Genomic DNA, 60,948 nt, shown 5'->3' on the forward strand with positions numbered 1-60,948 from the left:
AAGTGGTAGAGCCGGGATTATAACTTAGGTCCTGTGACTACCAGGCCCATGTTCTTATACTAGGTCACACAGCTTATTATATGTTTAGTGCTCTATTCTACCTGTTGTTCCCAGATCATCTTTCTGCAGCATAGTTTGGCACACATCTCTCCTCAAAGATCCTGCAATGGTTACCTATGTTTTTTCGTACAAACAACCCCGCCAAAAAAAATCATTTCACTGAGCATCAACATTCTCATCAATTTACCTCATGCAACACCCCTACCTGCATCCTCTCACTCAACCTTTCCTCTGCCTTCCCAGAACCAGCAGACTACAACTTTTCCCACATGCAAAGTTCCAGTTAATTTCCTAGCACCCTGTCATATGAACTTCTCAGACAAATCTAGCATTTATAAATTTACATATAAGTATATATGTACACATAAGCATACTCTCGATTCCTATGTGTATATGATTCTTATTCAATTGTACATCAGAAGTTTCCTTTACTTTCCTAAATTCATTCATTCAATCATATTTATTGAGCGCTTACTGTGTGCAGAACACTGTACTAAGCTCTTGGAAAGTACAATTCAGCAACAAGTAGAGACAATTCCTGCCCAGAAGAGGCTCACAGTTTATGAATATACAGACATCAATGTAAAGAAATGAAATTACAGATATATATATCTCCACTGTGAGAATTTTAGCTCCTTGTAGGCAGGAAAACTGTCATTTCCTTATTCTGTACTTCCCAAGTGTCATTTACAGTGCACTGTGCCAAGTGGGAAATGAATAAGTAGCCCTACAGTACTATTAATAAAAATATTAATAATAATTATGGTATTTGTTAAGCACTTACTATGTGCCAGGCACAGTACTAAGTGCTGAGATGGATACAAGCAAATTGGGTTGGACACAGTCGCTGTCCCACACTGGGCTCACAGTCTCGATTCCCCTTTTACCAATGAATTAACTTTGGCACAGAGAAGTGAAGTGGCTTGCCCAAGATCACACTGCAGACAAGTGGCGGAGTGGGATTAAAACCCATGACCTTCTGAGTCTCAAGCCCATGCTCTATCCACTGTGCCATGATGTTTCTTGATACACTACAATTTTATATATTATTCTACCTCATTCATTATTTTTGCAATATTTTTTGCGTGCCTAACCCATTAGATTGTAAGATACTAGGATGAGTGACCATGGTTCTGCTGTAGTTTCTCAAATGCTTAGTATAATGCTTTACATTCACTGGGTGGTCAAAAAATATCACTAATGATTAGTTTTAGAGACACCAGATGATAGTTTTTTTTTAATTGGAGTTTCTAGTTGAGGACTTTTAAAGCCTAATTACATATATATTTAATACACATCCCATTCGTATATAGATATAGAAATGTTATATATGTAAGCATGTGATACATATATAGTAAACACATCATATCTATAGTAATGTATAATATGTGAATGTGTAATGTGAAATGTTTGTCTTATAAGGAATAAGTTATACAAATATCAATAAACAAATCTCTATGGCATATTCATTGTAGACAAAAACATTTCACAGATTCCCTTTGAATATGTTGCCCAAAAGTGGAGAGAGAAAATATATGAAACATTGTTTTATCAATTTCTCAAACCATCCTACATGGCAGCAAGGCAATTTCCTTATGGAATCATTAATCAACTTTTTCTTTATTAAATCCATGCTTTATCTAATAGATTGAACATATTTGGAAGAAGAAAAAAGTTATATACAAATATTCCTGCTCTTTCAGAAAGGCTGTGACCTGCATGGTATTTAAAAGTCCATGGAGTATATAGGCATGAGCACAGCAGTTGTCCCTTCACAGTGTGTTATTGCAAAAGGAACTGGGGGTCAAATTGCATGGATGATGAATGGAAGGTGCTCGAAATGAGTTGGTTCTTTTTTGAACATTATACATTGACCTTGGCAGTTTGGACAATTCCATCCATCATTTCTAAGAATCCATTCCAACCCACCAGCCTTTTCTCTAATGTAACCAAAGAAACAGGATTTGTGAATCTACGAATCAAAGATTGATCTTCGGTGCCAATGTCCTGATTAACAGTTTGTTGCAGGCTGCCACTTTTTCATTCTATGAATTATGTGAGGACCATAATTCACTGGGGCACACCTGTAGACAAGCTTGTTCAAATGCTTTAATCTTCGCTTACAAGGTCTCAAAATGATCAATATTTGACTTCTGAGTTTGATAAGCCAAATGAAACAAACCATTAAAAGGCATATTGCTAGGGACTAAAGTGATATTTCACTGCCTCTGTGTTTCCTTAAGAAAAAAATCTAGCTGGGGATGGACAGGGGGCCAGAAGGTGTGGATAAATTCTATTACATTTGAATCTAGGAGTAGTTTTCTTTTCAACTTCTCAGATAAGCTTATCCTTACGTAGATCAATGGTATTTATAGAGCATTTACTGTGTCCAGGGCACCGTACTAAGCTTTTGGGAAAGTACAGTATAGCAGAGTTGTTAGACATGTTCCCTGCCCACAGCGAGTTTATAGTCCCGAGTGGGTGACAGGAGGAGGATTTAGATTTTGCCCAGGAAGAGAAAGCAGAAAACCCCTAAATTTTGAAAAATACATGCAATTAGTCTAAGAATGTTTCTAAAAGAGGTTTTAGGGTTTTAAATTTAGTTTGGGGGCTGATGGGAATCAAGCAGAAATGGTCATGGGGTAATGTGAACTCTCATCTTCGTCCAATTAGAGAAGCAGCATGGTGTAGTGGATAGAGGAAGGGCCTGGTCAAGGTTCTAATCCCAACTCCGCCACTTGTGTGTTGTGTGACCTTGGAGAGTCACTCACTTCTCTGTGCCTCAGTAACCTCCTCTGAAAAATGGGGAGTGAGACTGTGAACCCCACGTGGGACAGGGACTGTGTCTAACTTAATTTCCTTGTATCCAGCCCAGGGCTTAGTACAGTGCCTGGCACAGAGTAAGCATTTAACAAATATTATTATTTTTATTTCCATACTAGTCTAGGCACCGAAGAGTTAAATATACTGACGATTTCTCAGGGCCAGTAACATGTTTGGGCTGAAGTATTCCGGTTTTCCGACTGGATTCAGACTTGTACACCAACCTCTCTGAATGGGAAATGGTCATTATCATTTGGAATTGTTAAAAAACATTTCTATTAAAAGAGACTTTTCCCATTAATTTTCAGGATGCCCTACAGTTCTGACACTAAGCCCAAATGATAGCAATACTTAATGTACTTTGCTTTTCCTGTCACTAGGGGTTTGCAAATAGGATACCTTGTAAAACATTTTTCATTATTTTTAGTGAAAAACAATGCAATTTATGTTCCAGGTAGGTCTAAATAGCAGAAGAAAGCAAACCACTTTTGTATTATTACCAAGAAAACTCACTGGATATACATGCCAGAATGAGGCAAAAGTAGGATATTTTGGAGAAATTGGGTCCAGGGAGTCACTATGAAGCAGAAATAATTCAGCACCAATTGACCAAGGTCTAAGTAAATGATAAAATTTAAACATTTGAAATGGAAAGGCACATTTTTATGCTGTCTGTTAAGCACTTACTAAGTGTCAAGCCCTGTTCTAAATGCTGAGGTAGGTACAAGTTAATCAGGTTGGATATAATCCCTGTCCCACTTGGAGTTCACAGTCAAGTAGGAGGGAGAACAGGCAATGAATCCCCATTTTGAAATTGAGGAATTGGAGGCACAGAGAAGTTAAGTGACTTGACAAAGATCACAGAGCAGGCAAGTGGCAGAGCCAGGATTAGAACCCAAGTCCTCTGTCTCCCAAGCCCATGCTTTGCTTTAGCCAATAGGCCATGGTGCTTACTTAATGCAGAAATCAGTTTTAATACTTTCCGTTCTGCATTACCTATGAATTTGTCTCTATGCCCTTTAAGCACTTGATATTCACCTCACTTTCAACACCACACCACATATGTATATTTTCATGATTCATTTTCATCTTTGTCTCCCCTTATAGACTGCAAGCTCTTTGTGCGCACTAACTAACTTTGTTGTACTGTATTCTCCAAAATGTTTTGTAAAGTGTTCTGCAGTCAGCATTTATTGAGTGCAGTAAATGCCCATAAATATTATTGAGTGATTGATTAATTCAAACTCTTACTAGTGAAACTATCATACATCCGAGTGGCATCCTGACCATTCAGAAAATTAAACGTCAAAATCCTGGAGAATGAAGAAATCCTCAAAGAGCTGCATTACAACACCCAGCTTCCTTATCCAGAAAGTCCAACTGCTTCTGCCAGTGCTCTTAGTGGGCATCACTAAAAAATGTTGTCCAGGAGTCAGGCATTATGACTCTGGAACTGTTCGTCTGACACTCCAATCAATCCATTGGTGATATTTATTGAGCATTTACTGTGTACATATCACTGTATTAAGTGCTTGGGAGAGTACAGACTTTTATCAAATTGTCCAGAAGTAGAGCAGGTAATGAACCAACAATACCTTAAAACCCCTCATGATTCCAATTTAATGGTTTCTCCTGAAGTGTTTGTCACCACTCCCAAAAAGGTTAAAGATCCTGAGTAACCACTTAATCAATCTATTATATTTATTGGGTACATAAAATATATCAGAGTTGATAGACATGTTTCTGGCACACAAGGAGGTTAGTCTAAAAGGGGAGACAGACATTAATATAAAAAATAACTAAGTAAATAAATTTTGGATGTGTACATAAGTATTGTGGGGCTGAGTGGGGGTTGAATAAAGGGTGCAATTACAAGGGAAAGGGTAATGCAGAAGGGAGTGGAAGAAGAGGAATTGAGGGGCTTAGTCAAGGAAGGTTAAAGAAGAGGTATGCTTTGAATAAGGCTTTGAAGGTGGAGAGAGTGATTGTCAGACATAAAAGAGGAAAGAGTTATAGGCCTGATGTTGGATGTAGGCAAGGGGTCGATGGTGAGATAGACTAAGTCAAGGTAAAGTGAGTTGGCTAGTGTTAGAGGAGTGAAGTGTGAAGGTTAGGTTGTAGTAGGAAATTAGGGAGTTTAAGAAGGAGGGGGTAAGGTGATTGAGTGCTTTAAAGTCAGTGACAAGGCATTTCTGTTTGATGGACAACCACCGATGATTCTGGAGGAATGGGGGAACATGGATTGAATAGCTTTGTAGACAAATGATTTGGGCAGCAGAGTGAAATACGGCTTGGAGTGGGGAGAAACAGGAGGCAAGGAGGTCTGCAAGGCGGGTGATGCAGGAATCAAGGTGGGATTGGATAAATGCTTGGATTAACATGGTAACAGTATGAATATAGAAGAAAGGGTGGATTTTATTGAAGTTGTGAAGGTTGAACTAACAGGATTTAGTGAGAGATTGAATACATGGGTTGAATGAGAGAGACAAGTCAAGGATAACATCCAGATTACGGGCTTGTTCATTCTTTCATTCATTCAATCATATTTATTGAGCTCTTACTGTGTGCAGAGCACTGTACTAAGTGCTTGAAATGTACAATGTGGGAACATATAGGGACAATCCCTGCCCAACAACGGGCTCACAGTCTAAAAGAGGGAGACAGACAGCAAAACAAAACAAGTAGTCAGGCATCAATACCGTCAAATAGATAAATAGAATCATAGATGTATACACATCATTAATAAAATAGAGTAATAAATAATACATACAAATATGCACAAGTACTGTGGGAGGAGGGGAATGGGGAAGAGCAGAGCGAGGGTGTAGGGGAAATGGGGAGGAGAGGAGGGGCAGAGGGAAAGGGAGGGCTCAGTCTGGAAAGGCCTCCTGAAGGAGGTGAGCTCTCAGGAGGGCTTTGAAGAGGGGAAGAGAGTTAATTTGGTGGATGTGAGGAGGGAGGGCACTCCAGGTCAGCAGTAGGACATAGGCCAGGAGTCGACGGCAGGACAGGTGCGAACGAGGGACCATGAGGAGGTGAGAGGTAGAGGAGTGGATTGTATGGGGTGGGCTGTAGAAGGAGAAAATGAAGGGAGGTAAGGGGGGCAAAATGATAGAGACCTTTGAGGCCAAGAATGAGGAGTTTTTGTTTCATGGGGAGGTTGATAGGCAACCATTGGAGGTTTTTGAGGAGGGGAGTGACATGCCCAGAGAGTTTCTGTAGAAACATAATCCGGGCAGCAGAATGAAGTATAGACTGGAGTGGGGAGAGACAGGAGGATGGGAGATCAGAGAGGAGGCTGATTCAATAATCCAGTCGGGATATTATGAGAAATTGTACCAGCCAGGTAGAAGTTTGGATGGAGAGGAAAGGGTGGATCTTGGCGATGTCATGAAGGTGAGAGCAGCAGGTTTTGGTGAAGGACTGGATGTATAAGGTGAATGAGAGGGCAGAGTCAAGCATCACACCAAGGTTGCAGGCTTGTGAGATGGGAAGGATAATAGTGCTGTCCACAGTGATGGGAAAGTCAGGGAGAGGACAGAGTTTGGGAAGGAAGATAGAATAATGGTGGTGCTGTCTTCAGTGATGGGAAAGTCAGGGGAGTTCAGGATATGGGTGGAAAGCTAAGTTCTGTTTTGGACAAGTTAACTTTGAGGTGTTGGTGGGACAACCAATTAGAGATGTCATGAAGGCAGGATTAAATATTAGACTTCAGAGAAGGAGAAAGATCAGTGCTGAAGATGTAGATTTGGGCATCATCGCATAGAGGTGATAGTTGAAGCCATGGGAACAAAAGAGTTCTCCAAGGGAGTGAGGATAGATGGAGAATAGAAGGGAACCAGACCAAACCTTGAGGGACTCCCACAATTAGATGGTGGGAGGCAATCAATCAGTGTCAATCAGATTTATTGAGCACTTACTCCGTGTAGTGTGCTGTATTAAGCACTTGGGAGAGTGCAACACAACAATCTAACAGGTACACAATGAGCTTAATAGTCTAGAAGGAGAAGCAGGCATCAAAATAAATACATAAATTACAGATATATACATAAGTGCTGTGGTGCTGAATAAAGAGGTCAAGTCAGGGAGAAACAGAAAGGAATGGGAAAAGAGGAAATGAGGGCTTAGTCTTGGAAGGCCTCTTGGAGGAGATGTGGCTTCAATAAGGCTTTGAAGGTGGAGAGGGTAATTGTCTGTCAGATATGAAAAGGGAGGGTGTTCAAGGCCAGAGGTAGGACATGGGCAAGAGGTCAGCAGCGAGATAGATGCTATCGAGGTCTGGTGAGCAGGTTGGCATTAGGAGAAAGCAGAAAGAGGCAGAGGAGGAGCCTGTGAAAAAGACTGAGAATGAGTGGCCAGACTAATAAAAAGGAAACCAGTAAAGAGCAGTGGTCAGTGATGCCAAGGTTGGATAACATTTCCAAGAGAAGGGAGTGATGGACACTGTAAAAGGCAGTCAAAAGTTCAAGGATTAGACTGGAATAGGGGCCCTTGGATATGGCAAGAAGACACTGATGATTTTAGAGAGGGCAGTTTCTATGGAGTGAAGGGGGCCAAACCCAGGTTGGAGAGGGTCAAGGAGAAAATTGGAGAAGAAGAAGTGGAGACAGCAGGTGTAGAACAACTCTCTCAAGGAGTTTGGAGAGATAATAATGATAGGTGGGAGATGGGAAGATTGCTGGAGAGAGTGGTGGGATCTAGGGAAGTTTTTTTTTAGGATGGAGAGACATCCTAATGCATACTTAGAAGCAGTGACGAAGGATACACTGGAGGGTGAACAGTTGAAGATGGCAGTCAGGAAGGGAAGAAGAAAATGGGCAGTTGTTTTGGTAAGGTGGGAAGGAATAGGTTTGGAGGTGCAGATGCATAGAATGGATTTTGAGAGGAGAATCAAGATCTTCTCTTGAGATACTGCTGAGAAAGTTGGGGGAGTCAAAGAAGGGGTAGGAGGAGGGAGGGACTGGAGAGGAGCAGGGGAGGTTTTAATAATAATAGTAATGTTGGTATTCGTTAAGCGCTTACTATGTGCAGAGCACTGTTCTAAGTGCTGGGATAGACACAGGATAATCAGGTTGTCCCACGTGAGGTTCACAGTCTTAATCCCCATTTGACAGATGAGGGAACTGAGGCATAGAGAAGTTAAGTGACTTGCCCAGAGTCACACAGCTGACAAGTGGCAGAGCTGGTAATGAGCTTCACTTTTCTCCATGAATTATGTGGTCAGATCATAAGGAGCAAGAGATGAGGGAGTGGTGATACAAGGGAGTTTGATTAGGGAGTTAGGCATCTGAAAAAACTGGCCAGGATAGAGGCCATGGGAGTCAATGAAGATGGAGAAATAATGTTGCCAGGTGGGAGAGAGGACAAATTTAAGGCAAGCAAGGATGAAGTTAGATGGACAAGGTAGACCTGATATTGGATTTTGGATCGGAATAGAACGATTTCAGAGTAAAAGTGAGGGATACCAGTGAGTGAAGAGAAAGCAAATGCTAAGCTGACAGCGCTAAATAATCAATAATTATTGTGGTAATTGTTAATCAATCAAAAAACTCCCTCCCCCTTCATACATGCCAGACCACCACTAGTTTCACCTTTAAAGATATTAAAATCACATTTCTTCCAAGACGTCTTCCCTGAATAAAAAATAATAATAATGATGGTATTTGTTAAGAGTTTACTATGTGCCAAGTACTGTTCTAAACACTGGGATAGATAAAAGGTAAGTAGATTGTCCCCCGTGGGGCTCACAGTTTTAATCCCTATTTTACATATGAGGAACTGAGGCACAGAGAAGTTAAGTGACTTGCCCAAAGTCACACAGATGAAAAGTGGTGGTGCCAGGATTATAACCCACATCCTCTGACTCCAAAACCTGTGCTCTTTCCACTAAGCCACTCTGCTTCTCTATAAGCACTCATTTCGTCTACTCCCTCTCCCTTCTACATTGTCTATGCACTTGGATCTATACCTTTTAAGCACTTGATCTTTTCTCCACTCTCATGCCCTTCTACCCTCATGTACATATCCACATATTATTTTAATATCTGTCTCCCATCTAGACTGTACAGTCTTGGAGGGCAGGGAATGTGTATGTCAACTCTGCTGTATTGTGCTCTCCAAAGGGCTTAGTGCAGTGGTTTGCACATAGCAAATAATAAATTCCATTGATTGATTGATTGACTGTGTCTTATCATAATGGAGTAACTGTGCATTAGGTCCAGTCTGGTTTAACCTGGAGTACCCTCGCACATTTTAATTTGGGTCAAAAAACTAGACATTGACATCACAATATGTTTCCAATTGGCCAAGCTTCTCTTCTGATTCAACTTGCTATAAGCATCATCGAAAGTCCTTGAATCATTCATCCAAGGATAAATCAGCCTATAGGTTGATGATTATATACTGGAAGTTCAATCATAAGAAGACATGCAAATTATTTTTAACTAATTTGCAAAATGAGCAAAGCACTGGGCCATAAGTTGACTGTAAACTAATTGTGGGCTGGGATTGTGTCCGTTTATTGTAGTATTGTACTTTCTCAGGTGTTAAGTACAGTGCTCCCCACACAATGAGTGCTCAATAAATGCAATTTCATTCATTCAATCTTATTTATTGAGCGCTTACTGTGTGCGGAGCACTGTAGTAAGCACTTGGAATGTACAATTCGGCAACAGATAGAGACAGTCCCTGACCAACAATGGGCTTACAGTCTAAACAAGGGAGACAGACAACAAAACAAAACAAAACAAGTAGTCAGACAAGTAGTCAAACTGAATGGTCCTACAGGCACCACAAAGCTATGCTTAATGCTTGCTTGTTAAATTCTACTACTTTGATGACATACTGTCCTAATGCATAAATAATCAAAAATCTGAAGGCCGGAACACTGACAAGAGTGTGACACCATCTTTTCATCAAGGTTCAATTTAAACCTTGATGTATTGTTCAGCCTTCCACATGAATAGTATACCTGGACATTCTGCAGATGCCAAATCTGACCCAAAGCAGCTTCATCAGTGTCACTGAAATATCTAGCTTAACATCAGATGAGAAGAAAGGATAAGGAACAGTGAAGTTTTGGCTCACAGTTTGTTCACCAGCATCAGAGAGCAAAGCTTTTCCATCACATCTTCCCTGGACAGGGCATGTGAGGAGGATGAACAACAGCAAAAGATTCCAACAGCTGCTGTATAGTAAGTTGATGACAGGTGACTGTCAGCAAGTAAAATCAGAATAAATGTCTTGAAAATTAAATAAAGCACCCATGCCAATGACTCAGAATCACTCTTGCTGCAGTGAGGAATTCAGCAGAAGGAAGTGATGGAATCTGGCATTGAAGATAACAAATGCAACAGCAAAGCAAAGGAAAATCTTAACATATGAAGGGATTTTTCATCATGGATTACCCTCATTGACCATACTTGCACACAAAGTTTTAGTTTCTTCAATTATAGCATCATCTCCTAACCTAGAGGATATGATGCATATGTTACATTTAATTCCTCCATCTACCACATCACCACTTTTGTGCTACCTAAATACAGTACTCACAATCCCCTTAGGCTCTTATCTCCAGATCTGTCTTTTCCACAAGCTTATATAGTGCTCAGCAAAGAGATTAGGTACTTAACTTGTAAAAATGGTTAATCATATATTTAAGCGCTCATACGAACATATGCATAAATCTATGCCCAATCACTATTATATAGTGAGCCATCAGCAGCATTTCTTGATTTACTTTCAACACTGATTAGGTATGTGGGATATTGCATAGAGTGGAAAATACAGGATTCATTCATTCATTCAATTGTATTTATTGAATGCTTCTTGTTTGCAAAGTACACACTAAGCGCTTGGAAACCTGCCACAGAGTAACTTAAACCTACTGGGGAAACTGGGACAAACAACCCCCATAGAGCATCAGAAACCTATAAACCCACAGAATCACTATGAAACCCTATAACCAATCCAAACTGTATGTAAATGGTTAAGTCCTGACTGATCAGTGATTCACTGATTGACTGTCCATCATTTATGATGGGACTCTACATTATCATTACATCACTTCTGAACTGGTGTCCCATTACTGCTCTCACCATACCGACCTCAAGTGGATAGAAGAAGAGTTTTCCAAATATCATAGAACTGTCCTACTTGGGGGAGTCCGATAGCGTCAGTAGACCTCATGCCTGTCCTCAAGGAGCTTACAGTGTAGTGGGGGAGATAGAAACTAAAATCATTTACAGATAAGAGGAAGAAACAAAGTGGTGATGTAACAGTATTGGTAATAATAGTAGTTGTAGTAACGGTAATACTATCGGTGGTAATAGTGGTTGTAATAATGGCAACACTTATTGAGGGCCCATATGCTAGGAGGCAGCATGGCTTAGCAGATAGAGCAGGGGCTTGGGAATCAGAAGGACCTGGGTACTAATGCAAGCTCCACCACATGTCTGCTGTGTGACTCAGACTCGTCACTTCACTTCTTTGTGCCTCAGTTACCTGATCTACAAAATGGGGATGAGAGTGTGAATCCCATGGGGGACAAAGACTGTGTGCATCCTGAATAAACGTGTATCCATCCCAGCACTTAGAACAGAACTTGGCACATAGTAAGCGCTTAACAAATACATAATTATCGTTATTATTACTAGATGCTTGGGAAGTACAATATTAAAAAGGGTTGTTCCTTGCTTTTAAGGAACTTTTTATCCAATGGGGGAGAGAGACACAAAAATATTTGCAATATTTTACAATATTTAGGAAGCTGAGTGTTTAAATAATAGGATATGCGCAAAAGTGCTACAGATGGCAATGAGTACATAACTGTATGAGTGGTTCAAAGGCCAAGGTGGCATTTATTCTGTGCAGAGCACTATACTGAGCACTGTGAAAAGTGCATGAGGCATACATGAGAAGTAGTATGGCATAGTGGATAGGGCACAGGCATGGGAGTCAGAAAATCGTGGGTTCTAATCGCAACTCTGCCACAGATCTGCTGTTTGACCTTGGGTAAGTCACTTCACTTCTTTGTACCTCAGTTACCTCATCTTTAAAACGGGGATTGAGACTATGAGCCCGAGGTGGGATAGGAACTGTGTCCAACTCGATTTACTTATATCCACCCGAGGATTTAGGACAGTGCCCAGCACACAGTAAGCACTTAACAAATACAACTGTCATCATTATTACAATAAAACAGAATTTGGTTTTAAACTGGGGGAGAGGAAATTAATCTTGGAAGGCCACCTGGAAGAGAGAAGATTTCAGAAGGGCTTTGATGAAATCTATAGCTTTGGATATGAAAGGGGAGAAAGATTTAGGCAGGAGAAAAGATCTGAGAAAGAGGTCAGAGGTGACAGAGAAGATGTAGTTTAGCTGGAGAACAAAGAGTGCAAACTGAAATGTAGTGGAAGAAGAGAGTTTATGAGTATGGGAGAAAGGGTTAATTGAGTTCCTTAAAGCAATCATCAGGAATTTCTCCTTAATATGGAGAAAAATGGGTAACTACTGAAGGATTGGGGGCAAGTGGAAATGTGCTTAAAATTATTTTGAGGAAATTGATCCTGGCAAATAGAGAAGTATGGACTGGATATCGGAAAGGGTGGAGGCATGAAGATCTGTGAGGAGGGTTGATGCAGTACTCAAATTGAGAATAAGCAAGCTCATGGGCCAGCTTCATGGACGTTTGGATGAGGAGAGAGAGATGAATCCTGAAAATGGGGAAGAAAACTGACAGGATTAAGCAATAGGTTGAATATAGGAGATGAAAAATAGACTGGAATTACAGAGGTCTTGTCCACCTTCCCCTGAGATTGATAAGCACTATTAATAAGAAGTAAGAATAAGAATTAGAGAAGCAGCGTGGCTCAGTGGAAAGAGCAAGGGCTTTGGAGTCAGAGGTCATGAGTTTGAATCCCAGCTCTGCCACTTGTCAGCTGTGTGACTGTGGGCAAGTCACTTCACTTCTTTGGGCCTCAGTTACCTCATCTGTAAAATGGGGATTAAGACTGTGAGCCCCACATGGGACAAACTGATTCCCCTGTGTCTACCCCAGCGCTTAGAACAGTGCTCTGCACATAGTACATGCTTAACAAATAACATTATTATTATTATTATTAATAACTATCAAAGGAAGCTAAAGTTGGCCACCATATGCTTAGCAACTAATGTGCTATTTGCTCTAGGTAATGAGACACATAGAGATAATCCTAAACTTAATGCAGCTGTACTCTCATAATAAGCTCCCTGTTGTGTAATTATATCATTTTTATTATTGTGACTATTATTATTATATTTGTTAAGCACTTACTATGTACCAAGAACTCTACTAGAACTGGGGTAGATACAAGATAATCAGATTGAACGTGGTCCCTGTCCCATACAGGGCTCCAAGTCCTCCAAATAGGAGGGAGAAGGATTTAAATCCCCATTTTGTAGATGAGGGAACTGAGGCATAGAGAAATTAAGAGACTTGATCAATGTCACACACTAATAATACAGACTGTGTTATTGTGTATTATTATACTACTACAGATTTGAATTGACTTTTATTTCCTCAAGGCATTTTGTCATCAGTTATGTCCTTTTATCTTTACACACCCTGAGAAGTTGGGAGAGGCAGGCTTGATTCTTGCCATTTTACCAGGGCCAACTTCGACGAGGAGTGAGGCAGCCATCCCACCCCGTGATTAAAGGGGGAGGCAGCAGTTGAAAATTTGAAAGCCTCCAGTCTCTCTCTGCCAGAGTCAGAAACAAGAGAAAGAACCTTAGTGGGGCATGTAGTGGCTCTGGATCGTAGGCAGAAGTGGAGCCTCCCAAATATATGCTCTGGACATGGGGGTTTGGGTGGAATAAAGAGGTCAAATTTCCAAATGGGCAGACTCTGCATTTACAGATAGGAAAACTGAGGCAGGGAGAGGTTAAGCGATTTGACAGAATTCACACAGTGAGTAGATCAATGGTAGTGGTGGGAAAGGAAGCCAGGAACATTAAGGTTTTTTTTTTTTTTTAACCGCAATTCATTTTTTATAGTCTTTGAATTTTGAACTAAAAAAATGTGAAACAACAGTTATTTCCATTAGAATGCTTATTCCTTTTCTAATGGGTCAATATGAGCCATAGGAGGGAAAATCAATGAGACTTTTTGTGGGGGTGTCAATTTATTTATTATTATAGATTTATTTTAACGGTACTTACTGAGTACTTACTATGTGCCAGACTCAGTACTAAGTGCTGGAGTAGATACAAGCTAATAAGATTGGACACAGTCCTTGTCCCTCATGGGGCTCAAAGTCTTAAACTCCATGTTGCAGATGAGGTAACTGAGGCACATAGAAGTGACTTAAACTCCATGTTGCAGATGAGGTAACTGAGGCACATAGAAGTGACTTGCCTAAGGTCACAGAGCAGAGAAGTGGTAGAACAGGATTAGAACCCAGAGCCTTCTGATTCCCAGGTCTGTGTTCTATCCACTAGGCCTTGCTTTTTCAAACAGATTGCCAAACAGTGTGATTTTTAAATCCTAGAATGAGTCGTCTACACTCACTGTTTAATAATGTTGGTATTTGTTAAACGCTTACTATGTGCAGAGCACTGTTCTAAGCGCTGGGGTAGACACAAGGGAATCAGGTTGACCCACGTGGGGCTCACAGTCTTAATCCCCATTTTACAGATGAGGGAACTGAGGCACAGAGAAGTGAAGTGACTGGCACAAAGTCACACAGCTGATAAGTGGCAGAGCGGGGATTCGAACCCATGATCTCTGACTCCAAAGCCTGTGCTCTTTCCACTGAGCCACGCTGCTTCCTTAACTCCCATTCTCTCCTAGACCCCCTCCAATCTGGCCTCCGCCCCCTCCACTCTACCGAGACTGCTCTCTCTAAGGTCACCCATGACCTCCTTCTTGCCAAATCCAATGGCTCCTACTCTATTCTAATCCTCCTTGACCTCTCAGCTGCATTTGACATTGTCGACCATCCCTTTCTCCTCCATACCTTATCTCACCTTGGCTTCATGGACTCCGTCCTCTCCTGGTTCTCCTCTTATCTCTCTGGCCGGTCATACTCGGTCTCCTTCGCGGGCGCCTCCTCCCCCTCCCAACCTTAAACTGTTGGAGTTCCTCAAGGGTCAGTTCTTGGCCCTCTTCTGTTCTCCATTTACACTCACTCCCTTGGTGAACTCATTCGCTCTCATGGCTTCAACTACCATCTCTACGCAGATGACACGCAGATCTACATCTCTGCCCCGTCCTCTCCCCCTCCCTTCAGGCTCACATCTCCTCCTGCCTCCAGGATGTCTCCACCTGGATGTCTGCCCACCACCTAAAACTCAACATGAGCAAGACTGGGCTCCTCATCTCCCCTGCCCAGCCTGGTCCTCTCCCAGACTTCCCTATCACTGTGGATGGCATGACCATCCTTCCCATCTCTCAGGCCCGCAACCTCAGTATCATCTTTGACTCGTCTCTCTCGTTCACCCCACACATCCGATCCGTTACCGAGACCTGCTGGTCTCACCTTTATAATATCGCCAAGATCCGCACTTTCCTCTCCACCCAAACGGCTACCTTACTGCTACGGGCTCTCTCAATATCCTGGCTAGACTACTGTGTCAACCTTCTCTCTGATCTCCCTTCCTCCTCTCTCGCCCCACTCCAGTCTATTCTTCACTCTGCTGCCCGGCTCATCTTCCTGCAGAAACGTTCTGGGCATGTCACTCCCCTTCTTAAAAACCTCCAGTGGTTGCCTTTCAACCTCCGCTCAAAACAAAAACTCCTCACTCTAGGCTTCAAGGCTCCCCATCTCCTTGCCCCTTCCTACCTCTCCTCCCTTCTCTCTTTCTACTGCGCAGCCCGCACGCTCCACTCCTCTGCCGCCCACCTCCTCACCATCCCTTGGTCTCGCCTATCCTGCCATCGACCCCTGGGCCACGTCCTCCCGCGGTCCTGGAATGCCCTCCCTCCTCACCTCTGACAATCTAATTCTCTTCCCCTCTTCAAATCCCTACTTAAAGCTCACCTCCTCCAAGAGCCTTCCCAGACTAAACTCCCCCCTTTTTCCCTCTGCTCCCTCTACCCACCCCCCTTCACCTCTCCGCAGCTAAACCCTCTTCTCCCCCCTTTCCCTCTCCTCCTCCCCCTCTCCCGTCCCACCCCCTCAGCACTGTACTCGTCCGCTCATCGGTATATATCTTCATCACCCTATTTTTTTGTTTAATGAGATGTACATCACCCTGATCCTATTTATTTGCCATTGTTTTTATGAGATGTCCTTCCCCTTGACTCTATTTATTGCTATTGTTCTTGTCTGCCTGTCACCCCATTTAGACTGTAAGCCCGTCAAAGGGCAGGGACTGTATCTGTTGCCGATTTGTACATTCTAAGCGCTTAGTACAGTGCTCTGCACGTAGTAAGCACTCAGTAAATACTATTGAATGAATGAATATGTGCCAGTATGATTCCAAAGTCAGGAGTCTTCCCCAACTTCCCCCGTTTCTGTGGATATTATTCTATTCTTTTGTTGTGCTTAAAATAATAATAATAGTAATTATGGTATTTGTTCAGCACTTACTAGGTGCCAAACACTGCACGTAGCACTGTAGTATATACAATATCATCAGACAAGAGTAGCAGATATTTGGGGGATATCTCATCTGAAACAAAAATCCTATGAAATGATTTTCTCCTTTGTCAATTTCATTTTTTTACCATTCATAATAATTTTGGACTCAGAATATTGGGTTTGTAGTAACAAATGTATCATACTCTCCCAAAGGCTTAGTATAGTGCTCTGCATGTAGTAAGCACTCAATAAACACAATTGATTGAAATGTGTCTTATTGATGCTGTGTCCAGTGTATCTGAAGTGATGCTACAGGTGATTCTGAAGGTAAAACATCTGGTCTCTAGCCTCTGACACACCCTTGAGGAAAGATCAGGTAGCAAAGAAAAGTTCATTGTGAATAGTGGATTACTTTAAAATGTAAATATGTTAAGCCCTTTAGATTTGCCAGTCACTGTACTCAGCGCTGGAGTAGATACAAGGAAATCAGGTTGGACACTATCCATACCCCACATAGGACTCACAGTCTTAATCCCCATTTTATAGATGAGGTAATTGAGGCAAGGAAAAATTAGTGACTTGCTGAAGATCACACAGCAGACAAGTGGCAGAGCTGGGCAGAACCCATGTCCTTCTTACTCCTACACCCATGCTCTATCAACTAGGCCATGTTGCTTCCTTTTTTAAGGAGTTGTTATGAGAAACCAGCTAAAAATAAATTCTAAAGAAGGGGGAACTCCAAGAAATTACAGCTATCCAGCAACTTCCAAACATGAAAAGGAAAACACCTTTTAAAAACAGACTTTGAGAAAAAGAAAAAAAAAAGACCCTTTCTGGATTACAAAACCCACAGAAAAATGATAAAGAATTTCATCCAGAAGGTTTATGAAGGTTGCATGCATCTGTTTGAAAAATCTCATTGCAAGGCAAGAGAAAGAAAGGGGATGTTTAGCGTAATACATTCAGTCAAGGGAAATCAACTTCCTTCATTCCTGAATAATTTTACTGGAAAACATCACTTTCCTTTTCTTAAAAAAAAATAATTCATGCTTCCCTTGACATTTCTTAGGAAAAGATGTACAATTTCAATAATGTGAGTGTATCACAGGAAAAAATGACAGCCTCTTAAAGTTCAAGCATCTCAGAATATCTCTCAGTGAATTTGTATGATTACAGATCTCATTACTGTATTTTGTCTTGATGGCACAAAGGATATGCACTGTGATATTTGCTCCACATTATCATTCCCAGCCTGGATTTTCTGTCTTGGGAAAAAAAAGGGATCAGTGTCACTTGGGGAAAACCATTGTCATTTGATGGTTGAAATTTTAATGGCTAAAGCAGGCCTAACAAGGACTTCATTTCAGAGTGCTCAGAGTGCCCCTCAGCGTTAGCAGCAGTCTTAGGACAGTGGCTTCAAACTCACTTTGCAGGAAAAGAGAATGTTTTGATGAGAGGAGAAGCAACGGCCTATTGGATCACAAACAGACCTGGGAGTCAAGAGACTGGACATCTATTCTCAGCTCTGTCACTTAACTTGACAAGCTACTTAACTTTTCTGTGCCACATTTTCCTCACCTAAAAATAGGGATAAAATGCAGCCCCTACCTTCCCTTTTAGATTGCAAGCTGCTTATGGAACATGGAATGTCAGATATCCATTAAATTGTATTTATTAAGCACTTACTGTGTGCAGAACACTGTATTAAGTGCTTGGGAAAGAACCGTACAACAATAAACAATGACAATCCCTGCTCATAAGAGCTCATAGTCTAGGGAAGAGTAGACAGACATCAATACAAATTAATAATTACCTGGTATCTATCCCAGCACTTAGCCAAGTATTTGGCACATAATAAAACACTTAATAGATATATATTTAATCATTATTATTAGAAGGAAGAGTAGGAAGGTGGGGAAAGGAAAGTTTAGAGAAGATTTTAATCAAATCTCCCCTTCTCATGTGTATGGGTGTTTCTGGAGGAAACAGATTGCCCTTTGTCTAACAAGAAGATGAAAAAATGGACTTTGATGAGTTTCACCCTGGCCAGTTAAGGATCCCCAAACTGAACATAAACCACCCAGAATGTCCCTGTTAACTCTTGGGGAGTCTGGAGAGGAGTCCAGAAAAAACAAAAAGAGCAGGAGGAGGAAGAGCTGGGAGTCACCAAGTAGTTGATGACAATCGCCTCTGCCAAACGATCCTTAAAAGAAGGTTAAGAAACCATTCCCTCATGATCCCAACCCCTGGAGAGATTACTAGGAGGCTGGTATCTATCTATCGAGAGGACCCAGGAACAGCTGCAATTAATAAAAACACCTAGGTGTACTAGTTGGTGCTCGTGATCTTTGGAATACTAAGCGGGATACAGGGTAATCTAGGGATAAATGGCCGGGATGTGTGGTAGAGAACTCAGTTGCTGTCATTTTTTCTTTAGTGGCATCTGTTTAGTGTTTACTCTGTCCCAGGCACTGTTCTAACCGCTGGAGTAAATACACAGTAATCAGTTTGGGCACAGTCCCTGTGTCCTTTAAGCTCTCAGTCTTAAATCCCTATTTTACAGATGAAGTAACTGAGGTCGAGAGAAGTGAAGCGACTTGCCCAAGGTCATAGAGCAGATAAGTGGCAGGCCCTTCTGACACCCAGAACTGTGCTCTATCCATTAGAGCTTGCTCATTTGGAATGCTTGCTGTATGTCTGGGTGAAGCATGCAACTCTTTTCTCTTGGGTTCCCTACTTGATGGCTAGAGAACCTTCCTGAACCCCATCGGTGGTACCTGATGGCTTAATTTGACTCCTAGTCTGATATTTCTTCAGGACCTTTGTGAGATCCTAGCAAGTTTTAGAGAGCCTCCAGGGACTAACAGTTGTAACAGGACATGACCATTACCCAAGGCAAACTTTTGACTTCCTGTTTCTCCTGATACTAGATTCCTCATCATTTATTCTCTCCTTCCAGATACTAGGTTCCTCATTTTTCTTTCTGTCCTGCCTCAGATCCCCACTTTCTGCCTTGTCCAATAATAATAATACTAGTATTTGTTAAGTACTGAATATGAGGCAATCACTGTACTAAGCATGAGGTAGATGTAAGCAAATTGGATTGGATCTAATCCCTGTCGCATATGGAGTTCACAGTCTCAATCCCCATTTTACAGATGAGGTAACTGAGGCACAGAGAAGTGAAGTGACTTGACCAAGGTCACACAGCAGGTAAGTGGTGGAGCTGGAATTTAGAATCCAAGTTCTTCTGAAATCTGACTCCCAAGCCTGTGCTCTATCCACTACACCATGCTGTTTCCCTTTCCCTGACTTCTGTGGACACTGTCACTGTGGACAGCATTACCATCCTTCCAGTCTCACAGGCCCACAACCTTGGTGTGATCCTGGACTCTGCTCTCTCATTCACCCCACACATCCAATCCGTCACCAACACTTCCCGGTCTCACCTTCACAATATCACCAGATCAGCCCTCTCCTCTCCATCCAAACTGTTATCATGCTGGTACAAGCTCTCATAACATCCTGACTGGATTATTGTGTCATCCTACTCTCGGATCTCCCTTCCTCGTGTCTCTCTCCACTCCAGTCTAGTCTTCATTCTGCTGCCCGCATCATTTTCCTACAGAAACGCTCTGGGCATGTCAGTGTCCCCCCTCAAAAACCTCCAGTGGTTGCCTATCAATCTTCGCATGAAACAAAAACTCCTCACTCTTGGCTTGAAAGCTCTCCATCACATTGCCCCTTCCTACCTCACCTCCCTTCTCTCTTTCTACTGCCCACCCCATACACTCCGCTCCTCTGCCACTCACCTCCTCACTGTCCCCCATTCGTGCCTGTCCTGCCGTCGACCCCTGGCCCACGTCCTACCGTTGTCCTGGAATGCCCTCCGTCCTCCCATCCACCAAACTAACTCTCTTTCCCTCTTCAAAAGGCCTACTGAGAGCTCACTTCCTCCAGGGGGCCTTCCCAGACTGAGCCCCCTTTCCCTCTGCTCCCCCTCTACTCCCCTTCCCCTCACCCTCTGCTCTTCCCCCTTCCCCCTTCCCTTAGCATTGTGTTCATTTGTATATATTATTTATTACCCTATTTATTTTGTTAATAAGGTGTATATCTCCTTGATTCTATTTATCTTGATGATGTTGTCTTGTTTTTGTTTTGTTCTGTTTTGCTTTCCTGTCTGTCTTCCCCGTTTAGACTCTGAGCCCATCACTGGGTAGAGAAGCAGTGTGGCTCAGTGGAAAGATCATGGGTTTAAGAGTCAGAGGTCCTGGGTTCTAATACTGGCTCCGCCGCTTGTCAGCTGTGTGACTTTGGGCAAGTCACTTAACTTCTCGGTGCCTCAGTTCTCTCATCTATAAAATGGGGATGAAGACTGTGAGCCTCACGTGGGACAACCTGATGACCCTGTATCTACCCCAGCGCTTAGAACAGTGCTCGGCACATAGTAAGCGCTTAACAAATACCAACATTATCATTATTATTCTTATTATCTCGTATCTACTCCTGAGCTTAGTAGAGCCTGGCGCATAGTAAGCTCTTAGCAAATACCACAATTATTATTATTCTCCTCTGACTCATGTACCTATACTATAGGGAGGTAGCCCTAAGATCTAACCCAGGATAGCCAAATTTGCTCAGCAGTTTACCAGAGTTCATATCTGTTGGTGTTGATAATGCTTTTTTAAAGGCTATAGCATAATATAGAGGTCTTGATATTTCCCTATGCACTTCTCCTGTATCTTTCAAGTTGCAAGGATCATAGATCATGCGTTGCTTTTTGGCCTGAAACCAAAGTGAGATTCAGGCTGAGCACAGTTTATTATGCTCTTCAGTGACCTTTCCAGAAGGATTCTGGCTACAGTCTTGCTGACAGGGGAAAGCTGCTAGATGCCCCAGTAATTTCTTCCAGTCAACTCTCTCACCTTTCTTCTTGAAGGTGGTGATTAGGATAACACCTTCTGGCCTTTCCTCATGTGACATAAGTTGAGTAATCACTCCTGCAGTCAGTCAGTCAAATGTATTTATTGGGCACTTACTGTGTGCAGAGCACCGTACTAAGCGTATGGAAGAATACAGTATAACAATATAACTGACACATTTCCTGCCCCCAACAAGCTTACAGTCTAGAGGGGAAGACAGACATTAATATAAATAAATAAAATTATAGATCTATAAGTGCTGTGGGGCTGGGATGGGTCATGAATAAAGGGAGTAAGTCAGAGTGATGCAGAAGGGAGTGGAAGAAAAAGAAAAGAAGGTTTAGTCAGGGAAGGTCTCATAGAGGAGATATTCTTTAAATAAGCCTTTGAATGGAGGCAGAGTAATTATCTGTTGGATATGAAGAAGCAGGAAATTCCAGGCCAGAGGCAAGATATGGATAAGAGTTCGGCAGTGAGATGCATGGGATTTTGGTACAGTGAGATGATTGGCATTAGAGGAGTGAAATGTGTGGACTGGGTTGTAGTAGGAGAAGAGTGAGGTGAGGTCGGAGGAGGCAAAGTGATTGAGAGCTTTAATGCCAATGGTAAGGAGTTTCTGTTTTATGTGGAAGTGGATGGGTAACAACTGGAGTTTCTTGAAGAATGAGAAAACAAGTCCTGAATATTTTTGTAGAATTAAGTAAGGACTGGAGTGGGAAGAGACAGGAGGAAGGGAGGTCAGCAAGGAGGCTGATATAATAATCAAGGTGGGATATCCTAAGAGCTTGGATTAAAGTGGTAGCAGTTTGGATGGAGAGGAAAGGGTGGATTGCAAACATCAGAGAATTGAGTCTCTCTTTTCTTTTTTACAACTCTGTTGTATTATGCTCTCTTAAGCTCTCAGTACAGTGTTCCACACAGAGTAAGTGTTCAATAAATACCTTTGATTGATTCAATGACTGTCGATTTCTGCAGGAGTGCCAACGGATTCATTTGCTTTTACCATGTCGTATGGCTTTAACTGTGGAGGTCACTTCCTCTGAAGTTGTCTTAGGTCATTCCATCCTAATTTAGTGGGCTTTCTATTCCTCTAAGGGCTTCCTCATAAAAGATATAGGGAAAGTTCAAGAGTTCATTACAGTGATGAGATGGATAGGGACATTTACTTTAAATTCCATGCACCTTAAGCACAATTCAGTTCTTATGGTTAGTCCAAAGGGAGAAGGTGCCTCTGGAACACTCCAGTGGTTGCCCATCCAAGTCCGTATCAAACAAAAAACTCCTGACCATTAGCTTTAAAACACTCCATCACCTTGCTCCCTCCTACCTCATCTCACTTCTCTCCTTCTACAACACAGCCCCCACATTTCTCTTCTCTAGTGTTAACCTTCTCATTGTTCCTCGATCTCATCTATATTGATTTGTATTGATGTCTGTCAGTTTTCCCCCCACCCCGCCGCCCAGACTGTAAGCACATTTTGGGCAGGGAATGTCACTGATTATTGTTGTAATGTACTTTCTCAAGTGCTTAGTACAGTACTCTTCACTCAATAAGTGCTCAATAAATACAATTGAATGAATAAATTAATACTACCTTCAGGGGCTCCAGGTGTCTGCTGCTAGGAAAAGAGGAAGGGCCATCTTGTCTAGGTCAAAGGGGACTTTGTAGAAGAGACAGGCTATTCACTGAACACAAGCTTTGACTTTGACAGGGTGGATGGGTTGTTGATAGTAGCAGTAGCATTTATTAAGTGCTTATTGTGTGCACTTAGGTTAACAATCTGATTCCAGGGATTCATTAATGAGGAGGAGTTGGAGGTTTTCTCACGTGAGAGAGCCTTTGTGATTGAAAGTCCTTGAGCTGCTGGTACCAATGGACTGGGGTTTACCAGATCCCCAGAGGAGTTGCTTCCTCCAAGGGAGGAACTTGGACCCTGACCCTATCATTAGCTTACAGGGATATGTCAGAGGGAAGCTGGAAATTTCTTGAAAATTGTAACATAAAGAGAGGTTAATCCAAAGAAGGTCAAAATTATGACAATTATTGGATAATCCAGAGTTTGTCCCCAGTGCTTTGTACAGAGGTCTATTCCACTGATTGATTGACTAACTGTCCTGCTGCCTCCTCTTGCTGGCTGGACATCCTGGGGTTTTTCCTAGGCTCACTCTCCCGGACCTTCCAAAGAGAGTTCTGAGACATGGATATATACAATGTAGGATACTGTCTCAACTCAGTAAGGGCATTTTTAGACACCAGTTGGAAAAGCCAGGAGAAATTAATTTAGGTCCAACAATTGTATTGAGTCACAATACACAGATACTATTTTCAGGATAATTTGTCATTAGCACAAAGATCATATTTTACTTTCAAATGATTTTTTAGACACTAGTTTGTGAGCGCATACCTGCTATTACTTTCTGCTGGTTACTTTCCTTAAGGAGATGTTGGATTCATGGAAAATACACATGAAGTCCCTGAACTCCTAGGATGATATTTCGAACATTTAGTGGCTTAGAATCAATTTAGGTAGGTAAGAAGGGAGACGGAAGTTGGGGGAAAATGGGAAAGGGAGAAATCACAGGTTAACTGGAAATTTGTTGTTCGCTGAAATCAATCAATCAGTGGTATTCATTGAGCGCTACACTAAGCACTTGGGAGAGTACAAAATAATAGATTTGATAGACATGTTCTCTGCCCACAGAAATCTAGCCCGATCTTATATTTGGATGATAGAAATATCAGTCAGGAGAACCAAGAGCAAATGAGTGAATTATAGATATTAGTGACATATTTGCTAAGATTTACTGAAACTGCAAACTTTGACTATTAGGGTTTTGGCATTGGACATCTGTTAACAGGGGATCAATCTCAGGTAACATGTCTGTCTTGAGGAACAGGGTGCCAAGCAAATTGAATGAGGGAACTCAGACTGCACGACAAAATTACAGAAGCCTTTCTGATGGCGGAACATTGAGAGTAAGACAAACCATTTTTTCCTCAAGAGTCACTGCTGTGGCATTTCAATGCTGCAGCTGAAGGAAATGGATGTTCACTTTGCACTGTGGCAATAAAACGTGGGAGAAGGGCACCCTCTACTTTCCTTTCAGTAAATAACACTCTAGGGTGGGAAGACCCTCACAACAGGTTTCATGTGGATTTGGGGCAGTGAAAATCAGGAGGAAGAGCTTGTCTCTAGGGTTCATTGACCGTTGGCCTTTGCCACCAGGAACCCACGTTCCTCAGGCCACCACTGTGGCATCCTCAAAAGAATTCCCTAAAGGGGGCAGAGCCCAGAAGGGGAAAATCCACTCTGAAGTTTCCCACCTCCACTGAACTCTATCTGCCGAGCCAGTCCAGGAGGGGTGAATGCAGCTTTGAAAAATAACACCTTTGTTATTCCAAGTGTTCGAGATGAAGCAGAGTTTTCAGATGGCCCTAAGGTTTTTGCACTCTTCACCAAACACAGATGGAAACCGGACTCTTTGAACTGCCTTGAAAATCTGTTACCAAGAATTTCTGGGGGTGGTCTGTGAAGCAGCCATAGCTAACTGCTGTCTGCTGCTTCTTTTTTTATGGCTGTGTGATGACAAGGCATTAGATAGCTTCAGTTTAGAGGCAGGCAGTCTTCAAATACACCTCCCACCTGAAAATCTAAACTTAATAACTGCAGGGGAAATGTTTCAAATGTAAGAGCTTCGCAAAGATTCAGAGTCTAGAAGTCTGAGTTAAGTCCAAATAAAAAAAAACCACTCAGAAACACTAAGTTACAGGTGAATTATTCCTTTCAGAATTTTATAGGCAGATTTTTCTTTTAAATGGCTGAACCAATATCTCTGACTTGGAAAGCTACTCTAGGCCAAGAGAATTATTGCTAATTCTGGAAAGGGGAGTCAACTGCTTTACCATTTACAAGTAACAGGCAAGAAAACCAAATCACCTTGGTTTGGGACCAATCAGAGACTGCTATCCTGCCCCTGCCATTATTTCCCGGTATCATGTTGTTTTTGTAGTTTTGTATTTGAACTATTTCCTAATCGTTTAGTTCTTGGGTTGGGGAAGAGATAACATTAAAGTAGGATGCCAGAGTTTTCATGCTACGAACAGAACAAATGAAGTGCTATAAAATTGGACTCAAACTGGAAAGTCCCCAGCCACGACCACAGAGATGAAGTAAAGAGGCTTTCAGTTGTCTTATGATTATCATTAATGGTATTTACTCAGAACTTACTGTATACAGAGCACCATACATACTATAAGTTTGAGAGAGTGCAATACACAGGGTTGGAAGAAATGTTTCCTGCCCACAGTGAACTTTCAGTCTAGAGAGGGAAACAGGCATTAATTTAGTGATGTGGATGTTCTTAGTCACTTCCTATAAACTGCATTATGTCAGACGCACTGGTCACTTCTGCTCTCTATCAGAGATCTGGGGACTCATTCCCTCTATCTGCTTTCCCCTCTGTGTTGACTATGCACTTGGCTGCGTACCTCTTAAGCACTTTGAGATCACCCCAGCCCCACAGTACTAATGGAATACTCTGGTGGATATGTACACACTAATATCCTAGTGAAAACAACATAAACCTGGGAGTTTTTATCCCAGCTCTGCATCTTGTCTGCAGGGTGACCCTAGGCAAGTCACTAAACTATACTGTGGCTCAATTTCCTTATCTGTAAAAATCCAACCTGATTCTTTTGTATCCTTCCCAGAGCTTAGCTAGGCACATGGTGAGTGCTTAACAAATACCATCATTATTACCAATTATTAATATATGTTTATACTGTACTGTCTTCCCTACCTGTAATTTATTTTAATGCCTGTTTCCCCCCATGAGACTGTAAGTTCCTTGTGGACAGGGATTGGGCCTGCCAAATATTTTGTATTTTACTTTCCCCAGTGCTTAGCATAGTGCTCTGCACATCTAAAGTGCTAAAATAAATACCCTTGATTGATTGATTACTTGGTATTAGGCAGATACTAATAATGATGATGGTATTCGTTAAGCACTTAATATGTGACAAGCACTATTCTAAGCGCTGAGGTAGATACAAGGTAAGCAAGCCCATGTGGGGCTCACAGTCTTAATCCCCATTTTACAGATGAGGTAACTGAGGCACAGAGAAATTGAGTGACTTGCCCAAAGTCAAACAGTTGAGAGTGGTGGAGCCGGGATTAGAACCCATGTCCTCTGACTCCTAAGCCCATGCTCTTTCCACTAAGCCACTCTGAGCAGCACAATCAAAGGAAATCCAGTTTTATCAGCGCACAGGTTGGGTCTTTGGCAGCCCTTTTCAAGCTTCATGTGTTTAAAGCAAGTAACAAAAAACCCACACCTCTTAGGTTAATGTAACATTAAGGAAATTTCAGTGTTAAGGTTCCTATGGCAACATTCACTTGGCCACGTTCTTTCTATGCAATGTGTTTTATGGGAAGCATTTAGCAATATCAACAGTAATCCATTAGGATATATATTTAACAAGAACACATGCTTCCATCACAGCAGGCCGCCTCCTGGGAGCACGGCCGGGGTGGCAGTGTGACCTTTCACCCCTGAGACTCAGCAGGTAAGTACCAGCAGGACCTCAGAGACTCAGCCATCTCTCCAATGGCCTTCTTGAACTTAGCTTTCAAAAGTGGACTGGGAGCCTGAAGCTCCCTTGCTAATTCCAAGCCAAGACACCCAAATTAATTTCCAAATCCCAGGATCCGCCACCTGCTTCACCCTCCCCCTTCCCACCGTAACCATTTATCACGGGAACAAAAAAGTGGCCTGATTTCTGCTGGGATTGGACAGGCACTGAGCCTCTCTGGGGTGTAAAATGCTGTTTTGATCCCAGTGCTACAGGTCTGAAAGGCGGGATGGTGGATCCACTGGAATTCAAACTGGTGTTGGTTTGATAAAAACCCTCCTGATGCCTCAGGGGCAGGTACCTTTCTGATTCTCTTATAAAGTGCTGGGATATGGGCGGACAGAGAGACAGGCGTGGGCAACCTGGCTATTTCCTGAAGGAGCATATCGGGATTGGGAAGAAACAGGTTTTCCAATCATCTCCTTACTGGATAAGGAATGGAGGGACCCCTGGTGACCATCAGTGGTAAGGGCACCTAAATTCCTGGATTGCAATGATAATCAGAAGAACAGAGCTGGAACTAAAATAATGAAATGCATGTGCCCACACAGAGGAGCGGGGCCCGGGGCAATGGGTGCCCTCCAAGGGGCTCCCAACTGTCCCTTCTGTCCCCACCATTAACCCCAGTGTCAACCAATACGTGTAAGGAATGGATGCAAATCCTGAATCTTAGTTGTCCCAAAGAAGAGATGGAATTTCTACCCCCTTTTTGCAGGGAAAACAATCCAGGAAAAGGAGGAGGAGGCAGCTCATGGTTAAAGTCAACATTTCGTGGGCACCAAGGTTCTGAGTGTTAACATTATCTCCGGTGGCTGAATTTTACTGATCTGGAAATTTACACTCAGACCCTGTGATTTGGGGAGACAAAGCAGACAATAAAATTAGGGCCCTGGGAAATAGCTACTCTGGATTCCAGTTTGCCTCTTCCCACCTGTGACCTTTCACCTCATAGATTCAGGGCAGCAAGGCCTCAGCTTAAAAACACATTTGATAGGTCTTGTCCTGCGCTTCGTAGGGCTTGAAAAATGCATCCTTGGAATTTAAAAGAGATCAGGCCCCTTTTAGGGCTTCATTTTGTAATCATGAAAAGCACATCTCTCTTCAGGATTTTCTTTTCTTTCTTTTTTTTTTCCACAATTAATCTTATCTCTCTAGTCCAAGTTTCTTCAGTTAAACAACTGATGACTAATATTAAGGGTGCGCCCCAGTGGTGTTGGGGTGATATGAGCCACAGTTTGAGATGTAGATTTGGCGTTATTTTGTGCTATGGACAGAAGAAAGCTCTGAGTGCCTACCTTTATGGGATATGTGAGAAGAAATGTGGAGATAAAATAGTTTCACAGGCTAGCTGGGCTTAGTGTCCTAAAATAAGATGCTTCTGGTAAAATGAGGCCTGATGTTGGACCTCCAAACTCTTCAGTAATCAATCAGTGGTATTTATTGAGTACTTACTGTATGCAGAGAACTGTACTAAGTACTTGGGAGAGTATAATACAATAGAGTAGCATAATAGAAGAGAAACTGCATGGTCCAGTGTATAGAGTATGTGCCTGGAAATCAGAAGGACCTGAATTCTAATCGTCCTCTGCCACTTGTCTGCTGTGTGATCTTTGGCAAGTCACTTAACTTCTCTGTGCCTCAGTTACCTCATCTGTAAAATGGGGATTAAGACTGTGTCCAACCTGATTATCTTGTATCTAACCCTGTGCTTATTATATTTCCTGGCACAGAGTACATGTCTAATAAATACCATTTTTTTTTAAGTGGGTAGACAAAATCCTTGCCCACAAGGAGCAAACAGGCCAAAATAGGGGGGAAATATTACAATATATTATGGAGAGGAGAAATGGTAGAGTATAAGGATACATACATAAGGGCTTTGGGTCTGGGAATTGGGTGAATATCAGAAGCCTTAAGGAATTCATAGTCAAAGCAAATCAGAAGGAAGGACAAATAGGACAAGTGAGATCTTAGTCAAAGAAGACCTCTTAGAAGAGATATGATTTTAGTAGGGCTTCAAAGATGGGGTGATTGGATGTCTGTCAGATATGAAGGAGAAGGGGGATTCTAGACCAGAGGGAGGATGTGGGCAAAGGATTGGTTACAAGATAGAACAGATCAAGAAACAGTGCATGGTTTGGTATTGTAAGAGCAAAATATGCAGGTAGGGTTGTTGTAGGACATCAGTGAGGTAAAGTAAGAGGGGAAGAGCTGATTGAGGGCCTTAAATTCAATAGTGAGGAGTTTCTGTTGGATACAAATAATAGTAATAGTGACTCTCATTACTGACTTGAGAAGACTTTGGACAGAAAGGTTACAAAGGTCTATTTTAGGGGCTACCACACATATTGGCTGAGAAAACCAATTTCTACAATGGTTGTTTATGAATGTAATGCTTATCTAACTGGACTTCTTTTAGAAAGATTACACTAAAGACGCTAAGGCTCTTGTAGATCCTCAATCACAAACAGGAATCTCTTTATCACGTCAGGCAAGATTTTGGTGTTCAAGGAAAATACATCTTTGAGAGTTTTCCCAAAGCCGTTAATTAATTTTATGATTATGTCTTTTAAATAAGCACAGTTCTTCCAGGTATGAAAATGGCTGCTTTTTTTTTAAAACAAACAGGGAAGGCAGACCAGAACCTAGCAATCGGAGGAACAGATTAATTTTTTTTAACTGTTCAAGAGTGCAGAGGGACAAGCCCTTAGGGATAAGAGGACATCAAAATGTACTGACTGTACTTTGTCTAAAATAAGATCTGAGCATTTTTCTTTTGTCCTCCTCTTTTCTCTCTTCTGCCCTTGCCGTCTGCCCTTGCTCCCCAGGGGCCTTGGTATAAGTGGACCTCTTCGGCTAAAATAAAGTGAACAGATTTGGTTGAGGCGTGGCTAAAGTGGTTATTATTTCTATCTCAAATAGCTAACCTAAATTGACCCTCTCTTTCCCTTCTGCATTAAGGCATAGAGAATAATTAATAAAGTTTCCACTGCTCAGACATTTCATGCTGAAATTTCCCCAGATATTTCTAAGATCTGCTAAGATCATGCACACACAAAATACCATCCTGAGAGGGGAGGAGATTTCATTTGGCTGCATTAACCAAGAAAATATCTAATTCAGAAGGATCCCCTGCTTACAAACAGAGTATTATTTATGATGGTGTCTTATGGTTTTCAAGAAAACCAGAATCCTTTCATACTGAATTTGGGGTCATTCTTTTTTGGTGAGTAGAGGGTGATACAATTTTGCTCTCCATATTGTTTTCTGAGGGCAATTTAAAATCATTTTAACCCAGGGTGGTTTGGAATCTCATTACCATAGGAATAACATCTTTCACCAAATGGAATATGAGTATTACTCTTCCTAACCCCTAGATTTGAATCACAGAGAAGGTGGGATAGAAATTTCCAATCAAGGATCCTTATCGCTTTACCATTGCCTTTAAAGGACTCAATCAGCTGCCCTCCTCCTTTGCTTCTTTGCTGATTTCCCACTACACCCCAATCTGCACAATTCATTTTTCTAATGTCTACTTACTTACTGTACCTTGATCTCAAGAATCTCATTACTGACCTTGCCTGCATCCTCCCTCTGGCTTGGAACTTCCTCCTCCTTCATATATGGCAGACCACCACAATCCCCATCTTGTTGGTATTGTGCTAAATGCTTATTGTAGTGTTCCCCACACTGCAACTGCTCAATAAATTCCAGGTGCCCGTGTCTTCCCTAGATCATAATCTCCTTAAGGGCTGGGATCATGTCTGCTTATACTACTGTACTTTTCCAAATATTTAATACAGTGTTCTGCCATCAGTAAGAGCTCAACTATTAGGAACCCTGTACATAGTCAAAGATTTTTGATGATGCTCTGAGCGTACTAAATTGTAAGAATTTCTCAGAGTATCAGAACAATATTTTTATTCCAACATCTTGGGTGTGTCTCCCTAGAATATGTTGAAAAGATTTGGGTTTAACACACCATCCTGCTTTGTGATGTGGGAGTTAGGAAAAAAGATTTGACAGGACACTTTCATTTCTCACAAAGTCAGCCACATGATCCCAACCTCCTGCCTCTCCCTACTCCAGTCCATACTTCACTTTGCTGCACGGATCATCTTTCTACAGAAGCATTCAGGACACGCCACCGCCCTCCCCTCCCACCCCCACTCAAAAATCTCCAGTGGTTGCCTATCCAACTCCACATTAAACAAAAACTCTTCACCATTGGCTTTAAAGCACTCCATCACCTTGCCCCCTCCTACTTCACCTCACTTCTCTCCTTCTACAACCCAGTCCACTTACATCACTCCTCTGTTGCTAAACTTCTCACTGTGCCTGCATCTCACCTGTCTCGCCACTGACCCCTGGTCCACATCCTGCTTCTGGCATGGAATGTCCTCCCTCCTCAAATCTGCCAGATACTTACTTTCCTCCCATTCAAAGCCTTATTGAAGGCCCCATCTCCTCCAAGAGGCCTTCCCAGACTAAGCCCCACTTTTCCTCATCTCCCACTTTTCTGCATTACCCTGACTTGCTCCCTTTGCTCCTCCCTGCCCCCTCACTCCCAACCACACAGCACTTAAGTGTATATCTGTAATTTTATTTGTATTGATGTCTGTCTCCCGGCTTCTAGACTTTGAGCTTACTGTGAGCAGGGATTGTCACTGTTTATTATTGCATTGTACTTTCCCAAGCACTTAGTACAGTATTCTGTACACAGTAAGTGCATAATAAATATGAATGAATGAATGGAGCAATCAAAGGGTTTTGAGTCTCAGGAAAGCCCAATTTGTATAATAAATTGGAGTGTAGGTAAAACCATAACTAGGTTAGCCCAGCATTCTAACTCTGATAGTTGTTCAAAGGATGCTGGGTAAAAAGTATGATTGCTTCTTGCCTTGACACCTAACAACAGTTTTAGAGATGGACATTCTATCACCTCTTTCTTGTAGCTTTGTTAATCCTGCAGCTGTGAATATCTACCACAGTTACTAAATTACCTTAGTAATCAATTTCATATATCCACCACATCCTATGCCTACATCCTACACCTTCAGTTCATTTCAAATTATTTCATACAGTCTACTGCCATTTAGGAGAAATCTTGATACTTTCATTCATTCATTCAATAGTATTTATTGAGCGCTTACTATGTGCAGAGCACTGTACTAAGCGCTTGGGATGAACAAGTCGGCAACAGATAGAGACAGTCCCTGCCGTTTGACGGGCTTACAGTCTAATCGGGGGAGACGGACAGACAAGAACAATGGCACTAAACAGCGTCAAGGGGAAGAACATCTCGTAAAAACAATGGCAACTAAATAGAATCAAGGCGATGTACAATTCATTAACAAAATAAATAGGGTAACGAAAATATATACAGTTGAGCGGACGAGTACAGTGCTGTGGGGATGGGAAGGGAGAGGTGGAGGAGCAGAGGGAAAAGGGGAAAATGAGGCTTTAGCTGCGGAGAGGTAAAGGGGGGATGGCAGAGGGAGTAGAGGGGGAAGAGGATACGGTTATCGGCCCTTTATATATGAAAAAGGGAAAAAATTCAGATATGCCAATTGTGTTATTTATTGAGTGCTTACTGTGTGAAGATCACTGAACGAAGCACTTGGGAAAGTAAATACAACAGAACTGATAGACACATTTCCCTGCCCACAATGAACTTGAGGGATAATAATAATTGTAGTATGTGTTAAGCACTTATTTTGTGTTCAGCAGTATTGGGGTAACTATAAGGTAATCAGATCAGACACAATCCTGTCTCACACGGCCTGTGAATTCCAAGTAGAAAGGAAAACAGGCATCCCTATTGCACAGCTGAGGGAACTCGAGCACTGCATGGTCTAGTGGATAGACCATGGGCCAGGTAGTCAGAAGGTCATGGGTTCTAATCCCAGCTCTGCCACTTCTCTGCTGTGTTATCTTGGGCCTCTGTGCCTCAGTTGCCTCATCTGTAAAATGGAGATTAGGACTGCAAGCCCCTTGTGAAGCAGGGACTGTGTCCAATCTGGTTAGCTTAATCTGCTCCAGCACTTAGAACACTGCTTGACCCAGAGAAAGTGCTTAACAAATACCATTATTATTATTAGAAAGGGTAATATTATTAGAAACCAACCAGCCCAAGTTCACACAGTAGGCAAGTGCTAGAAATGAGTTTAGAACCTAGGTCCTCTGACTCCCAGCCCTGTGCTCTTTTTTCTAGGATTCAACGTGCTTTCAAGCCAAACTGAAATTATAAGAATGAATTGGCAGAGGTGTTCTTCAGTAGACCATCCAAGAATTTCTTATTAGCATCTTGCCAGCATTAGACACAAATGGCATTTCACAATAATTTCCCTCAGTCAGCTTTCTCACCTTTCTTCTGGAAGAATTGTGTAAGCTCCTGGAGACAGAGACTCTGTTCTTCTATTCCATTATCTCAAGTGCCTATATAGTCTTCTGCACTCAGATAAAGTATATGACAGTGGCATTATTTGCCTCAGGTGTGTTTGATTGGATTACAATTGTGCCTGGGTGACCCATCTAATCAACCTCCACCCAGTTGAAGAGGTTGATTTACAAACCACTAATGAGTCATGTCCTCTGTTAGGTTTCTTCAATGGGATTTGATTTATTTTGAGAACCTGTCAATCATATAACACATTTGACACCAATGGGCTAGGGATGAGGGGGTAATCCAGATCATTTACCCATAATAATAGTGATGGTATTTGTAAAGTTCTTACTATGTGTCAGACACTGTACTAAGCTCTGGGGGATAGATACAAGCTAATCACATTGGACACAGTCCCTGTTCCACTAATAATAGCTCTATCTAACCTCAATATTACTTCCTGTTTCTTTCCCACATGTTGTCTCACCAAAAAGAAATGATTAATGGTTCTAGCCAGCAAACCAAAGAATATTCCTTCAAGAGTAATCAAAGCCAGCAAAAATCATCATCATGAACAACATCAACTGCTTCTATTCAGTTACTAGAAAGTTCAACACTCTGAACATTGAATTTAGGGGGCATAGATACTATTCCTGACCTTGAGAAGCTTATTACCTGAAAATGACCCAACATAAATTGAACCCAAACTCATAGGCTGTGAGCCCCTCCAGTCTGAATGCTTGTTGTGGGCAAGGAGTGTGTCAACCAACTCTGTTGTATTGTACTCTCCCATGTGTTTAATACACTGCTCCACACACATTCAATGGTCAATATACACCACTGATTGATAGATGAATCAATAATAAGTCAAATTCAAAGAGCAAATACAGATACACCTGCCTGAGTGATGAGTTGACTAGGGATTTGGTATAACAAGAAAGAGAAGCAGACTGTCCATCCCAAATATCGTTTGCTCTACCATAGTGAAAACTGACTGAAAATGGGCCTAGAAGCACTATAGATCACTGAATACAGCTAGAGATCAATAAAAATATATTAGTGTAAAAAAATTCATAGTTTTTTTTTAAAAAAATACATGCTAGATTTAATTTGATTGCTCTTTTTTATCACAGTTTTGTTCTTAGTTAACTTGTGAGGATTTACACAATTCAATTTCCATAGACCTTCAAAAATCCAGATATATACTTCTTAGTTATTCAATACTGTAGATATAAGTCACTCCCTAAGAAAAATAGTGTGAATTACACCCACAGTAGACTGACAGTTTGACATCTAAAACAGGGTAATACCGTGAATTTGGTTAGATTATCTGTATTGTGATTTGTTCTCTTTTTCTTTTCTTTGTCTTGTCCTTTCTTTCTTTAAGTAACTATAATTGAATGCATATTTGAACTCAAAGTTAAAGTTTTGCCCTTAGCTATGAAATCTTGGTCTCAGATACATCTGGACATGATAGAGCAATTTTCACACTGTGAGAATAGCACTCAGTCCAAATTTCCTCTTACATTTTGTGATCTTTTGAATTTTATTTTCCACCTTCCAAATGCTGAAGAAGCAAAGCCAAAAGTTAAATTAGTTTCCTGGAAACAAAATTATTTGGATATTATAGTGGGTATCATGGTAATGTGATCAACTTTTAAATGTAAAACAATTAATGTGAATATGTTAGTAATCCAAAGGTTTGATCTAAAATCCTGTGACCAGAGCAAAGATGCAATGCAGTAGAAACATATTTCAAATACATAGTAACTATCTCTTTCAGTCCCAGATGCTGCAATATAGCCTTTTCCCAAAAAAGACCACAGATGTTCCCATAGCCAACTTACTCAGCTGTCCCTTCAGAATTTCACTGCATCCTCAGGATGATGGCCAGGAAGAGGAGGAGGGGAAGGAGGAGAGTGAAGAGGAATATAATAATCATAATAATGTTAACAATCATGATGCACAACATCAATAACATCAACCACAATGAATATAACTTCCATCGCAGCAGCACTGGGTTTAAGAACTCCATGACTCCAATTAAAATTTATTGTTAACTTGCTTTTTAACTGGGAAAGAAAAGAAGAAAGGCAGAAAACAGTCTCACTGGAAATAAAAGAGAGCATATCTCCACCTTATAGTCTCTGTGTCCCTCAAAGACATCGACCACCTTAAGCAATTTGACCTTTGTAAACATTATTCAATCATCCAATCATATTTATTGAGCGTTTACTGTGTGCAGAGCACTTTACTAAGTGTTTGGGAAAGTTCAATACAACAGCAACATTCACTGCCCATTACGAGTTTACAGTCTGAAGGGTGAGATCATTAGGTGAGATCAGCCTTGTCTGGCAACTTGTAATAATTGTGGCATTTGTTAAGTTCTTACTAGGTGCCAAAGACTATTTTGAGCACTGGGGTAGACACAAGTCAATCAGGTTGGACATGGTTGCTGTCCCACATGGGGCTCAACATGCCAGGGACTTAACTGTTGAAAAGCCATAACAAATTCTCAATTCAGTAAGAGTCTTGTGATTAATATGTGGAAGAGGTAAATTCCTGACTTCATCTCTCTATTGATGTTCCAACTTCCGTTTCTACTTAAAATATGAGATATGAGACCTAAAGACTATTTTCAAACTCAGATCCATCAGAGTTGGGCAAGGTGTCACTGAGGAACTGTATTTCTTGATAATGCAAATTGTCAAAGAGGTAAGCAGGTATGTGGAGTGGTCAGATATGGCTCCTTTTCTGCCCTTTTGGTATTTTTCTTTACATGTGGACTAGCAATCTATTCTGATCACTGGAAACCCTGAGAGAGAGAAAGAACAAAACAAGATAGCCATTGCTCAAAGTCCCATAAAACCACAGGAAGAAATAATGGGCTCTCTCCTACTTGAAAAGATGCATGCTGCTCACACAAGTGATCCATTTATTTATTTTGGGCCCCATTTTTTAAAAATAAAGTTGCTCTCTCTGGGAATGTTTTATTATCTGTTCCCTGCTTCACAGAGCTCTCTCATTACATTCCAAATACACTGTCTTGATTTTTCCTCTGCTGGCTCCAGCACTGAGTTATAGTGGACTATCTTCTCAATACAATCATTTCTTCTCAATATATGTGTGTGATTTTCATTAATCTAAAGTGAACCGAAAATCCATAGTGATTAACACTCCAAGAACTCGAAATCTCTGGGCTCAAAGCAAGTGTGTCTTTTGAAGGCTGATCTTGTGATCAGATAATGAGCTGAGACAATTTGGAATTATGCTTCACATCCTCTGAAATTGTACTGGAACCCCCAACACTAGGGGTGGGAAATTGGTATGGCTGGAGATTCCCTTGTTTAGATGTTGAAGAATGCAGGGGTCCTAGAGACAATGACAGGGTGAATGTACTGAGGCAACGGGGCAACCCCTCTACCTGGCTCAGAGTCAGATTGAATTGCTGAGATCAAACTCTACTCTCCGCTGTTCTTGGAGTTGCAGAATACAGAGCAACAGACTGCTTCCACAGCTAGGGCTGGATAGATAAAATAAACCAATCATATTTATTAAGCACTTATTGTGTGCAGAGCACCTTACTAAGCTCTTGGGAGAGTATGATAGTGATGCAGCAGTTTGCACCAGTGTCTTGGTGGACTGAATCCAGTCTGCAGAGGGTATTTTGCCCATCCCCGCATTACATACTTTTCCTTCAAGAATCACCTAGAGATAATTAAACAATTACATTTATTGAGTGCTGGGTGCAGAGCACTGCACTAAGCACTTGGGAGAGTAAACTATAATGGAGTTAGTAGACACATTCCTTGCCTAGAAGGAGCTCACAGTTTAGAGGGGAAAATTGATAGACTGTGATCCCTTGAGGGGCAGGATTCATGTTTTATTCTAATGTGTGTATTCTTTCCAAGTGGTAACGTTCAGTGTTCTGCACACTGACATGTCTTAATACATACTACTACTAATAATAATAATGGTATTTATTAAGTGCTTAATATGTGCCAAACACTGTTCTAAGCACTGGGGTAGAAACAAGGTAATCAGATCAGAAACAGTCCCGGACTCACATGGGGCTCAGAGTCTTAATCCCCATTTTACAGATGAAGTAACTGAAGCACAGAGAAGCTAAGTTAACTTGCCCAAGGTCTCACAGCAGAATTATGGCAGAGCTAGGACTAGAGCTGATGACCTCTGACTTCCAGGTTCATGCTCTTTCCACTAGGCCATGCTGCTTCTCATTCTATTTTTATGAAATCTGTTTTCCTATTCTCAATCTTAAAAAAATAAATAAATAATCTTTGGGAAATTTGCTCAGTTCTTAGAAGTTAACATGGGACTTGCAAGGCTCTTAGGGCACCACATGCTCTTTATTTAAGCATTATCACGAGGCTGCAATCATCCAGTTTGTAAACTTGACCTTTTGGGGCTTTTTATCTCCATGTCTTTGTGATGGATCGAGAGAGGCAATTGGACCACTTTTCCTAATGTGCCATTCAGGCTTGCTTTAGTAAATATGGCTTTTCTAATAATAATAATGTTGGTATTTGTTAAGTGCTGACTATGTGCAGAGCACTGTTCTAAATGCTGGGGTAGATACAGGGTAATCAGGTTGTCCCACGTGAGGCTCACAGTCTTAATCCCCATCTGACAGATGAGGTAACTGAGGCACAGAGAAGTTAAGTGACTTGCCCACAGTCACACAGCTGACAAGTGGCAGAGCCGGGATTCGAACCTATGATCTCTGACTCCCAAGCCCGTGCTCTTTCCACTGAGCCATGCTGCTTCTCTCTCCTTCAAAAAATTAATGCACTTTAGTGGGAAATTTTGCTTATTTAGAGAATAGTTTGGGAGGTAAACATGTGTGTTGGGAAGAATTCTTATTGCCACCATGTTTTCCCCATAGAATTTCAAAGAGAAAAATCATAATTAAGTGATTTGCTTGCCATCAGATTTAGAAAGTTCAATTGGTTTTCCATTCCCAGTCAAGTTGCCAAAAATTCTAACTTTTATCCCTGGATTTCTGGGTTTCAGCCTGAAGTAGAAAGTGAGTAGCATATAAATGTGTTTATAATGTGTGTGTGTGTGTGTGTGTGTGTGTGTATTGAAAGGGTTGTCCTTCAAACTTTGAAGATACATTTCTGAACATGAAACTTTAGCAACCAGAACCACTGTAGTGGTTAAGGGAGACAATGCCTTCTGTATTTTGTAAAAGTAAAGACTGCCCCTTGCTGCAATCTTAACTACTCATAAATCCTAATATTGTTTTCAATTCTCCCTCTTGGTGTCACTGTCTTTCTGAAGCCTCTGCTTCAAGACAGTCACTCTATTTCCAATAGCTGCAGACCCAACTGAGTTGTCTTATGCTGCTGGTTTCCAGTTTTGGAGTTTCTGTCACACTGTTTGAGGTTTTCTGCTGCTAAGCTTGTTTTTGGTTGGCACATCCAGCAACAGTTTGGGTATTCTAATGTATTCCTGTCTTTTCATTTGTTTCACCCAGTGGAGGTATGATGCAAAAGAAGATCACATTATGGAAATAGTACAAAAGACCTGGGTTCTAATCCCAACTCACCATGACCTAGTGCATATCCGTTAACTTTCCTGTGCCTCAATTTTTCTCATCTGTAAAATAGGGTTAAAGCACTGATTTCCCTCATCTTAGACTGTAGGTTACCTGTGGAAAAGGGACTTTGTCCAATCTGATTACCATGTATCTAAAGATCCTAAAGCTTAATTCAGTGATTAGGACATGGAAAGTGCTTAATGAATGCCATCACTGTTATCAGTAGAATATACTGAGAGCACCTACTAAGTACTCAGCATTGTACTAAGTGCTTGGAAGAATGCAACAATAGTAAGATATGTGCTCTCCACAGTCAACTTTGCAATCTAATTGCTGAGGGGAGACTGACACAAAACATTTAGAGTGAAATCTGGAAGAACAGCAAATATAAGTACATGGGTAGACATAAGCAAGAACAGGGCACCAATAATAAAATAAAGATGGGTGGGGCCCCATTTTTGCTCAACTAGCCACTTGGACTGAGGGCTTCATGGCAGGCAAGGGGGTTGGTATTCCTCCAATGGCATGTGTGCCTGGGAGTGGACTTGGTTCTGACTCAACACTGGCACCTGCCCAAAGTCTTAATAATGGGCTAGAACTGTGGTGTGTCAGGAGGCTAGTCGGCCACAAGCAGGACTGCCAGCTCCCCAAGAAAGCCGATATGCTCCTGCTATGGGGGCTGATCTGGCATGGGAGTAGAGCCAGGAGCTTCTGGCCAGAAGAACATGGCCCTAAGTTTGTCCTGGGGGGGGGCAACCCAGTAGTACTGGGAGTTCCAGGATGTGGGGACAGCACGAGCTAGAGATTGGAAGTGTGGAAACTAATACAGGATATAGTGAAATTGGAAATTTGGGTGGAGCAAGGATTATGAGCTGGAGAGGAGCAAGTGAGGAATGATAATATGAAAAATGGAGAGAACTGGTGAAAGCAATTGAAACCAGTGGAAAGGAGTTTCTGCTGGATACAGAAGGAGAGGGGTAACTACTGGAGGTTTGTGGGGTGAGGAGGGATGTGTGCTGAGTGACGCTGCAAGAAGGTGATGGATGCAGCAGTGTGGAATATGGCCTGAATGGGGGAAAGACTGGAGCAAAGAAAACTAGTGTCCAGCTCTGGTGAGTTGACAGTTTTGGGACTTGATATGTTTGTGATTTTGCCTTGCCACTTGATAAGAAGTTCTGGATGTTTGTAGTATGGCTATGTATGTACATATGTAGCCATATGTAGTATGGCTATGTAGTATGTAGTATGGCTCCACAGCTCTAAAAGGGGCATGAATGGTCAGTCCATTGTCTCATTTGTGCAGAGGTTTGCCCAGAACAATTACATTTTAGACCTTCAGTTTGGACTGAATTGTTATACTATCAGCTCAACCCTCAAACTGTCAATCTAAAAGTCACAATAGGCTTCTTAATTATCTTTTTTCTGTTTGTTTTTTCTACCTCATTGGCTATCCTTGCATCACTGAAAAGTGAATTTCCTGTTTGAAAATTGTTCCCACAGTACAGCCTTGTACTTAGGGAAGCCACTGAAAGGCCATTATATATTTGGGACCTTGAGACCCTCTGTAGCTACATTTGTTTTGTCAGGTATGCAATGTAGCATGATGTTGCCACTGACATTTATGGACCTTCACCTGAGTCCACCCAAACTAAGAGTTTCTCCTTGAGAATCCCTGGCCTTCCCATCTTCTCAAGAGACTGTGCCTGTGTTCCCTTCCTCATCTTGCCTTCAACCATCCTGACAGAAAAGAGAATAGCGCCTGCATCACAAGACCCCCACCAAACCCCGAGGAAGACTGTGGCTGTGGGCGCACCTTGGACTCAGAGCCACTGGGAGCCTTGAAACTCCTTTCTATGCACAGTCCCCTACTGTGACTTTTGTTTGTAATTTTGAGTATCGTCTTTGTCCTTTTCTCTGTTTTTGTCTTTTACTGTTTCATCTCTTGTGTCTATCACCAGTCTTTTCTCTCCCACATAAATTCTTAGATTCTGAGCCCCCTTAAGGGCAGGGAACATATATTTGTATTCTATCCTAGCACTTCATAAAGGACTCCACATATAGTCAGCACCCAATGAATATATTACTACTACAAATAATGATTATATTATTCATATCATATTTATTAAGCACTTACTGTGTGCAGAGCACAGTAGTAAGGGCTTGGAAAGTACAGCTCAGCAACAAATAGAGACAATCCCTGCTCAAAAGGGACTCACAGTCTAGAAGACAGGCTCACATTCTAGAAGATCTTAAGCACTTACTATGTGTCAAGCACCTTTCTAAGCCCTGGGGTAGATATGAGATAATCAAGTTGGACAGAACACTGTTAAGAGACTAAGTAATCAATCAATCAATGGCAGCCATTGAGTACTTACTTTGCGCAGAACATTCATTCAATTCATTCAGTTGCATTTATTGAGCGCTTACTGAGTGCAGAGCACTGTACTAAGCGCTTAAGTGCACTAATCACTGGGAGAACACAATGCATCAGAGCCAGCACATTTGCTCCCTGCCCACACTGAGCCCTTAGCTAGTATAAATACATAATTTATAATACATAATAATAATGATGATGGCATTTAGGTGCTTATTATGTGCCCAGCACTGTTCTAACCGCTGGGGTAGATACAGAGTAATCAGACTGTCCCACATGGGGCTCACAGTTTTAATCCCCATTTTACAGATGAGGTAACTGAGGCACAGAGAAGTAAAGTGGCTTACCCAAGGTCACACAGCAAACAAGTGGGAGCTGGGACTAGAACCCACATCATCTGACTCCCAAGCCTATGCTGTTTCCATTAAGCCACGCTGCTTCCCTACATAAGCAAAGTAAGTGCTGCGGGTGCAGGAATAACAAATGTCCAGTACTAGTAAAAATACTACTAGTAATCATTAGACACACTACTATTACTGCTACTTCCCAGATCCCCATAGACATAAGGGTGGCTTCCTAACCTTATATCTCAGTAGAAGTGGAGGTGGAGGGAGGCTGAACATGTACATTAAAATTGCCAGCCACCTTGGGGTCCTGTACTGTGTCAGTAATGGGCACAGGACAGACCACCTGAAAAGTGAACTGCCCAATGTAAAACTTGAAAAATAAGCAAACTGTACCAAACCTCTCAGGGTCACACCTGAGAGTTTCTGGTACTCTACCAGTCTTGACTACGGGAGGGAGAGTCAAGCAGAGGCATATCCATTCCATTCCAAGCCTGGGCAGTGGCTAGCGAGTGGAAGGCAGTCTGCTATAAATCAAAACTCACTTGTGCTGGACAGAAGCAGCAAGGGAAGAGAGTCAAGGGTGGAGACTCAAATTTACTACACGGAAGAAGGCAATGGTAAACCACTTGCATATTTTTATGAAGAAAGGTCTAAGGATACACTACCAAAACGATTGCAGATGGAGGTGGGGCATTCTGGGATAGTTGTGTCCATGGCGTCACTATGGGTCAGAGACGACTCGACAGCATAAGACAACAGCAACTGTACCAAGACTATTAATCATTCAATGCTATTTATCGAGTACTTACTGTGTGCAGAGCACTGTACTAAGCACTTGGGAGAGCACATTACAACAGGGTTAGTAGACACTATCCCCGCCCACAACTAGCTTACAGTCTAGAGGGAGAGACAGACATTAGTAAAAATATATTATGGGTAGGTACATAAGTGCCATGGGATGGCCTCTCTTTCCCAAAAATTCCTCTTAAAAATGACTTGGGCTTTGGGTTCAATCTCTATTCTGAAACCCCAGGGGCAAGTGATTCTTAATTCATGAGATGCACAGGATTGAACTTAATAAATGTTCCATAGCAATAAATTGACATATTATTTGATCACTCAAGAGACAACAGTGCCATCCCCATTAAACTAAGCCAGCAAAGACCTTCCTCAGAAACATCTTCCTCAGAAAAGATTTACTCTTTTCTGTGTCTTGTCTTTTAGGCTTCCAGTTTGTCATCAGCTACAGACTTCCCAAATATAACTATAAGGCCTCAGTGACCAACAGATGCCTTAAGCCCACTTTTGATCAAAAGTACAGCACTTCTAAAGGCACACCCAGTTTCTTGTGAAGTTTCACCAGCTTTCTGTAGTGCCATATGAAATGTCAAATTGAGTCACGGAATGCAGAATTTTTTTCCCTCATAGTTAAGGTAAAGTTGGGTGTAACATACAAACACAAACCTTGATTTCTGGAAGATAGTCACCTTATAAAAAAAATTCAATAGGCTAAAAAAAAATCTAATTTTTGACATACAAAATGAGAACAAGAGTCCTAGTTTAATATCATGAACTCTAAGCCATCCCCTCTTGAAATTACAGGTGTTTGATTCATTTTACATCCCTTTGTGTTTTTAAAATACCTAAGAATCTCAAATACAATATAATTGGCATTATGATAAATGCTAAAGTGAAGTGTTGTTGAACAGCCGAGGACACTGAGAGATATAATGGTCCATTGTTGCTATGAATAGAACACCAAGACACCAATTAACATCTCATTGCTATGATTACTTGCTACCGTATCTGTTCCACTAATCAAACTTGCACCTTTTTAGTCCATATTTTGATTTCAAAAACTTATCCTAAAAACAGATTAAATCTATCTCAAATGCAAATAAATGTGAATCTTAAGAAGCTAATTAAGTTTATAACCACTGAGAATAACATTAAAAGGGAAATTAAATTGCTTAGTTTGGAGGAAAACCTTTTATGAAACATTTGTTGAATAAACATTAAAATTTTTTGCTTAATGTACTACTATGCAAATGATGCTCCATTTATATTTCTCCATATGCCAATCATATATAATTCTTATAATTTCTCTTACACTGAAAACTATCTTTATAATTTAGCAACACTTTGGAGTACACATTTGCCATTCGTTTAGTAGTCTTGCATTACATTAATCTGACTGCCAGTAACCGATACATTTTGCCAAACACACAGAGAATTATTTGAGCTTTGAAAAAACAACACCAATTAAAAATGAGTCAAATAAGATTTGAGGAGAAATGAGCTGAAAAATTATAGGAGACCTTAAAACACACCATGAGATCCTTGAGTTGAAGGGGTATCAATTAAACAGATGATATGTTACTTCGACAAAATCACTTATTCTGAAACAGCGGCACCTTAGAAGCCGTGAAATTGTTATATTCTGTAAATATGTCATCTCAAATATGCTCTGGATTCTACCGAATACAGTAGGACTGTTTTCCCAGTCAGTATTTCAATTATTGTGTGCAGAATATTTCAATTCAGAGTGAGGTCCCTGAAGATTCATCACCTAAGTTTACATCTTGGACAAGGAATAGTATTGTTGAACCCTGGCTCTAGAAATCATTATTTTACTCAACAGCTCACAGGTTTTCTGCATTACTCCTCATTGTGCTTATTGACATCCCATGATACCTTTCCAAAGCTGAACAGAGTTTAGATCGACTCTGGGGTATGAACCATGATGAAGGTAATCTGTTTCTGTGGCTGAAGCTCACAAACAAAGCACTTAAATCCCCATTACAAATGGTTAGACTGGGACCCATTAAATTTCTCATAGGCCTGAATATTCCCTATAGCCTCTGAAACATTTATAAAGGGCAATGTTAAAAATTTACCGAAACATACAATTCCTTAAACTGGGAATATCATACGTCGTTTGGAAATCTGCATGTTTCTTCCAGAGGAAAATCATGATTTGAGAATCTAAGAAAGAATAAAGCTAGAATTTGGGCAAGAATAATTTCCCCAATCCCAGCTGACCTACAGATGCTATGCTGGCCTTGGCCATGTCAGTTTGAACAAACTGAAAAAATTCTGCAGATGAAAAATTAGCAATTTGCACTGTGATAATCAAAACAATATTGATGTCAGAGAGCTTCATAAAAGTTACCTTTTTCATCCTCTGTTAATGTCTGTTTCATTATTAGCTCGTCAAACACCCTGTACAAGAAGATATCATGTTGGGGCATTTTGGCACTGAATTTGAGATGAATAGGATTAGCAGTAAATGAACAAAGCATGTTAATGAACAATTCCATGGATGCATGGTACATTGTATTTTAATACTTCTGCTGGCACCAGAGGCAATAATATCCTGGTTTGAGAGAAGACACAATTAATTTTTTCATTAAATGTACGTACCTAAGGTGGTTTTACAAAACTGTTGGAAGGTAAACTTTTTCTTTAAGAAAAAATTTGCATTCTGAAAATATCCTACCTGAATAGCTTGACTGTGACTGTTTACTCCTTAGGTAGACTTTTCTAACTTGGGGTCCAAGACTCCCCTAGTATTGATGCAGAAGATGCGGATAGAGAGAGCATCAGGGCTTAATGAGCAGAGAACTATAAGGGTAGGGGGTGGGATACCCAGTGGCAGCAAGAAGCAGAGCATCAGACCCCAGAGCAGATAATAATAATAACAATGTTCTAGCTGTTGTTATAGATTAACATTAATCAGGTTGGAAACAGTCCCTATCCAACATGAGGCTGACAGTAAGTAGGTGGAAGAACAGATATTTAATCCCCATTTAACAGTTGAGGAAACTGAGGCACAGAGAGCTTAAACAACTCACCCAAGGTCACACAGCAAACAATTGTCAGAGCAGGATTAGAATCTAGGTCTTCTGCCTTAGAGGCCCGTGCTCTTTATACTAAGCCAGGTTGCTTCTCAGAGTTACTTTAACTGTTGCCAGCCACTTCTCAGAATACATGGTGCTGTCAGGAGGGCAGCAGGAAGGAACACCACAAGAAAAGAAGCACCAACACCATGGAGGCACCAGCTAGAGAAGAGGGAGCAATGTGCTTCTTGTCACCTGAGGCAGCTGTTGCTGCTCTGCACCCCTGGCTCCAATTCTGACTTGAGGGAATATTCCTCTGAGTGTGAGGTCAAATCCTCAGGTTGCTGGGATTCAGCATCTCAAAAAGTTGAAAACCTCTGCTCTGGAGTTCTTGCCTACCACAGCATCCCCTGCTAGAGGGTCAGTACATTGCACACAGTAGATGCTCTCTTAACTTCATTAAAACTAATGGTAGTAATACTACTACTAATAATAATAATGATAGCATTTATTAAGCACTTATGTGCCAAGCACTGTTCTAAGCATTGGGGGAGATACAAGTAATCAGGTTGTCCCATGTGGGGCTCACATTCTTAAGCCCCATTTTACAGATGAGGGAACTGAGGCACAGAGAAGTTAAGTGACTTGCCCAAAGTCACACAGCTGACAATTTGCAGAAGCGGGATTAGAACCCATGACCTCTGACTACCAAACCCATGGTCTTTCCACTGAGCTATGCTAGTACTACTAGATGGATTATGAAAATGATTCAAAAGAAGGTGACTGAAGAGTAAGATATGTTTTCAGAAACTTTACTCCAAGATTCTAAAAAAGGTGGATTTATTTCTAAGGAGACTGTATTCATTTTGTCTTGTCTTACGGTGTTGAGTTGGAATTGTACTTTCTAAGTGCTTAGTAAAATGCTCTCCACACAGTAAGTGCTCAAAAAATACGATTAAATGAATGAATGAGTCATCTCCCACCCACAGAGAGGCCATGAACACATCTCTCCAAGAATGTCCCTGCAATCTCTCTGGTAGTGTCTCCATAGAGTTTTCTTTGGTAAAAATACTGAAGTGTGTTTTCCATTACCTACTTCCATGCAATAAACTTGGGGCTCCACCGTCGACTCTCTCCCATCCCGCTGCTGCCCAACACAGGTGAATTTTGACTTGTAGTAGATTGCCTTCCACTCGCTAGCCACTGCTTAAGCTAGGAATGGAATGGACATGCCTCTGCTTGACTCTCCCTCCCATAGATGAGACTGGTAGAGGACTGGAAACTCTTCAGGTGTGACCCTGAGAGGAGTCTGTATTCATACTACTTTGCACGTAGGTCTCCATCAAGAAACAACTTCATCATCAGGAACAACAGCAAAAGATTTGTTCAATTCATATTGGATCCTTGGACCAATGTTAGGTGCTAGATATTTGGAGGAAACTCAGCCTGCAGCTTGTGTCAGATTTTCAAAGGGTTAAAGAAACCTCTGCACAAACTGTGTTGAACTGGGGAGGTCTGCTAATTTAGAAATGGATGTCACCACTATCGATGGGTTAATTGCATCACATTCAGCAGAATCATTGTCCACAAGAGACCGCAAAGAATTTAGGTAGCTCCATACATCAATACAGTGCCATGTTCAATCAATCAAAAAATATTAAAAATTCTTGCATTAATTTTTAAGAAAGCAGATCAATCCATATTTATTGGGCACCTACTTTGCACAGATCACTAATCTAAGCACTTGAGAGAGAACCATAAAATGAGCAAACATAATTCCTAACTTCCTCCAGATTGACTGGGCTCCAACTGATATTCCCTTCTACTGCTTTACACAATTCCCAGGCCCTCCCACTTCCCCTGGACCACATTTACCTCATTAATACTTCCCTTCCACAAGCTGCTCTTTCCCAGCTGCCTTTAAAAAGGACCTTTGCCTAGGATTGAAATTGAGTCTCTTCAGTTGTGCCTTGGTCTTCATATCCTGTTACTTCTCCACTTACTCTTATCCTCCCTTCAACTTCTCATTCTCTTCTGGCTTCAAATATATTCAAGTCTCTCCTAGAATAAAGCAAGTCTCTCCTAGAATAAAGAACACAGTTTCTTAACCCCACCAAACTACAGGCCTAGGAGTTTGATGGACCTGGGTTCTAATCCCTGTTCTACCACATGTCTATTGTGTGACTTTGGGTAAATCACTTAATTTCTCTGGGCCTCAGTTACCTCATCTGTAAAAAATGGGGATCTAGAGTGTGAGCCCAATGTGGGTCAGGGACTGTATCCAACCCAATTTGCTTGTTTTTAACCCAGCACTTGGAACAGTGCTTGACACATAGTAAGCCCTTAACAAGTACCCTAAGATAAATCCCATCTTTTTCCTTTGATTCCTTTCCAAACTCCTTAAATGAGCTGCATACACACATTGCCTTTGTTTGTCCTTGGCAGCTGTCTTCTCAAACCTCTGTAATCTCTGATGATTCTTTTTTCCCTGAACATATTTAATGGGGTGTATTATAGCTCACAAGTATCATATTTGAAACAAAATTGCTGGTAGATTTTCCATGGCCATTTCTGATTACAAAGGCTAAGCACATGTTTAAATTCATTATGGTATTTTTTAAAGGCTTACTGTTCTAACTGCTAGGGTAAATACAAGGTACTCAGGAGAGATAGAATTCTTACTCCCTCTTGGCACTCACAGTCTAAATAGGAGGGAGAACAGACATTGAATCTCCATTTTACAGCTGAAGAATGTGAGCTAGTTATCTACATCTGCTGCCTCCAATTCCTCTCCTTTTGCTCTCTACTTCCTCCAATCTAATGTTGGTATTTATTAAGCGCTTACTATGTGCCGAGCACTGTTCTAAGCGCTGGGGTAGACACAGGGGAATCAGGTTGTCCCACGTGGGGCTCACAGTCTTAATCCCCATTTTACAGATGAGGGAACTGAGGCACAGAGAAGTTAAGTGACTTGCCCACAGTCACACAGCCGACAAGTGGCAGAGCTGGGATTCGAACTCATGAGCCCTGACTCCAAAGCCCGTGCTCTTTCCACTGAGCCACGCTGCTTCTCTATCTGCCTGCAATCTGCAATCTATCTATCTGCAATCTGCCTTCCATCCCCATCACTCCAAAGGAACAGCCCTCTCAAAAGTTAGCAATGATCTCCTTCTTGCCAAATCCATTGGCCTCTACTCCATCCTAATCCTCCTCTACCTGTCAGCTACCTTCCACCATATCTCTCACCCCCTTCATTCATTCATTCATTCATTCATTCATTCATTCATTCATTCATTCATTCAATCGTATTTATTGAGCACTTCCTATGTGCAGAGCACTGTACTCAGTGCTTGGAAAGTACAATTTGGCAACAGATAGAGACAATTCCTACCCAACAATGCGCTCATAATCTAGAAGGGGAAAGACAGGCAAAAAACAAAACAAGTAGAAAGGCATCAGTAGCATCATTTTAAATAAGTAGAATTATAGATATATATACGTCATCAATAAAATGAATAGAATAATGAATATGTACATATATGCACATGTGCTGTGGGTTGGGGAGTGGGGTAGAACAGAGGGAGGGAGTAGGGGTGATGGGAAGGGGAGGAGGAGCAGAGGAAAAGGGGAGACAGTCTGGGAAGGCCTCCTGGAGGAGGTGAGCAATCAGTAGGGCTTTGAAGGGGGGAAGTGAGCTAGTTTGGTGGATGTGAGGAGGGAGGGCATTCCAGGCCAGAGGCAGGACATGGGCCGGGGTCGTCAACGAGACAGGTGAGAACGAGACGCAGTGAGGAGGTTAGAGACAGAGGAGTAGAGTGTGTGGGCTGGGCTGTAGAAGGAGAGAAGGGAGGGGAGGTAGGAGGGGGCAGTGTTATGGAGAGCTTTGAAGTCAATAGTGAAGATATTAGTGAGGAGTTAATCAATCAGTGGTATTTATGGAACACTTACTCTGTGCAGAGCACTGTACTAAGCAGTTGGGAGAGTATAGTGTAGCAGAATTAGTAGATATGTTCTCTGCCCATAGTGAGCTTATGGTCTAGAAGGGAAGATGGACATTAATATGAATAAAATAGAAATCTCCTAGAAACAGTAACCAATCTTAGCCTCACTGACACTATCCTCTCCAGATTCTCTTATCTTTCTGGCCATTCATACTCAGTATCTTTCACAGGTTCCTCCTCTACCTCCCACCCTGTACTGTGAGAGTCCCTCAAGGCTCAGTTTTGGGTCCCATTCTAATCTCCATCTACACCCACTTCCTTGGAGAACATATTTGATCCCACGGCTTCAACTACCATCTCTGTGGGTGATTCCCAAATCTACTTTTCCAGCCCTTATCTCTCTCCTTCTTTGCAGTCTCGCATTTCCTCCTGCCTTCAGGATGTCTCTACTTGGATGTCGCACTGACACCTCAAACTAAACATACCCAAAACAAAACTCCTTATTTTCCCACCAAAGCCCTGTCCTCCCTATTGACTTTCCCACAGTGCAATTAGTTGAACCCCCAGGAATTTGGGGGTCAGTAATAGTAATAATAATAATAATTTTGGTATTTGTTAAGCGCTTACTATGTGCCGAGCACTGTTCTAAGCGCTGGGGTAGACATAGGGGAATCAGGTTGTCCCACGTGGGGCTCACAGTCTTAATCCCCATTTTACAGATGAGGGAACTGAGGCACGGAGAAGTTAAGTGACTTGCCCACAGTCACACAGCCAACAAGTGGCAGAGCTGGGATTCGAACTCATGAGCCCTGACTCCAAAGCCCGTGCTCTTTCCACTGAGCCACGCTGCTTCTCCAATAGTAGTTGTAGTAATACCATCATTATTAATAGTAGCATTAGCCATTTGCCTGAGCAGGACAGAGAAAATCAGCCACAGCCTGCAGTCGCCTCCACAAAATTTCAAGAAGACTGTGGCAGCTGTTCCTGCAGCAGTCATGGTGATCACAGTTGGGACCCTGGACTCTGAGCTCCTAGTCGTCTGAAATCTGTTCCTCTTGCCACAGTACCTAAGGTTCATTTTTATCATTATGTCCTCGTGCTTTTTTCATCTCATTTAGAACAGCTCTCTACACGTGGTGAGTGCTCAATAGATAGCACTGATTATTTGAGGAAGAAGGGGAGGATCTTGGATATGCTTTGGAGAAAGAATCGGCGGGACTTCATAGTGAATGAAAGATGACAGGTGAAAGGAAATGCAGGATGAGGATGATGCTAAGATTGAGGGTTTTGGGGAGTAGAAGCATAGTAGTGTTGTCAACAAAGATGAGAAAGCTGGGGAGTTTGGCAGACGTCTATTCATCCCTCCTGCCTCAAAGAACAATACAGATGGGCAGTAAAGGAACCAGGAAAGAAGGCTTCTGCTTCCAGCTCTTCTCTGCTAATGTATCCCAGTTCTATGTAAGATCTGCTCACCGAAAAGCAAAGAAACAATCATCAAAACTGCACCCCAAGTCTGTGATAGTATGGAGGGTGAATAAAAATAACAGAATGGTGCTTCAACTCCCTGAAAGCAAAGTGATATGTAAATGAAGAGTGCATTCTTTATTATAAGGTGCAATCTTATTTATCAACCCCAAATTGAACCTGCTGATTGGCTGGTCCTTCTGAAAGCTGTTGTTGTTCATTTAATTGTGTTATTTCGAGACTGATTATTGCTCGGAATGCACTGGCACAGCAGACGGCGGCATGCTTTTCTATGAATGAAAGGGTCCAATTTTAGTAAGCAGGGAGTTTATAAATCTTTAAAAAGCTCAACAACTAATCAGAGAAGTTGAACCTCCAAAGTCATGGAAAAGTTGTTCCCTAGGAAGAGAGAAATGTCATGTCAACAACAGAGCTTATAGCTACAGGGATTTCATTTGCATGCCTGTCATTCTAGTTAATCTAGGGTAATGGAGTAGGTAAATGGGCTAGGTCTTTCTGGCCACTAGTGGAACATATATTTTATGGAATCAGGTTTGGGGCACACAAATGGAATTTGTCCAAAACAGAACTCCACATCTTCCCACCCAAATCCTGTCCTCCCCTGGACTTTCCCATTACTGTAGGCTGCACCAACATCCTTCCTGTCTCATAATCCTGTAACCTTGGCATTATCCTTGAATCCTCTCTCTCATTCACCCACGTATTCAATCTATCACTAAATCCTGTCTGTCCCACCTTCACAACATTGCTAAAATCAGCCCTTTCCTCTCCATCCAAGCTGATACCATGTTAATACAATCACTCATCCTATCCAATCTGGATTCTTTATTAGCCCCCTTGCTGATCTCCCAGCCTCCCTTCTCTCTCCACTCCAGTCCATACTTCACTCTGCTGACTGGATCATTTTTGTACAAAAATATTCAGGACATGTCACCCCACTCCTCAAAAACCTCTAGTGGTTGCCCATCTAACTCCACATCAAACAAAAACTCCTCACCACTGGTTTTAAAGCACTCAATCACCTTGTCCCTTCCTCCCTCATCTCAGTAGTCTCCTACTGCAGTCCAGCCCCAACACCTCACTCTTCTAATGCTAATCTTCTCACAGTGTTTCAATCTTGCCTATCCCACTGCCTACCACTTACCCACATCTTCCCTCTGGCCTGGAACACCTCTTTACTCAAATCTGACAATTACTAAAAAGTAATTCACTTCAAAGCCTTACTGAAGGCATATCTCCTCCAAGAGACCTTCTCTGACTAAGCCCCCCAAAACCTACTCTTTTCTCACTCCCTTCTGTGTCCCCCTGACTTGCTCCCTTTGTTCCTCCAAGCCCCACAGCACTTATTTGCATATCTGTAATTTATTTACTTATATTAATATCTGTCTCCCCTTCTCTAGATTGTAAGCTTGTTGTGGGCAGGGAATGTCTTTGTTTATTGTTGTACTCTCCCAAGTGCTTAGTATAGTGCTCTGCATATAGTAATCACTCAATAAATATGATTGAATGAATCAATGTTTCTTATTCCCACTAATATATCAGGTGGAGCTGTTGGGGTGTTTTGTAAGGCAATTTTTCAAGAGGAAATATTGACTCTCCATAAATCACATTATCAATTTAGTGGTGCTTGAGTCACGGAGACAAACATTAGTGGAACAAAATGTCACACATTCAACTCTGAGCACACCTCAGGAATCCTGATGTCACTGCATCCACCTGATTGCCTACATCTTGGACTTTTTCAAATTGGCCCTCACAACAACCTTACCTTCTTCCCACCTCCTTTTCCATCTGGGCAGAATTCAGAGTGGAGGTTGGTTGATGGCAATGAAGGAGGAGAAGTAAAGGACTTCCAGCTTTCTTGGGGAGTAGCTCCTAATCGCCCAGACTCCTCAACCCACTTTATATCTGCTTGTTATCTTCACAACCCTAGCCTCATGTGAGAAAGTAAAACCAAATTAAAATAGGGAGCTAAAACAGGACTCGGAGAGAGTTGTTCTTGGGCTCCTGAGAACTCCAGGAAGCAATCCTTGGTTATGCATGGCCATTGCCTTCCCAATGATGTAAAGGTCTGAAATGCACGTTTCACTCCCACAGCATTGAAATGGATGAGGGAGGCTGCTGCAGCCATAGAGCAAATCATCATGGGCCCCAGACCCCAGATTGGAACAACAACAAAATGTCATTTCAAACGTCTTTTGTTGGCTTGGAAACAAGCATCACATTAAGACTATTAAGAAACAGGTGAGAATCACTTACAATTCATTTCACTTTTTTCAACCTGCCAACAAGATTTAGTGTGACTACACTGTGACTTTGGGATTTATTAAGCCTCTCTTGTCTGTTTCGTTTATTTTAAAAAGAATGAATAAAACTCAGTGCCAGTATGGTGGGATGGTGTTAGGTTTCACAGTTTTTTGAGTTCTTCAAGATCCTCAGGCAAGTTATGCCTAATATCAACATGGCTACTAGGGGTGTATATGACTGCTGACTCACTGCAAACCTCCCATCAGTGAAATTCATCTGGGATTACTGAATCATTCTGACACAATAGATTTGCCATTCCCAAAATGCAGGCACTGTCCCACTTGGAATTCATCCTCTCAAATGGGAAACAAAAAAACCCACAAAGTTTTGACAACTCTTGCAAGACTGTGACACAACTTCTCTAAAGGTTGAATCTGTGATAGGCAGAGCTCAACAAATAGGCACTTGTCTTATGCTGTCGAGTCATCTCCTGCCCATAGCGACACTATGGGCACATCTCTGCCAGTATACCTCATCTCCTTCTGCAATTGCTCTGGTAGTGTGTCCATAGAGTTTTCTTGTTAAAATTACAAAAGTGGTTTACGATTGCCTCATTTCGTCCAGTAAACTTGAGTCTGAACCCTCAGCTCTCTCCCGTGCCGCTGCTGCCCAGCACAGGGTAGTCTTGACTTGTAGCAGATTGCCCTCCACTCGCTAGCCACTGATCAAGCTAGGAATGGAATGGGTATGCCTTTGTTTGACTCTCCCTCCCATAGTCGAGACTGGTAGAATACTGGAAACTCTCCAGGTGTGATCCTGAGAGGATAAGTAGTGTCTTAGTTCATGGGAAACTCTTGTAGACATTTTGCAGTGGACTACACCCTTTACATCCCACTGCTCCTTTCCAAACTCTAAGCTCCTTCTGTGCAGACATGATGACCAGTTACACTGGCCCTCACACTTAGGAGAGAGAGGAGAAATCAATTAATTGTATTTATTGCTTGCTAGGAGAGTCATTCTTTAATACCCCTCCCTGAAGTAACCAATCAGAGAAGGATTGGGAAGGAAACAGAAGAGCAGAGTGGGAAGAAGAAGGAGACTCTCACCATCTTGAGGCTAAGAGAAGATTGCTGTGGTCCTGGGAGAGCAGGACATGGGGAAAGCATGGGCTCAGACACTGGATGGACACAAGGCCCAGAGAGGGAATGGAGAGGATCTCAGAGGTTCAGGGTCCAGCGACCAGGATTCTGGAAGATGGGACTCCTGCCCCTAAGGGAGAGAAGAATGTGAGCCCAGGGACACCTACAGGGAAGTACAGAGGATACTAGAGGGATAAATTATTAAGAACCAGGGAAAGGCAGTCAAAACTGATTTGATTTTGTTGCTACCTTGTTAAGAATATGTTGAATGGTATAGAGATCCCTTGGTATCTGCATGTGGTACGGCCTGGGGGAGCAGCTCAGGGTACCAGGGAGACAACTGGACTAGAAACAGCAGTTGGGATCACATTGTCCATGGAGACTCTTACGGATGGTCCTGTGAAGAGGGTGGCAGTCTAGGTGCCGATGATACCCTATACCTTTGTAGAGTGGTGGCAGCAAAAGGGATGCATGGATTTGGAGGGTCAGTAAATAGGATGCTCTAAAACATACAGTAAAATAATAAGGAATCGGTAGGACTGTGGGACCCAGAGGAGGCTGATCAGGTTCCAGGTGCTCCTACAGTGACTTTTGAGGCTCTTTTGGCCTATATTTAGGCTGAAAATCACCAATAACATCACAGCAAAGAAGACCTTCACCTTTTCTATTCTATTCTCCTCCTCTCTTAATGCAGTGCTCTACATGGTAAGTGCTCAAAAAATACATTTAGTTGATTGTTGCACCACTGCCCCACTGGGAATATAACTGACAACGATAGAGATTTTAAGTGGTACTGTTCAAACTGCCTGAACTCTAATCTGTTGTTGGTTCCTGTTCTTTGTCCTGAACTGTTTGTGATTGGATCAAAGCTTATCCACTGTTTATGGACCATCGCCCCTGCCCTCCTCCCTTCCTTAACTTCTATTTTTAACCACTCAATCTCCAAGGGCTCCTTCCCCTCTGCCTTCAAACACGCCCACGTCTCCCCCATCCTAAAAAAACCCGCTCTTGACCCCACTTCCCCCTCCAGTTATCATCCTATCTCCCTACTACCCTTCCTTTCCAAAATCTTAGAACGAGTCGTCTACAATCGATGCCTAGAATTCCTTAACTCCCATTCTCTCCTAGACCCCCTCCAATCTGGCTTCCGTCCCCTCCACTCTACCGAGACTGCTCTCTCTAAGGTCACCCATGACCTCCTTCTTGCCAAATCCAATGGCTCCTACTCCATTCTGATCCTCCTTGACCTCTCTGCTGCCTTTGACACTGTCGACCATCCCCTCCTCCTCCGTACCTTATCTCACCTTGGCTTCACGGACTCTGTCCTCTCCTGGTTCTCCTCTTACCTCTCTGGCCGATCATTCTCGGTCTCCTACGCTGGAGCCTCCTCCCCTGTTGGAACTGTTGGAACAGTTGGAACTGTTGGAACTGTTGGAACAGGAACTGTTGGAGTTCCTCAAGGGTCAGTTCTTGGCCCTCTTCTGTTCTCCATTTACACTCACTCCCTCGGTGAACTCATTCGCTCTCACGGCTTTGACTACCATCTCTACGCAGATGACACGCAGATCTACATCTCCGCCCCTGTCCTCTCCCCCTCCCTTCAGGCTCGCATCTCCTCCTGCCTCCGGGACGTCTCCACCTGGATGTCTGCCCGCCACCTAAAACTCAACATGAGCAAGACTGAGCTCCTCATCTTCCCTCCCAAGCCCGGTCCGCTCCCAGACTTCTCCATCACCGTGGATGGCACGACCATCCTTCCCGTCCCGCAGGCCCGCAGTCTCGGTGTCATCCTTGACTCGTCCCTCTCGTTCACCCCACACATCCTATCCGTTACCAAGACCTGCCGGTTTCACCTCTACAATATCGCCAAGATCCGCCCTTTCCTCTCCACCCAAACGGCTACCTTACTATTATGGGCTCTCGTTATATCCCGGCTAGACTACTGTGTCAGCCTTCTCTCTGACCTCCCTTCCTCCTCTCTCGCCCCGCTCCGGTCTATTCTTCACTCCGCTGCCCGGCTCATCTTCCTGCAGAAACGATCTGGGCATGTCACTCCCCTTCTTAAACAACTCCAGTGGTTGCCTATCGACCTCCGCTCCAAACAAAAACTCCTCACTCTAGGCTTCAAGGCTCTCCATCACCTTGCCCCTTCCTACCTCTCCTCCCTTCTCTCTTTCTACCGCCCACCCCGCACGCTCCGCTCCTCTGCCGCCCACCTCCTCGCCGTCCCTCGGTCTCGCCTATCCCGCCGTCGACCCCTGGGTCACGTCCTCCCGCGGTCCTGGAACGCCCTCCCTCCTCACCTCCACCAAACTGATTCTCTTTCCCTCTTCAAAACCTTACTTAAAAATCACCTCCTCCAAGAGGCCTTCCCAGACTGAGCTCCTCTTCCCCCTCTACTCCCTCTGCCATCCCCCCTTTACCTCTCCGCAGCTAAAGCCTCATTTTCCCCTTTTCCCTCTGCTCCTCCACCTCTCCCTTCCCATCCCCACAGCACTGTACCCGTCCGCTCAACTGTATATATTTTCGTTACCCAATTTGTTTTGTTAATGAATTGTACATCGCCTTGATTCTATTTAGTTGCCATTGTTTTTACGAGATGTTCTTCCCCTTGACGCTGTTTAGTGCCATTGTTCTTGTCTGTCCGTCTCCCCCGATTAGACTGTAAGCCCGTCAAACGGCAGGGACTGTCTCTATCTGTTGCCGACTTGTTCATCCCAAGCGCTTAGTACAGTGCTCTGCACATAGTAAGCGCTCAATAAATACTATTGAATGAATGAATGAATGAATGAATGACTAGAGATGCCATCATCATCATCCATCATTAGTTCACAAATTAAACCCAAATATCATGTGGCCAGTGTACAGGGACCACAGGAGCTCAGGTCGTGCCATCCACGGTGATAGGGAAGTCTGGGAGAGGACCGGGTTTGGGAGGGAAGATGAGGAGCTCAGTCTTGCTCATGTTGAGTTTTAGGTGGCAGGCCGACATCCAGGTGGAGACGTCCTGGAGGCAGGAGGAGATGCGAGCCTGAAGGGAGGGGGAGAGGACAGGGGCGGAGATGTAGATCTGCGTGTCATCTGCGTAGAGATGGTAGTCAAAGCTGTGAGAGCGAATGAGTTCACCAAGGGAGTGAGTGTAAATGGAAAACAGAAGAGGGCCAAGAACTGACCCTTGAGGAACTCCAACAGTTAAAGGATGGGAGGGGGAGGAGGCTCCAGCGAAGGAGACCGAGAATGACCGGCCAGAGAGGAAAGAGGAGAACCAGGAGAGGACAGAGTCCGTGAAGCGAAGATGAGATAAGGTATGGAGGAGGAGGAGCAGAGGGAAATGGGGGGAAAAGAGGGTTAAGCTGCGGAGAAGTGAAGGGGGGGTGGTAGAGGGAGTAGAGGGAGAAGAGGAGCTTAGTCTGGGAAGGCCTCTTGGAGGAGGTGAGTTTTAAGTAGGGTTTTGAAGAGGGAAAGAGAATCAGTTTGGCGGAGGTGAGGAGGGAGGGCGTTCCAGGACCACGGGAGGACGTCGCCCAGGGGTCGACGGCGGGATAGGCGAGATCGAGGGACGGTGAGGAGGTGGGCGGCAGAGGAGCGGAGTGTGCGGGGTGGGTGGTAGAAAGAGAGAAGGGAGGAGAGGTAGGAAGGGGCAAGGTGATGTAGAGCCTCGAAGCCTAGAGTGAGGAGTTTTTGTTTGGAGTGGAGGTTGATAGGCAACCACTGGAGTTGTTTAAGAAGGGGAGTGACATGCCCAGATCGTTTCTGCAGGAAGATGAGCCGGGCAGCGGAGTGAAGAATAGACTGGAGCGGGGCGAGAGAGGAGGAAGGGAGATCAGAGAGAAGGCTGACACAATAGTCTAGCCGGGATATAACGAGAGCCCGTAACAGTAAGGTAGCCGTTTGGGTGGAGAGGAAAGGGCGGATCTTGGCGATATTGTAAAGGTGAAACCGGCAGGTCTTGGTAACGGATAGGATGTGTGGGGTGAACGAGAGAGAGACGAGTCAAGGATGACACCGAGATTGCGGGCCTGAGAGACGGGAAGGATCGTCAGCCTGTACAAGTGAGCACAGTGCTGAGCAGAGGGGAAGGGAGAGCGGGAGGAGCAGAGGGAAAGGGAGGAAAGGGAATTTAGCTGAGGGGAGGTGAAGGGGGAACAGAGAGGGAGCAGAGGGAGCAGAGGGAAAAATAAAAATAAATAGGGTTCCAGCCCAAAGAAAATCAGATATACTCTAACTTCAAGTGGCTGAGGCAAGCTGCTTTGTACCTTACATATGATTCATTCATTCATTCAATAGTATTTATTGAGCACTTACTATGTGCAGAGCACTGTACTAAGCACTTGGAATGAACAAGTCGGCAACAGATAGAGACAATCCCTGCCCTTTGACGGGCTTACGGTCTAATCAGGGGGAGACAGACAGACGAGAACAATGGCAATAAATAGAGTCAAGGGGAAGAACATCTCGTAAAAACAATGGCAACTAATTAGAATCAAGGCGATGTACAATTCATTAACAAAATAAATAGGGAAATGAAAATATATACAGTTGAGCAGACAAGTACAGTGCTGAGGGGATGGGAAGGGAGAGGCGGAGGACCAGAGGGAAATGGGGGGAAAAGAGGGTTAAGCTGCGGAGAGGTGAAGGGGGGGCGGTAGAGGGAGAAGGGGAGCTCAGTCTGGGAAGGCCTCTTGGAGGAGGTGAGTTTTAAGTAGGGTTTTGAAGAGGAGAAGAGAATCAGTTTGGCGGAGGTGAGGAGGGAGGGCGTTCCAGGACCGCGGGAGGATGTGGCCCAGGGGTCGATGGCGGGATAGGCGAGACCAAGGGACGGTGAGGAGGTGGGCGGCAGAGGAGCGGAGCATGCGGGGTGGGCAGTAGAAAGAGAGAAGGGAGGAGAGGTAGGAAGGGGCAAGGTGATGGAGAGCCTTGAAGCCTAGAGTGAGGAGTTTTTGTTTGGAGCTGAGGTTGATAGGCAACCACTGGAGTTGTTTAAGAAGGGGAGTGACATGCCCAGATCGTTTCTGCAGGAAGATGAGCCGGGCAGTGGAGTGAAGAATAGACTGGAGCGGGGCGAGAGAGGAGGAAGGGAGATCAGAGAGAAGGCTGACACAGTAGTCTAGCCGGGAAATAAGGAGAGCCCGTAGCAGTAAGGTAGCCGTTTGGGTGGAGAGGAAAGGGTGGATCTTGGCGATATTGTAAAGGTGAAACTTGCAGGTCTTGGTAACAGATAGGATGTGTGGGGTGAACGAGAGAGACGAGTCAAGGATGACACCGAGATTGTGGGCCTGAGAGACGGGAAGGATGGCCGTGCCATCCACGGTGATAGAGAAGTCTGGGAGAGGACCGGGTTTGGGAGGGAAGATGAGGAGCTCAGTCTTGCTCATGTTGAGTTTTAGGTGGCGGGCCGACATCCAGGTGGAGACATCCTGGAGGCAGGAGGAGATGCGAGCCTGAGGGAGGGGGAGAGGACAGGGGCGGAGATGTAGATCTGCGTGTCATCTGCGTAGAGATGGTAGTCAAAGCCGTGAGAGCGAATGAGTTCACCGAGGGAGTGAGTGTAAATGGAGAACAGAAGAGGGCCAAGAACTGACCCTTGAGGAACTCCAACAGTTAAAGGATGGGAGGGGGAGGAGGAGCCAGCAAAGGAGACCGAGAATGACTGGCCAGAGAGGTAAGAGGAGAACCAGGAGAGGACAGAGTCCGTGAAGCCAAGGTGAGAGGAGGTATGGAGGTGGAGAGGAGGTATGGAGGAGGAGGGGATGGTCGACAGTGTCAAAGGCAGCAGAGAGGTCAAGGAGGATTAGAATGGAGTAGGAGCCATTGGATTTGGCAAGAAGGAGGTCATGGGTGACCTTAGAGAGAGCAGTCTCGGTAGAGTGGAGGGGATGGAAGCCAGATTGGAAGGGGTCTAGGAGAGAATGGGAGTTAAGGAATTCTAAGCATCGATTGTAGACGACTTGTTCTAGGATTTTGGATCTCCTTACAGTCTGTCATTTTTCCTATCTCTAATTTATTTTCATGTCTGCCTCCCCTTGCAGACTGAAAGCTCCTTGAGGGAAAGGATCTTGTCTATCATCTCGATTGCATTGTCCTTTTCCCAAGAACTTAATACAGTACTCAACACAGAGTAAATGCTCAAGAAATGTGATTTGACTGTTTGGGAGGTAGGGGATTGGGGAGCAGAGTTGCTAATTCAAAAATGAGTCTCTATACCACTTAGGAGATATCAGCAACAGCAGTGGTGATATTTCATATTGGGCCCATTTGGTGCCATGCCCTGTGGAAAGTGAGGGGGCTGTTACCAGTGCAATTAAAGACAAGGTGTTCTTTGAAGGGGATCTTAATCTGACAGAGAAGATAATCACATAGAGAAGCTACATAGGCCTGTGACAGCTATGGTGCATGGAGCTGGCATAATACTGGTGAACAGGAAGCTTCAAGTAGGGGGTGGATTTGTTCTTGGGATTTGAAGAAGAGAGGGATATTGGTTGGCATTCCACATTGGGGAACAGGGATGTGACCACTATGACTTAAGTATGGGAGAGTAGAATCAGAAAACATGGGCAAAACAGAGGCTATGCATAGGGGTTCAGGAGATGAGAGTTTGGCTAGGCTTAGGGAGGCAGCATAGGCTAGTGTTA

General features: G+C 42.8%; 2 non-coding genes across 2 annotated transcripts; one reads left to right on the forward strand and one right to left on the reverse strand.

Moving 5' to 3' along the window:
* Positions 1-42,060: 42,060 nt before the first annotated feature.
* LOC114817768 lies at positions 42,061-42,197 on the forward strand. Its single transcript, XR_003765621.1, has one exon. It is a non-coding gene; the product is annotated as a small nucleolar RNA SNORA7 (small nucleolar RNA).
* Positions 42,198-53,865: 11,668 nt separating this feature from the next.
* Positions 53,866-54,003, reverse strand: LOC114817022. The gene has a single exon (XR_003764862.1). It is a non-coding gene; the product is annotated as a small nucleolar RNA SNORA7 (small nucleolar RNA).
* Between the last annotated feature and the right edge of the window lie 6,945 nt (positions 54,004-60,948).

The sequence above is a fragment of the Ornithorhynchus anatinus genome, chromosome 1 (assembly GCF_004115215.2).
Source record: "Ornithorhynchus anatinus isolate Pmale09 chromosome 1, mOrnAna1.pri.v4, whole genome shotgun sequence".
In the NCBI taxonomy this organism is placed as follows: domain Eukaryota; kingdom Metazoa; phylum Chordata; class Mammalia; order Monotremata; family Ornithorhynchidae; genus Ornithorhynchus; species Ornithorhynchus anatinus.